The sequence below is a fragment of the Nyctereutes procyonoides genome, unplaced genomic scaffold (assembly GCF_905146905.1).
Source record: "Nyctereutes procyonoides isolate TBG_1078 unplaced genomic scaffold, NYPRO_anot_genome, whole genome shotgun sequence".
Classification (NCBI taxonomy): domain Eukaryota; kingdom Metazoa; phylum Chordata; class Mammalia; order Carnivora; family Canidae; genus Nyctereutes; species Nyctereutes procyonoides.
Genome location: NW_026575032.1, coordinates 816,616 through 888,704, shown reverse-complemented (window position 1 = coordinate 888,704; position 72,089 = coordinate 816,616). Strand labels below are relative to the sequence as shown.

The window sequence follows — 72,089 nt, the reverse complement described above, 5'->3', positions numbered from 1 at the left end:
ACTGCTCTCCCAAATTAGCTTGTAGGATGAAGGCTCCATATTCATAGGCCAGTCTATAGAAGTAATACATACACTAGTGAAGGCTTGGTCACTCACAGATGAATACTGGAAACCCCTTCACCAGTTCGAGCTTATTCCACGGTAGTTCTGATCATTGGGTTAAACCTGTCCGCTGAAGGGATGTGTTCAGCTGTCAAAGAAAGAAGGGCAGTGTGTAGCAGCTACTTCAGTTTCCAATTATTTCTGTGGTTTCCTTGGGGCCAAAGAAGCCACTTAATCTAGGAATGCTTAAGTAATGCATGGGTGAGCTGTGGCTTGCTGAATCTCAGTGGTGGCTCTTTTGATTTAAGATCCATACGGGTTCCCAGACCTGCTTGTGGACATCACCAGGAAGTCTATTCTGTGCTGGTCTCTTTGTGCTTGTTTCCAACGGACAGTGTTCTTCAAACAGAGTGGCATGTTCAAAGATGTATGTAGCACCAAGTTTGCTCGGATTGGTGACTGGAGCAAATATATGCCCTCAGATTTACTTGTAAGGAATCTTTTTATCATTTAATAGAAAATTCAAAACAACCCTTTTCACATCATCCATTTGCTTAGCATGACCCAATCAACCTTGCCTCAAATTATAATCACTGCTCTTCCACTGAGGTAAAATTTATCAAACGATTCCATATTCCACATGTCATCTTGTATGTGAAATCTTTGGTTAGCAGGCTGGGCAAAATTGGCGAGATCTCTTCACGGCGAGTGAGAGGTGTTCACATTTACTCAAGTGTTGTCGTAACTCAGCGCGTTGACCACAATTCTTCGTCCAAAAGCTGTGACTTTTGCCATTTAAACGCCGATTTCCTCATTGTAAGAAAAGACATTATTAATATTTACAAACAGTGGTTCTCAAAGTGTGGTCCCCAGAACAGCTGCATCAGCATCTGCTGGGAGCTTGTTGGTTAGAAGCACAAATTCTCAGGTCACATCCCAGAAGTTGAATCAGAAGTTCCAGGAGTGGGAGTCCACCAAATATCTGTTTGAACAATCCCTCCAGGGGCCTGATGCATGCTGAACTCTCATGTGCGAGATACTTAGCAGGTAGCAGATTTTACCTGCACATTAATTGGATAACACAAAGAGTCTTGCGCTGCTGGAGGTCTTAATAAAGCAATGTAGAGAAGATATTAAATAATCTTTTTTAAGCCCTTTGCTTTCAGTACAGAAGTGTTGAAATTTCAAGATTTGCTTGTTTTCACCCAAATGCATTTAGCACATGGATCATATTCTCTGACACTACAAGTCCTGTTGAATAATTCTGGGCCATGGGGACACCACAGATATGGACAGCAAGGTGGGTTCTTCCAAAGTGACCCACAGGCTGATATTTTAAAAATACAAATCTCCATGTGCAGGATTTTCTCCCTCTTCATTACTGAGGCTAAATCTCTTATTCAGAATGGTTTTTGCCCAAGGACTCTAGACTCCTAAGAGGTTTTCTTCTCGGGCAAAGTTTCTTTAATCCTAAATACAGCCACTCTAATCATCTTTTCTGTTTTTTATTTATTCATTTGACATGCCAGTTATTCCCTCTAATCTTTTCTTTTTTTAAGATTTTATTTATTTATGCATGAGAGACATAGAGAGAGAGAGAGAGGGAGGCAAAAACACAGGCAGAGGGAGAAGCAGGCTCCATGCAGGGAGCCTGATGTGGGACTTGATTCTGGGTCTCCAGGATCATGCCCTGGGCTGAAGGCAGGCGCTAAACTGCTGAGCCACCCAGGGATCTCGCCCTCTAATCTTTTCATGTGAATCCCCAAGTTCAGGCCTGGAGCCCACATGTCCTGTGGTCATCGTTAGGTGTTTTGGTCTTGCGCAGCCTCCTCTGGTCACTGACTATCTTCCCCTAAGCCATTATTTTATGAGTGTCCTTCGATTGGTCTTTTGGATCCCTTATCTTTGTGTCTATTTAATATCTGGCAGCATTGCCTGGCCTGTAAATAGGTAAGCTGAAGAGCTGTCCACAGTGACAGGGTGGATCCAAGATGAGATGAGGACAGTCCCCTTGTGGGTGAAGAATTTTAACACAGCATGTATGTGTGAAAGAGGATCAAGGTTGTTGAATATAAAGGTGGAAGTCAGCTTGGCCATGTGGAGCTGTGTGTTCTGAGCATTCTAACCCACTCCAACTCCATCTCTCATGTCCTGCTTTGCACATTGCTTCCACCCTTGGCACAGCTCATGCCTGTGTGCAAGTTACAGAAAAAAAATATGGTCGCTTTGAGTAGAGCAATGATAAAAAGACACACAGGACAGACATTTTGCAAAAGGGCCCTGCCAAATGGACAAAATAGACATATGGTTCTTCCCTCAGGTTGAGGCAGCCCTCAGGACTTAGCAAGTGTGGTAGAGGCTGGATTTCAAGGCCCCTTGTCACCACAGCCTGTCCTCAAGCCATGTTACATGCTAAAACTGTGCAACCCAACCCATGGTGCTGCTTGTCTTTTTCCCCATTACTTACTGCTCTGTCTAAAGTAGTGGTTCCGAAAGTATAATTCTTGGGCCAGTAGCACTATCACCTATAAATAGGTTGGAAACACAAATCCTCAAACCATCCTATAGACCTCCTGCCTCAGCAAGCAGCAATTGGTGTTTCTGTAAGTCCTCCAGATGATTCTGATGCACTCCTACCTTTGGAAACACTAGAAGATGCCTGGCACATGATAGATACTCAATAGTTGTCTATTGGCTGGAAAAATAAATGAGTTTTTCCATCAAAATGAAACTCAAGCATCCCCATCCCCATTGCCTGTGGGAACAGCCTCTCCCAGCCTCCAACTTATCTGGCTGTGTCTTCTCATGGGACTCTGTATCACTGTGTGATGGGATGTAATGCACGGCCCAAAATCACTGGCTTACTTGGCTCTTTCCATAACTCCAACTGGCACTCTTTGAAGGTAGGAACTGTGTTTCTGGACTTCATTTCTGTACCCTCAGTGCTGTGCTCAGTCCATAATAGGAACTCAATTCTCATGGAAGGAAGCAAAGGAGGAAGATGCAAACAAGCAACCAGGCAAAGAATAAAGTGGTCACCAGGCCAGGAATTGGTCCTTCCTCAAAGGTTCCTGGGCCAGCAGTTTTCTTTGTATAGAATTCTAATCAATTCAAAAACTCATTCTCTTGGGGATCCCTGGGTGGCTCAGCGGTTTAGCGCCTGCCTTTGGCCCAGGATGTGATCCTGGAGTCCTGGGATGGAGTCCCACATCAGGCTCCCTGAAGGGAGCCTGCTTCTCCCTCTGCCTGTGTCTCTGCCTCTCTCTCTCTCTCTCTCTCTGACTATCATAAATAAATAAAAAAATTTTAAAAAAATAATACAATTTGTTTATTCAAATATTCAAGCCACTTGTGATTTGTCAGCAGCAGCATTTGCTTCCATTTCATGGGAACAGGATAAAGGCATGAACATGGCTGGATCCTTAAGATGCCAATCTAGTCAGCAACAAGAGTCTAAGAATACTGGGAAGTTTGCCTTATATGAGTGAAACTCCAGAGCAGAGAATGTATGACACTTGTAGAAAATGGTCCCACCACTTTCCTCTCCAGACAGCTGCTCTCAAGTCACCCAAAAGCCATTTTTATTAGGGTTGTAGCCCTTCATTTCCCCTTCAATGTCCCTCTTCCGCACAGCATATGAAAGATTAGCTCCTACATCTATAAAACTACTCTACCATAGACCAAGAAGACCTCAAGAAACAAGTTTTGTACTTGTTTTAGTCTGCTAGGGCCATCAGAGCAAACATCACATCAGAAATTTATTTTCGCATAGTTCTGAAGGTGAATGTGTTGCTATGCTTAGTTTCTTCTCCTTGGCTTGCAGATGGCCACCTTCTCCCTGTGGCCTCACACGGTCCTTCCTCTGGTATGTGAGCCTCCTTGGTGTCTTTTTTGTGTGTCCAAATTTTCTCTGCTTATGGATACCAGATTGGATGAAGGCCCACCATGATGGCCCCATTTTATTTTATTTTTATTTATTTTTTTTATGACCTCATTTTAAATTAATCATCTCCTTACAAATCTTGTCTCCACAGACACTCATATTCTGAGGTCCTGGAGTTCAGGGCTTCAACATATGAATTGAGGGGGAAGAGGGTTACAATTCAGCCCATTTTGCTTTTGCGAAAGCAAAGCACCACGTCTCCTGTTCCTGGATTGAGTTGGGAGCAGTTTCAGTGATTAATTAGGATCTTTTTTTTTTTTAAAGATTTTATTTATTTATTCATGATAGTCACAGAGAGAGAGAGGCAGAGACACAGGCAGAGGGAGAAGCAGGCTCCATGCACCGGGAGCCCGACGTGGGATTTGATCCCGGGTCTCCAGGATCGCGCCCTGGGCCAAAGGCAGGCGCCAAACCGCTGCACCACCCAGGGATCCCTAATTAGGATCTTAACAGGAAAATCAATACACTTTCTTTAGGTAGGGCCCTGTTTTGTTTACCCTTTTCCCTTTGAGTATCTGTACTCAGACTTGCCTGAATTCTTGGATCCCAACTCATTCCCAGAAGTTTTCAAGCCCTACCCTCTTTTCTGGATGTGTTGCAAGTGCAGAGTTTACTCACCTCCACTGTTCCTAATTTTATTTGGAAATTTTGTTCCTCAAATCTTTTTCATTCTCAATAAAGACTTCTTTTTTGTTTTCATTTTTCTTTCTGCATGCAGGCGGTTGGGGGGCACAGTGGGGCAAAGGGAGAGGGAGAGAGAGAGAGAATCTTAAGTAGGCTCCATGTTTAGTGTGCTGCCTGACATGGGGCTGGATCTCACAACCCTGAGATCATGACCTGAGCCAAAATCAAGAGTCAGACACTTAATAGACTGAGTCACTCAGGCACCCTTCTTTTTCATTTTAATTGTGGTAAAATATGCATAACAAAAATTTTACCATTTTAACCATTTTTAAGTGTTCAGTGTCATTAACTATATTTACAATGTTGTATAACCACCTCCACCACTATCTATTTCCAGAATTTTTTTTTATCATCCCAAGCTGTCCTCATTAAACAATAACTTCCTATGTCTCCCCATCCCACAGTCTCTGGTAACCTCCATTCTACCTTCAGTATTTATGAATATGCCTATTCTAGGGGTACCTCATATGAGTAGAATCATAAAATATTTGTCCTTTTGTGTCTGCCTTAATTCACGTTATGTTTTCAAGATCCATACCTGTTGTAGCATGTGTCAGAACTTCGGTTCTTTAAAAAAAAAAAAAGAACTTCACTCACTTTAAAGGCTGAATAATATTCTGTTTCATGTACATACCATATTTGTTTATCCATTTACCTGTTGATGGACACTTAGGTTGTTTCTACCTTTTGGCAATTGGGAATAATCCTGCTGTGAATAGTAAAGCTTTTTCTGAATAGAGTACGACAGTGGTTTCGACCTCTTTCCATGAAGTTGCGTTAGTTTTATTTATCCGCATTTCATCTGAAGGTGAAAATAACAGTTTCACTATAAAAGCAGAACAAACTAAAGATTTAGAGTCAGACAATGCCATTTCTGCCTCCCATTTTCTGTGTGGATTTGGGGAAGTAATTTAATTCCTATAAACCTCAAGATTTTTAACTGTTAAATGGATCAATATATAATAATTTCTGTTGCCCAGAGAGTTGTGAGACGAATGAGGCAGCATATGGAGCACCTAGTATAACGTTTGGTGCCAAGACAAGGGTGACTGGTAGTCATTAGTTTTATTTCCAAATGGCCACATACTCCAGCCCCTACATTTCCAAACTGAGCTACTTCCTTCATCCCATTGCCATAGGTTGGGGCTTTTTTCTCACTTTTTCCTCTTAAGAGTTTGATTTCAATCACTTGCATAGATCACAAAAACACTCCTTAATTTTCTAACCCATTTAACATTTCAGTAAAAGGTCTATCCAGCAAGTTCATCTTCAAGTCTAGATTTTAACTTCTACTATGGAGAAAAAACGTTAGAGAATATATATTTAGAGATTCAAGACCATTCATGTCTGTCTGAATAACTCTAAAGATTATATATTAGAAAGTACTTATATAGTATCAAAGACAGTTGGAAAGACTCCTTCTACCCTTGAAATTACCCAAGGGTAATTAACTTCTGAGACCTAGAGAGAAGACTTCTAAGGACCGTATTACTGAACCACTCTTTTACAATTGCAAAGTGGCATTTTGTCACCACACAAATATATGGGAATCCTAGGAGAAATATTGGCTCATTTGGTTAAATGGAAGAATAACATTGGGAGGCCCTAGAATTGGTTCCCATGTGAAAAAAAAAAGAGGTACATAGATACCACTTAACCTAAGACCACCTTTGTAGTCAGTTTGTCTGCTCTGGGTTGAGCCAATCATAGTCAAGTAATATAAGGGGTAAGAGAGAGCCAGAAATGCCCTGCCTTAATCCAAAGACACTTGCACCTGGAAATACAATCTGCACATTTTAAAAGATTTGCCCAGACCTTAATCATTTTAATTTTAAACCAAACTAAAAGTAAATAATGATTCCATCAACCATTTTGATGATTTGAAACGAAATTAGTTATAGGTCTACTTAACACAGCCATCCACAGAAGAGTCAGGTTTTAAGTTCAGGAGGATAATAATGACAAGAACTGTGACTTCAGGCTTACTTTATTCCAAGTGGTTAGAAGTTTACTCTGTAGGCCTTCAATCTACTTTTAGAGATAATGTAATTAGAAGTCACAGGGCCGATCAATCTTAAAAATCTAACCATGTTAATATTTAGGAATACCTCCAAATGATTAATGTTTGAATGAAACATCTAAATAGATTGGCTATTTTGCTATTGTGTTGCAGATTAAGCCACTATCAGAGGTCCAGTTTTTATGTGGCCCATAGTTTGTACTGCCAGCGATATTGGTAGGTAGGCGCTCTCATGCCCTATGACTAAATCACCTGTCAGTATCCCAGGTGCTAGAAAGGGGCCAGTACCTAGCTGGGGTGGAAGCTCAATTAATGCGGTTGTGGAAATTAACAAATAAATTATCTCTATTACTTTTATGTTTGGAAATACTTGTACCAGACTCATTCTCAGTCACTCCAGTGCCATCTAGCTCAGTTCTCTACACTGATTAAATGAGCCAAATTTGGGGCACCTGGGTGGCTAAGTCAGTTAAGCATCTGCCTTCAGCTCAGGTCACGATCCTGGGGTCCTGGGATCAAGCCCCACCTTGGGCTCCCTGCCCAGCTAGAAGCCTGGTTCGCTCTCTGCCTGCAACTCCCTCTACTTATGTACTTGCTCTTTCTCACTCTTTGTGTCAAATAAATAAATAAATAAATAAATAAATAAATAAATAAAAAAATCTTAAATAAATAACCCTAATTTTTGCCAAATTTCTCCTGTGTTCTTAAACACAGGAAACTGGGGCACCTGGGTGGCTCAGTGGTTGAGCGTCTACCTTTGGCTCAGGTCATGATCCTGCGGTGCTGGGATCGAGTCCCACATCAGGCTCCTCACAGGAAGCCTGCATCTCCGTCTGCCTATGTCTCTGCTTCTCCTCTCTGTGTCTCTCATGAGTAAATAAATAAAACCGTAAAAAAAAAAAAAAAAAAAAAAAAAAAACAGGAAAGTTTTTTATTTACAAGTAGGCATTTTTGTTTGTTTTCCAACTTAATCTTTTGGCTTCCAGTTCATTGTTTGTGAATTTAATATTTAAAACAAATTATCTCTGCTATTATTCTAGTTATTTTCTTCCAATGCCGATTTTGTTAAAAGAAAAAAAAAAACAACACAAAAAACCTAACATTTGGAATGAAAGGTTTGTTTCTAAGTAATATGTCCACTAGATGGAACTATTGTTTCAAAAGAATGAGAGCGATGCCTTGGAAAGAGCCCATTTCTAAAACTTTCCCACTGGAAATTACATCATAAAAACTGATAGATAATGCCCGTTTTTTTCAAATTATTTTTTTAATAAAAATGACATTGGAACTTAAAATGAATGCCGTTCGACAGCTTACCTTCTGAAAATTTTTGTATCTCTTAAGACTCTTTTTGTTAAGATATCTCAATACTGACTTCTATTTTTTAAAACTTTTTTCCTATGTATTTCACGGGTTTAATGAAAATATCTTAGTTATAAAATCTGCCTTAAAATAAGAATCCTGGGAACTTGCTTAATGACTCAGAAATAATTCACAGAGCTTAAATAAAAACCCTAAAGCTAAAGGGCTTGGAAAAAAACCGAGCCCTTGATAAAAACCCTCAGTGTGGAAACACACACATGGAGATTAAATTTGAGTGTCTATTAGGTAATGCTGTCGAGTCATCAAAAACACAGTATTGTTGTGCATTCACATACTCTTGTCCAGAGTACACAACTGTATTTAAAGGGTCTATTTTACTATTTGCTAATGCGAGTGACACAGTAAAGTTGCAAATTACATTCCACTCTTGTTTGCAGTTGCTGACATGAATATAAAAATTCTCTTTATTAGCTGAAATTTGTCACGGTTTGCCCTCAGTTTAGTATACTTAAGGCAACTTCTCAAGGTTTTTTGTTGGTTTCTTACTATAATGTTTGTGACTAATATTCTTAAAGTATTTACTTAATGTCCTTATGGCATATTATGTTTTATAAGTAAACATAGCTTTAGGATTCATTATTAACTTATCTTTAAGAAGTGTAATTTTGAGGAAGCCAAGCTATGATGTGATATAAAAGCATTTTAGTTGGAGGGTTCAAACTTCCAATTTAATGACAAGCTTCTTCTACATGTCATCCTACAAGTGTAATACTTTCAACAATTGATAAAGAGAAATCAATCAGCCCCTCAGCAAACTCTTTATAACTCGAAATATCAAAAAGTGAGGATTTTCATAAAGCAAGTTTGAGTCAGCATGAAGTCACTGAAAATACTTTGGTTCTTTTTTTCTCTGTAAGAGGGAAAGGTTTTTTTTTGTTTGTTTTTGTTTTGTTTGGGATTTTTTGGTTTTGGGTTTTGTTTTTTAATTAAACTGAGGGATGCCTGGGTGGCTCAGTGGTTGAGCTTCTGCCTTCAGCTCAGAGCGTGATCCCAGGGTCCCAGGATGACCCCCACAGTGGGCTCCCCATAGGGGCCTGCTTCTCCCTCTGCCTATGTCTCTGCCTCTCTCTGTGTGTCTCCCATGAATAAAATAAATTAATCTTTTAAAAAAATAAACTAAAAAAAACTTAAACTGAAATAGTTATAATACTTTCTTAAAGGGTTTTTCAAAGCTCTCACCATCGAAAAAATATTTTTAAAGTTTTAAGAGTAAACATTCTTCCTTGCATAATTTACTTGGCAGTAAAATTTAGCAAATAAAATAAGGTTCTCAAAAACTACCATAGTAATTTTACATTCTTCATATAAATCATTTGTCAAAATGAAGTTTCAAATATTAGGTTTTGACTATTATATGAACAAATGCAAAGGCAATTCACACTTTGTCAAATTTACTTTTGAGACATCTAGAAGCTTATTTTCCAGTCCTGAAACTAGCCAACTAAATTTACCGAAGAGGGGATTGTGGGCCTGTTTGTTATAGAAATGACTGCACACTGTTGAGATTTGATATAAAAGGCAGACATTGAGCTGAAGGCATCCTCCTCACATGATTTTAGTAGTAAGTGCAAAACAACACAACCCTTGATTCCAGTGTTAGAATAACTGCACATTCCTTTCCTGGTTCATCCATCCAAGTACTCCTTCATTCATTAATCAATATTTCTCAAATTTCTAATAGACCTTTTGTACCCCTTTATTCATTAATATTTCTCAAATTTCTAATAGACCTTTTTTTAGTATTCAGTGTTTTCCATGTCTTTATTTTCAAGATAATGTCATACCTTTCTAGTATGATTCCCAAATATCCTATTTTTTAAACACTAATTATTCCATAACCTCCCACCACTCATTGAGAAGAAACCCAATTCCAAACTCTTGGGTCTGACATGATGGCTTTCTTCAACAGAGCTCCAAATGAGATTTATCATCTACTAGTCCATGTATCATATATTTCACTCAAATATTATCTACTCCCTAAATACCACCTTCATTTTATTGACATGTTCCCTTTGTTTAAGCTGTTCTCTTCCTGTATAATGTTCTATACCTCTGAGTTTCTTGCCTAATTCAAGACATATTTTAGATCTTGCCTCCTTTATGAAATTCTACTCCATCCCAAATCAGAAACAACCTTTTAAATCTCTGAGCTACCACTCATTGCCTTTCATTTTTAAGTCATTCGTGTCATGTATCACTTTCTACTTAATAACAGATTTATTTGTATGTTTTATCTCCCTCCTCTAAACCGAGAGAGAACAGGGATCCTGGCATATTCATCTCTGTGTCTTGAAAGCTCTTATCACACTATCTTCTGTTACCCAACCATCTGGACCATCATCATTCCTTCCTTCTGCTTCTGGGAGGGATTGCCTCTTCCTGGTAGAGACTAATGCTTCTACACCATCTCATATCCTCCTTCCCACCTATTTAGGGATCTCCTGCCACTGCTATTTTCTTCTTTATTGGTTTCTTTGGAATGGCATATAATTATGCCTTAATTATGCTTAAGTCTTTCCTAAAGCCTTCTTTTCAATCTGATACACACTTTCAATTAGCATTCTATCTCTCTTCTCTCCTTAACAGTCAAACTTCTTGAGAGGGTTTTCTACACATGCTGTCACCACTACTACAGCCCTCACTCGGTTCGGAACTCCGTGTGATCTGGCTTCCATCCCCATCACTCAAGTGAAGCTATCCCCACAGGAGACACCAATGACCTTCTGGTTGCTAAATTCAATGAGTACTTCTTAAAAACTTTTCCTTATTTGGCCTCTCTACATCGCCTAACGCTATTGGCCATTATTTCTTCTTTCAAGTGCCCTCTTACCTTGAACTTCTATGACATTTATGTTTCTCTTTTTCCTCTTGTGCCTTAATCCATATCTTATTTTTTAAAGATTTTTATTTCTTTATTCATGAAAAACACAGAAAGAGAGAGGCAAAGACACAAGCAGAGGAAGAAGCCGGCTCCATGCAGGGAACCCGATGCGGGACTCGATCCTGGCACTCCAGGATCATGTCCTGAGCTGAAGGTAGATGTGCCCAGTGGCTGAGCCACCCAGGTGTCCCTTAATCCATCTCTTAAAATGTGGACTTCAATCAATCAGTGTACTGTCTTTGGCTTTCTGTTCTAAGCCTTTCTCTGAGCCATCATCAATCTACAGTTTCAGGTGCTACTAGATTGGTGACTTGTGTATCTTTTGTTTGATCTCCATCCTAGACTTGTCTTCTGTGCTTTATACTCACATAAAACCTGCTGGACTTTTCTGTTTGAATGGTCCATATGCACCCAAAGTACAACATGTTCCAAGACAAACTCATCACATCTTCTCTCTTCCCCCAAATCTGTTGCTTATTTTTTGTTCTTCATCACGTTGAAAGGCAGTACCAGTTATTAAGCTTCCCAAGCCAGAAGCCAGAGTATCTTTCCTGAATTGTTTCTCTCTTTTATTCCAAAAAATCAGCCAAACACTACGTCCTGCTGGTTCTACCAACTAGAAAACTTTTGAATATGGCCTCTCTTCTCCAATCTCTCTCCCATTATCCCGGTTAAGACCACCATAATTTCGGGGGATCCCTAGGGGACTCAGTGGTTTAGCACCTGCCTTTGGCCCAGGGCGCGATCCTGGGTCCCGGGATCGAGTTCCGCATTGGGCTCCCTGCATGGAGCCTGCTTCTTCCTTCTCCTGTGTCTCTGCCTCTCTCTCTATGTCTATCATGAATAAATAAATAAATAAATCTTAAAAAAAAGAATTAAAAAAAAAGACCACCATAATTTCTCACTAGGATTTCTACCATGTCTTATAACCCACTCCGCCTCTAGCCTTGGTTTCTGGCAATGCATTTTCTACACTGAAGGTTGAGTAAACTTGACAAATACAAATCTGATTATCCCCCTTGGTTAAACACATCAATCACTCTAATGACTTATAGAACAAAATCCAACTTCCTTAAAATCGTTTACAATAGTGTACATAACCTGAGCACTGCTCACTTCTCTGGCCTCATCTGTTGTCACACCCCTGAAAACCCAGCATTCCAGCTCTTCTGAGATCTTTGAGTTCCCTCAACATACCACGCTCTCTCACCTCAGGCCCTTTCCTGTTCTGTTCCTAGGTCTAGATCAGCCTTATTCATACCTCTTAACCTCTTTGAAAGGCTAACTCCTTCCCATCTACCAGGCCTCTCAGCTTATACATCTCTTCCTCTAGAAAATCTCCATTTACCTACCTCACCTGGGTCAGATATTTGTCCTATGTACCTCTAATGGCATCTTACACTTTATAGATTGTAATTAATTGTTCTTGCCTATTTACAAACACTGGTAGGCTCAGGAAATGGTATATAGGGACTTGTATACAGGAATTGGTATAAGAGTATACAGGGACTCTATTTTTTGCACAGCTGTAACCATAGTGCTAATACACAGCCTGGCACATAACAGTGAATAATATATATTTAAATGATTGTAGGTGCTCAATAATGAAATAATATGTGATGAATTTTGAAAAGTAATCAAACCTATCACTCTGAGGAGAAAAAGGCCATTTGTGGTTGGTTAATAGTTTTTTGGTTTGGGTGTTGTTTTGTTTTTTGTTTCTTGTTTTTTTTTTTTTTTTTTTTTGGTGGTGGAGGTTTGTTTTTTTGCCATGTAACTAACTATAAACAATAGTGATTTCATCTAAGAAGTCGACCACATGATCATAACACATAAGCTCTATCATGGAATAGTAGGCAATTCTATCAAATTGTATTTTGACAATACACAGATGGGCAAGTCTACACAGGTTACCATGTCATAACATTCGGGTCATCTTATCGTAATCAACAACGACCTTTAAGAGGATCAAAATAAATGAATTGGCTAGGAGGCAGTCTGTATATTCCATAAATTTAAAGCCAGCCTGTGTATATACTTATACATTGTAACATTTGTATTGAAGAAGCAATTAATACAGGTTATATTGAATTACTGGAAAAATCACCTTACTTTTTTTGGACAAAACACAATTTAAGTGAATTCTTCAACTCAGTTTATAGATTCACATGAAATGAACATTTTTAACTGTCTAAAATAGCTAACTGCATAAAAGAAATAAATAACAGTGTTCTTTAATCCTAGAAAGTATTCAGTACCAAACTGGCAATAGCTGGACAAGAGACAGTCATCTTTCTCAATCCTTTCACTGTATAGATAAGGAAAAGGGAGTCCCAAGAGGTCAGATTTCATTGTTCAGGTCACTCCATCACATAAGAGCAAATCCCCCATCTTGTTAGTAGGATCATAGTGGAAACCACTGTCACAGCTTCCAATACAGGGCTTGTTCCATTACACTGTGTTGTTGCTGACCACCTTCATTTCCCTTCATTTGCACTTCGTGTGACTGCCCTCCCTCCACCTGGCCCAGAATTTCTAAGTCTTGCAACATTGAGAATGTATTTCAAGGACATATGTTGTCTAGCTGGGTCTTTAAAGAAATACTATTACTACTAACAATAAAATCTTATCTGGAACCACAGTAAAAAATAAATAAATAAATAAATAAAATAAAATAAAATAAAATAAAATAAAATAAAATAAAATAAAATAAAATAAAATCAGTGGATGAGTTTTTCAGGCAATTTAAAACTTCCTTGTGGAATCCCTGAAGTCTTTTCAAAGGTCCAAGCTATCTAAAGAGCAGAGTTGGAAACTACTCTAAATTGAGAGAAGTGGATATTTGGCAACAGGAGTTCTGGATTCTGCCATTGTCCCTGAGCTTGAAGAGAGCCGGCTGACGTAGCAAAACATGACTTGGGCATTCTTATGGGCCTTAATAGTGTTAGGGGTTATCTTGTTTTGTTTTGATCACAATCAAGCACTAAGGAATTACCTCAATAAGAGATTACTATAATTCCTAGCTCATCCAAGACAGATATGATAGACAGTTGGGGGAGAGGGGCTCTCAAACTTTCTTTGCCTTCTTTGTCACCTTATATGCATTTCAACATTTTAAAAATTATATATGTATGTATGTAAGTAAGTCTGTATTTTCCCCTGAAGGGGTTTGGTCTCCAGCATCTCAGCTATGACTCCTGCAGCTTAGGGACCTGACCTTGGGAAACCAGCAGACAAATTTTTCTTTTTATTAACATAGTTTATGTTTCAGGCACTGGCCAGCCATGAAACATTCACACACTTCATCTGCAATGCGTCACGTTCCTCCTATTCATGACTCCAAGTCCCCTCCATATTTCAATTTCTCAGTAGTTCTTCAGTGTTTATTTCACATCCTCAGTCTATCATGAAGCCCTGTCCAACTCACACAAAGGAGACTGAGATTGCTTCCTCCTTTAAAACCTTATGGCACTTTGCTCAGACTCCTTTTATCATACTTGGGTTCACCAACTTGTCTTTTCTCTGCTCTACCTTCTACTCTTCTCCACAACAACACGTCTATGTTTAAGATAGTTGTTCCATTACTTACCTGTGTATCCACAAAAGCAACTAGCCCGGCGCTATTAAAATGGAATGGACTTTGGGAAAGATGAACTGAAGACAAATCCTAGCCTTATAATTTTTTTTAACCTCATATGTTGGTGATGTGACTTTTTTGTATCTCAATTACCCCAACTACAAAATGGGGAGAAGAGCTATTTGTAATACCTTGGCTAAGACTGCAAATAATGCATGTAAGATCCTCAGCCCTGAACTGGTAAAGGAGGGATATCATTATGATTATCGGTTAATGTTTAACCAACAAATTAAATATCATCAGTTTAATGCACATAGCATGGAGCTTTTATCTGCTTTCTGGTCTGTACGTTACTGTGACTGCAGTAAGTCTTCCCAGCAGGCATCAAGGGATACATGGCCCCAAGTTTGGCCTGTAAACTGGTTTGTAAAAGGCAGATTTTTTTTTCTGCCCAATCTGTTTTGTAATCCTTTGCACACCAAAGGCAGTGCAATATGATGGAAAGAACAATTTGGAGCAAGAAACCCTTGTTTTTAACCTAAGCTTTAACTGATTGCGTGACCCTGAGAAAGTCAGACATTTGCATTCTCAGTTTTTGCATGCATAAGATGAGGAGAATCCTGCCACATGTACCTCACAGGCTTTCTGTGGGAGCAGAGAGACTCATAGAAGTTGGAGCCATCTGGAAACTGTACAGAACAATACAAATATGGATTAAACATCTTTTTAGATTTTGAATAGGTAATATATAAACTTTGCATCTAATTCAAAAAATACAAATGCACAGTAACAGGCAAGTCCTCTCCCAGTTTTCTTTCCAGCCACTCAGATCCCTCATTCAGGACAGGCGTCATCAGTTTTTAGTTTATATTCCTACAGATATTATGTTTATAAGAAATTTATTACGTACCTTTTAATAACTCTTCAACTGCCCCCCAGGCCTTCCTCCAGCCTACGGTTCCACTTAACACCCTGGAAGCCAGCAACACCAGAGCTGACACTTACAGTTGGCCTACTTGCTCTCTTAACCGTATTTACTACCAAGAGTCACTTGGTCACTGAGAAAAAATCTGCCACAAGTCTGAAAAGGCCATCATTCTCAGCACGCAATGCCACAGGGAACCCAGGACCCCATGAAGCCTGAAGTTGCTACATCTGCTCAGAACCATAACAACTTAAATGGTCCCTATGCTCACACATTCCAACCAAAGCTGCGATCCATGGGCAATCAATTGTTTTTGTTTTCTTCTACAAGGCTTGCTTAGTTCAGATGTATTTAAAATGACCTCTTTGGATTTTCCCCTATGTTAGCTTGAAACAAGTATACCTGAAGCAATCTGAATCTTTGGCTGACACGTCTATGATATTTACATCCTACTGGATTCACATGGTTATGGCTCAGATGGATTGCAGGGTCCGCGGGACAGAGCGCTTTCGAATTTTTAGGTGAGAAGTCTGCATTACATTCTGTAGCTTCCATATCAGAGAGTCTCGCTAATCTTCAACTACTCCGAATGTGGTAAGCCCTGAAACTTCTTCAAGATTGTATTCTTTAAAGCCTTCTGGGAGGTACATCCTGAACTTCAAAGATCGTGCCTCGAAGGATCAAGATTACCATTATATTGTCACTTCGTCATCTAGGTTAGCTGCCCTATGAACAAAATTCCTTTAGTAAGAATGGAGCCAACATGGGACGCCTGGGTGGCTCAGCGGTTGAGCATCGGCCTTGGGCTCAGGGCCTGACACCGGATTCCCAGGATTGAGTCCCACATCAGGCTCCTTGCGTGAGAGCCTGCTTCTCCTCCCTCTGACTATATCTCTGCCTCTCCTTCTGTGTCTCTCATAAATAAATAAATAAAATCTTTAAAAAAAAAAGAATGGAGCCAATGTAAAAATTCAAATTTTTCACACAAGAAACAATGTAACGGGGCACCTGGGTGGCTCAGCGCTTGAGCGTCTGCCTTTGGCTCAGGTCATGATCCCGGGGTCCTGGGATCAAGTCCCGCATGGGGCTCCCCGCAAGGAGCCTGCTTTTCCCTCTGCCTATGTCTCTGCCCCTCATAAGCAAATAAATAAAAATGTTTAAAAAAAAAAAAGGAAAGGAAAGGAAAAGAAACTCTGTATCAGTCGGGATCTATCAGAAAACAGAAATCAGATAAAGGGCTAGCATCCAAGATCTATAAAGAAATCAGATCTGTTTTTTAAAACAGGATTCAATATAACCAAGCATGAAATTGGAAAGGGCACAGGAGGGGCAAAAAGGGGGGGTGCACTGAGGTCTCACCGAGGTAGCAGGGGAGTAAGCAGTGGTTCCCACCACACCCCAGAGGAGAGGTGAGATTGTTAAAGGTGGGAGGCCAGAGCAGAAGCCTGGGGAGCTCAGGCAGATGAACTGGCGGAGGGGAGGCCCCATCGGGCTCATGCTGCCATCTCGGAGGGGGTCCCACTGGCCTGGGAACCCCGATCGAACCCTGACCCCCCCCAAAGGCCCACACCGTGGTGTCCCTGAGAGGGTGTCACGAGGCTGCCTGGGATCCTCTGCGGCTGCTGCAAAATCCTGCCATTGCCAAGGGCAGAAGCACTGCGGAGGGAGGTGCTCCTTCTCCCCCTGCAGCCTGGCACCCTGTCTGCCCTCACCCCCCTGGGGGAACCTGACCTCAGCACCCTGCAAAGCAGAAGTGGGTTGTGCAGGGTCCCAGCCTCAACCCTACAAAGCAGGGGAGGGGCTGGGAGGTGGGTACAAAATGGAGCAAGAAGAGCTTCACACCAGGCACAAGATGAATATATATTACATCTGCAACATGCACATTTGTATATTCAAAAGGGGGGCTCTGGGGATCCCTGGGTGGCTCAGCGATTTAGCCCTGCCTTCAGCCCACGGTGCAATCCTAGAATCCTGGGTTCGAGTCCCACACAGTCTCCCTGCATGGAGCCTGCTTCTTCCTCCTCCTGTGTCTCTGCCTCTCTCTTTCTCTATGTCTATCATAATAAATAAATAAATAAATAAATAAATAAATAAATAAATAAATAAATAAAGCAAGCGGGGGGGGGGGCTCTGACATGTTTAGACTTCAGGAAAAGAATCATTTCCAAGCATTGCTAGGCAATGAGGTAGTAAAAATGAACATTTTCTCATTGTTTTAGGAAGATTTGCGAACTTTCCACTGCTTCTTAAATATTGGTCAATAGGATGTATAGATTATTCTCTTCTATACTTTCAGGGTAACAACAATATTCTAGAAGTATTCAATAAAACACAATAGGCCTCTTAGTGAAGAATTAAGTGGAATATAAATTCTTTCTCCATCTCCATGTGAAGTAGAACTATTCTTCTACCTTAAATGATTTTCTTTTGACCTTTAAATGCTTGAGTTCAGTGTTGCGCCCACAGAAAGATGTCATATAAAAACAAGACATTTTGTGTTTACTTTTAGGTAAAATAAATTAAGTTGGTTCTTCCCATTCATATCATAAAAATGATTTTCTAGTGTAGCGGAACTAAGATAGTTCAAGAAAACTTACAATAGACCTGGGGGGGGGGGGGTGTTTACGTGAGCATGTGTATTTATGTCAAATTGGATCTACCAGAACTGGCATCCCGAAATAAAAGCAAGAGTTAGAATAAAACTGTCCTTCTACCTATTCCTCTCCTACTGACCTAATTCTGTAAAATGCAATGCCAAATATATATGTCTCAAAAAAAACATGAAAATGACTTTCTATATTAATATCACCCCTTTTGAATTCTGTTGATGACTCTCTGTTGAGTTTTTGAGCCTGTGATTATATGAGTCAAGGTGGATTGAAAATGGCCACAAATTCCTTACAGCTCCTCCCATCAAGGAATGGAGTCTACTTCCTCACTTCTTGACTCCACCCTGGCTTTGTGAGGTGCTTTGATCAATAGAATGAGACAGAAGTGACAGTGTGAGAGACACCACCATACCAGATGTCAAGGGGCCACTTCCTCATCTCAGCCTCCTTTCTTCCAGGCTGTGGGGTTCACCACGCATTGTTCTCCTGTATTTCTTGTCTCTTTAGGATCTTTCAGGAGCTTTCCAACACGGTGGATTAGACAAGATCCCTCCTGTCTTCTCACTGTAGGACCAGCTCATTTCATCTGTGTACAAAACAGCAATGGCATGAGATATTCCTTTAGATTGGTTCCATGGCAAATATTTTATTTATTTAATGAGAAAAGAAGAATGTAACTTGTATATGAAACAGGTATTACTGTTTGGGTTGTTAATTTCCCTTTTAAATAAGCTAGTTAGTAAAAAAAAAAAAAAAAGAAAAAGAAGAAGGAGGAGGTCTACAGTTTAAACAAACCAAGTAATAGTAGAAGCTATGTTTAAATACAGAAAACATTGGGGAAATTCTGCTTTAAGGCATATTGGCTCAAATCCCACTTGGTGCAAATATACAATTCAATTTACTTTCTCTCTTTTTCCTAAGAGGGCTCCTCTACCTTCAAGACCCTCCCTGTTTCTGCCTTCTATTCTTTTTCCTTTCACTCAGAGGACAATCCAACTCTTCTTTGAAGCTTTCCTAACTGGTAAGGAGATCCAAATTCTTGAAATGTGCTACCCTGCCCACATCCACCGCCAGTAATTGTCATTGTCCCTACTCCACTTTGTTTTCCGTTGTATAAATATTGGCTTTACAATGTTACCTCTAGATTTGGTGCTAAGTCACATATCACCCCTTTTTTTCTTGGATTTCTACACTCCACTGATGCATTCGGTCTTTCTTTTCCTGCCTTCTTCACTTGTTAAATCTTCTCTTCATGCCCTCTACCACCGTGTTTCACATTAACCATTTTTCTACCTGTCTTTACCCTCTCATGACTCTCTATCTTATACTCTTAGCGACTCTCTCTCCTTCTCTTCACTCCTATCTCTATTTCCCGTCACCTTTCTTCTTATTATTATTGTGTTTCTTCACCTACGTGTGTCTTGCTGGACTTGCCTCCAAATACCAAGGAAGAACAAATAGGAAGCTCCTAATGTGTTTGCTCATGCAAAGACAGAGTCAGACATTTTAGCACTTTTGAAGGTCTTTCTGCACTTGGATCCTGCCGAATGTGTATCCCTTATTCCCTCAAGAACTTTCTTGGTCAAACTTCAAACATTCTGGTCTAGAATTGATTGGATCTAAGATTATCTTTAGTTTTTGAATGAGACTCGGTGTTTAACACAAATTACATATTCCTCATAGGTCAGCGTGCAATTTCCCACATAGATAAGGTCATTGAAAAGTTCTTTCAAAATCAGAATGATTTTTCTATGTTTTGACAGATGCACAAATGAGTTCTTTGGAGTTTAGTATTTCAAATGACCTATGAATTTCCAAACTATTTGAATGTTCACATTATTTTCTTCTAATTGCAGAAAAAATGTCCAACCACTCAGCTTGTTGCCTCTTCACAACGGGAATTCCCTCAGATTTTGACTGAGCAGTTTAAGGCTTGGGGATTGGAAGGAATACACCCCCACTATGATTGTCATGTTAAGAGAAATGTAGGTACTTTAGAGCTAGTGACAAAATGCTACGAAGACAAAAGAGAAAAATTCAAGGTTCTATATTGATTATATTCTATAGGGAGAGAATGTCATATAAGGATTTATCCGAAGAATGAAGATGATTTAGGTTAAATCATCCAAGCTTACATTAGCACAAATCATAATTTTCCTTTGTAACACCAGGAGTTTTCAGAGTCATATAGGACTCTGTTGGAATGGAAGCTGTTTTCCCAAAATAATTCCAGTGATTCAATTACAATTTATTATCCAGGAAAAAAATGGCTTTACTCCTTTTACATGACCCGAAATAATGCAATCTTTTTCTTCAATAGAGCATAATGAGAGTTGAGAAGTTATGCTCAGAAAATGAGAACTGCCTCTGTTTCTCATTACCTTGAACATACAGATTTTGAATTTTACAGAGTAGTGATTCATATTTGATCTAGTTTTACGACAGGATCTGATTTGGCACACTGAAGTAAATATTAATACATTTCTTTCCTAGATGTGGTATGTAAAACTAGAAATGTGACAAAATCCAGCCTTAGCTGCTCTAATCCAATAAGGAATTTGGTATATTTGAGTCTGATAACACACATAAAGAAGCTTAATGGAATTTTTAAATAATGCTCTTCTATTCAAGGAAAGTTTTATTTTCTCAAAGGGAACATGTTTACAAGAAATAGCTGAGGGGCACCTGGGTGGCTCAATTGATTAAGGCCAAGCCTTTGACTCAGGCCATGATCCCAGGGTCCTTGGATCAAGTCCCCCTGTTGGGCTCCCTGCTCAGCGGAGAGCCTGCTTCTCCACCTCCCTCTGCTACTCCCCCTGCTTGTGCTCTCTTGCTCTCTGTCAAATAAATAAATAAAATCTAAAAAAGAAAGAAAGAAAGAAAGAAAGAAAGAAAGAAAGAAAGAAAGAAAGCTGAGAATGGATGTCGATATGACTGGAGTTAACATCCTTTCATTATTTAGTTCATTCCTCACATTTGTGAGGGGCCACCTTGAATCTATTCTAAAAGAAGAGAAGAGAGTGTCATAGAAAAAAATGATGCCTGGGTTCAGATTTCTTGTTGGCAAGAAATATGAGAAATTCTGATAGCCTCAGTAGCTTCATCTGGAAAATGGGGATCTTAATAAGACCTCTGGAAGACGTCTCTTGTGAGGACTAGTGAGAGCTAACAGTAGCAGGCATGTAGATACCACTCAATTAATATAAGGATTAGAGAGTCAAAGGTTAATGAGGAGTTGCCTTTTTTCTTTTTTTAAGTAATTGAGCTCTAGGGTTAACAAGGTACTAGTCATGAAAACTGGTTGAATCACAGGCACATATAATCATATGCCTACTTTTTGTGAGCTGCACATGTTAAGATTTTTAAAATTGTGTTAGGCCTCCTATCCATGCCATTTTTCATAGACAAAATGTGTTAAATACCTTTAGGGAAGCACCTATGCTAGGTTGATAAAACTGAGTTTCCATGGTTGTCTAGTAAAACTCAGGCAGCTAACTCAGTCTGGACTACTCCACCTCCCTCTGGTTTAACCTTCTAGACTTGGGACCTAAGAGGTTTGTGGCTAGAACTGATTAATCGGTATGCTTTTGTGGAAACAGTTTGTGTGGTTACAGTTGCTCTTATGGAGTGCCAACAAGGAGCCACCAAATCAGATTCTGTGGTAAGATCCTCTTTTAAAAATTGCCCATTAATACGACAGCACCAAAAAAGGAAAAATGAACCTGTGAAAACAGTTGCTAGAAGGGCTTCAGGTAACATATCAGGACAGCCCAGAGAGCTGGTTAAGGGCAGGGGCTTTGGATCAGACCCCAGCCTAGTCACTTGTGCCTCTAAATCTGTTTCCTCAGGGATCCCCGGGTGGCCTCTAAATCTGTTTCCTCAGGGATCCCCGGGTGGTTTAGCGCCCGCCTTTGGCCCAGGGCCCGATCCTGGAGTCCCGGGATCGAGTCCCGCATTGGGCTCCCGGTGCATGGAGCCTGCTTCTCCCTCCTCCTGTGTCTCTGCCTCTCTCTCTCTATGTCTATCATAAATAAATAAATAAATAAATCTTTAAAAAAAAATAAATCTGTTTCCTCATCTGAGAACTAGGGAAAATTATGTTCTTTTCATCCTAACAAGCAGGTTCTAAATGTTCCATTCATGTTATTTTTTCACTTAAAAATGGTTTTTCTGCTTACATAGGGACAAATGATTTATGCAAATTGAATTTAAATTTAAGACAAATTAAATCCAGGGAATAAGAACTGCCAATTATTTAGTGTGTTATCTTTGTATCAGGCAGTTTACATATTTAAAACAGTCTAATTCTGACAATAACCCTATCGGAGAAATTTTACTCTCCCCATTTTACAGATAAGAAAACAGAGCCTCAGAGGGATTAAATAATTCTCCGAGTTCACACACGACAGAGTTAGTAAGAGGCAATGTAGGAAATCATACCCAAGACCTCTGACTCAGAAGCCTGTGTTTTTTTCCTCTCTATCTCATGCCATTCAGCTTCACAACATTTAAAAAATAACCAGGCTTTGTGTCTGTGTGGCCTTAAGGCATATGATATCATTGCATGGAACTATCAGGCACTTGGGCTAAATTGCCCACATGAAAGAGTTTTCTTTTTAGCTGTGCCTAAACAAGCCATGAAATATAGAAAATAAAGCAATTTTTAAATAATCCCACATTATAGGAACATATTAATCACATACCCCTGGACTCCCTGTTATAGCTAAGAAAGCATCCTTATCCCTGTTTCTTTCAGCTCCTTTTGTACTCCAGACTTTTCTCCTCTCTCCCTTTTTGTATGTCTAGAACTTTAGTATCCTTTACAATATCACTGCTAGCTTAGGCTTGCACTGTTGGTCACTGCTATATAATTGATCTGGTGCGGGGTACTGAAAACAGCAATCCGTGCTGACTTGGTCAACCAGCCTGAACCAAAAAATAGTGATAGGATACCACAGGCTGAGACTCAATGTCTGATTCCTTCTTCTGGAACATAGGAGGTTCTCAGGAAATGTTTTCTGGATTGACATTAAGACATGTTTTAGTTTTCCCAGCACATAACTGAAAAATTGTAATATATCAAAAATGTTGCTTTTATTAATTTCATATATTAAAACACTGAAATGCAGTGAATGAACAGATATATACCTGAAGTAAGACAAATAGGGGATGTTTTGTAAGAGGCCCTCATTTGCCATAATCAAAAGAATGCCTCTTTGACAAACCAGGGATGTTCTTCTTAAGTGTGGCAAATGGTGCTTGCTTTAATGTTTTATTTATTTAAGTTCCCATTGCCAAGAAGATCAAGTCTAAACCTCTTAACATGGTCACTTCAATCTGCTCAATCTATGTATGCATCTAATCTCTTTTTCTATATTAATTCCATTAGCAAAATCTATCCTAGCCAAACTGTACTCTTCACTGCCTCTGGGTATTTCTTCCTCCGACTCTATACCAACGGTATTGCCGTGGCTTTGATGCTCTCGCCTTCTTCTCCATCAATCCAAACCTTTCCCAAAGTGAGTAAGTTCTGTTTCATAATGTTTACTACTCCTTTGGCAATTATCCATTGGTGTCTGATGTTGTGACCGAAATTGGAAAGCCAACTGATTTGGCTCTATTGTGCTGTAAGCTCTCTGAGGGCAGGGACAACATCTGTCTTTTTAAAAGCCCAGCCTCAGGATCTCACAGATAAATATTTCTTGAATGTCTAAAGAAAGGAAAGAAGTCTGAACTCTTCTTTCAGAATTGTCCTGGGCAAATACTATTCTATGTATATTTTGGTATCTCTTTCAGCAGTGAGCACACTGCCTTGAACAAAGTAAATAATCTTTTCCATGTACTAAATTAATCTTTGAAAGTCTATGCAAAATTATGTTTGAGGTTTTTAATAAAATGTTAAATATTTTTAATCCATTGATTCTTTCGTAAGATAATGGTGATTCTGATTTAAGTTAAATTTATTTCACTGTACTAGAGTAACTTTTAAATATACCATTCTAATTCTCAAAAAACTAAAACTCAAGGAAATTATGTGGATCTTATCTACACCTTTATAATTAAAGTGATTTAATTAAGGCAATTTTCTATTGTAATGGCTTCTTTGTAATATTCCCTAAATATGTCACTCCCTAATGTAACATGTATCTCTAGTAGGTAATAGTCCCTAGATGTTTTTTCTTCCTTCCAACTCTTATTGACTCAACAGCCCCATCCTGTAGTCCAAAATGACCAATCCATCTTTTGAGTCTCTACTTAGATGTTACTTTCTTCAAGAATCTTTTCCTGATGTCCACCCGCATCCTCCTCATGGACTGCACAGCACACACACAACCCTTATTATATCACAAAGCAATTACCTAATTCTCCACTAGACTACAGCTTCTGGAGAACAAGGGCCCTGTCTATTCTCTTATTCCAGCAGTCAGCATAATGCATGACATATAGTGGGTGCTTAACAAATATTTATTATGTGAATGAATGCCCTCAGGAAGAATGAAGGGTGACTCAGGCTTAATGTTTCACCTTTACACTGGTTCAGGGTGTTAGAGTCATCACATTAGAGGTAACCATTAATTTCAAAGGAACTTTAGAGAACCACTTCAAGAATTGTGTAACAACCCTCACCATGGAGAGGGTGGGGTGGGGTGGGGAAGGGATTGAAACTGTGCCAGCAAAAGAATGCCCAGTACTGATTCAGTGGTATGGCCAGGAGTACGATAGTGCTTAATCCAAGCTTCAGGAGTTATATAGACTTTCCAACAATTATCTTTCAGTCTATTGATAATGTTTTAATCTATTCTCATGATTGAGCCAATTCCATCTGACAGTGGTTCTCAGGCACACTTTACAGTCTTAAAATCATTGAGGATCCCAAGGAACTTTGGTTTATGTGGGTTATTGCTATCGGTATTCACTGTGCTAGAAATTAAAACATACATTTTAAAAATATTCATAAATATACTTTAAAATAACTGTGGTATATCTGCTACATGTTAACATAACATTTTTTTCTGAAAATAACTATATTTCCCAAAGAAAATAATTTAGTGAGAAAAGTGGCATTGTTTTACATTTTTGCAAGTCTCTTTAATGTCTGGCTTAGTAGAAGACAGCTGGATTCTCATATCACTTCTATATTCAATCTGTATTGCAATATGTTGTTTTGTTTGAAGTAGATGAAGAATATCCCATTTCACACAGACATGTAGTTGGAAAACGAAGCAGCATTTTAATAACACTTTTAATAATTCTGGATATTCTTCTTTGGTGCTATACCAAAATTCAACAAGCAGTAGTTTCTTAAACCTTGTAATGTGGAATATGAAACTGTGTCAGTTTAATTTTCATACTCCATTATATTATAATTCTTCAATCTATCTTGTACTTTGAATGGATCTTTAACTCATGAATGATTTTATAACATCATGTGTAATTGGTTATTTGGAAAATACCGGCTCACTGAGTCATGCAGATCTTCCAAATGCAATACATTTCATTGTATAATATCAAAAGCCACATTAATTAAAATGATCACAGTCTTATTACAAAAGACCTTAAATATAAGAAAGCGACCAAGCTCATGGTGACAGAGACAAGTTTTCCAAATTCTCTATTTTTTACTTGAAAGCTCATAGTTTTCATTGAAAATAAGTACTTCCAGTTGTTTACCTTGAAGTGACAGGCTCGCTTAATTTGTTTTGAAAAAAATATTTGCAAAATATCCAAGTGTAAATAACCATAGCTTGTCAGTTGTTCTTTCAAGTAAAACTATGTACCATGAAAAAAAAAACAGCTAGTTTAGCTCATGACCCAATTACTCAAGGGTTTTAATCCAAGACTAACACTGCTTTGGGATGCCACAGAAGAATTTTATATGTGCCTTCCTTTTGCCATGCAGAATATTAAAAGGACAGAGTCAAAGGTTTCAATTTAAAAAAAAAGAATAATTTTTACTGCTTCATCAAAGACATTCTTAAAAGAAAGAGACATATGTGGCAATGGAGACTACAACTCGAGTACAGTTTGGTTCCACTGCCCCGGTTCATGCTAAGGTGCTAGCAAGTTTTACCCACCATTGCTTTTGTACTATTAGTACAAATATCAACATAGTAGAAAAAAGTAGCATCTTATAATTAATACAATAATAGCTTTGGCCTTGCCAAACTCCCTGAAAAGATCCCATGAACCCCCCAAGGGGTCTATGGACCATACTTTGAAGATGGCTGCTTTAAGACACAGGCTTGAACAAGGAGTTCTCTCATATAGACTTTATGTTCTTAATTTTATCATCATTTCAGGCTCTTCCCCCAATTGAATAATAATAAATTTCATAGTTTAAAAGTAATTTCAGAAATAGATAATTAAATCTCTGCCAAACACTCGAATATGGGGGATCCCTGGGTGGTTCAGTGGTTTAGCACCTGCCTTTGGCCCAGGGCACAATCCTGGAGTCCCGGGATCAAGTCCCATGTCAGGCTCCTGGCATGGAGCCTGCTTCTCCCTCCTCCTGTGTCTCTGCCTCTCTCTCTCTGTCTATCATAAATAATAAATAAATAAATATTTTAAAAAAACGCTTGAATATGGCATACTACTTAATCCTCACGAAACATCTGTAAGTCAGCTACAATTTGTTCCATTTTTATACTTGATAAAAAAAAAACACAACACTGCAGTTCAGTGAGGCTAACCTATTTACCCCATAGCAAATAATTATCTGAGTCTACAACTAAATACAAGTCTGTCTGACTAAATAGTGCGTGTTCTATCTAATGTGGCATATCACCCAAGCTGAAGATATTTAATATGTATATATTTTTGAGAAGATAGGTATATTGATATATGCAAATCCTGATGTTCAAAACAGAAATATTTTTATACAACTCGTCACATAGATTCGGTCTGTCATGAATTGTCTGCGTTAATGATAAGTCACTTTAACACCTTTTGGACTCCGTTTCTTCCTACTGGCAATTTTAAAGCACTATCTCAGCCTCCAATTGATCCAAACTCCTCACCAACTCTGAGATTCACAGGCCAGCTAGGGTGCTCTGCCCATACTGAGGAGGGAACTGATCCTCAGAGGACTTCACAGACTTCTGAGCCTTTCCCTTTCCACCTGCTTTCCCCTCGGTATCATGCAATTAAGACCAAGTGTCTCACATAAGAAAGGCCGACAAAAGTACAGCCTCTACACAAGTGCTTTCCTTATAACTTTTTCTCCTTTTCCTCAAGGCCAAACTGCTAGGAAAATGAACTTGTGTTCTCTGCCCCCATGATCCCACCTTCTCTCCCACCTGCTATTATCTGGATCCTTCACACACATATACTATAAACTATAATTGCTTAGGTGGAGATCACTGAGACATTTGTAAAGAGTAGCAGTTGCTTCTCAGGCTGGCTGTCTTGATCATTCGACCACACTCTGCACTGGTCACTAGGCCCTTCCGCTCTTGGCTTCATCAGTCTTGCTCTCTCCTAGTTTCCTCCTCCCTCTCTGGTCTCTGTCTCTTTCATTTGCAGGCTCTTCTTCTTCCATCTGCCCCTACGTGAACATTGGTGCTCTGCCCTGTTCCATGCTAAGTCTCATCCTGCCTGCCTTCTTCTTCTCTCTGGCTTCAAGAAATACCTGAATGCTGATGATTCCTGATGGATCTTTCAGCTTAGATTTTCTCTCTTAGGAACATTCCTTCCAACAGCCTACAGAGTGCTGTGCTCAGATGTCCCACATTTGCCTCCAACTCAAGAAGTTTAAGACAGAATTCAGTACGTTCCTACCAGAACTGCTCCTCTCTCTATGTTGTTTCTCTTGGCAAATAGTACCATCTCCTACCTTCTTGCTCCTACCAGAAACCTCCATGTCCGTCTAGACTACTCCGGTTCTCCCTTACCCTCCATATCCAATCAACCACTAGGTCCTGTCTCTTCTATTTCCTAAATATCTCTAGAGCTGTCCCAACTTCCCAGTTGGCACTTCCATGGTATTATTTTTTGTTGTTGTTGTTGTTGCTGTTTTTTACTTCCATGGTCTTAATTGAGCCCTAACTTTTTCTCTGGAGATAACTTCCTCATTGCCATCTCCTTCCCATTTGTCTTCCATAAGAATAGCAGACATGGCCGGGGTCGGTGAAGGATCTCAAGATGGCTGGGCGAAAACTTGCTCTAAAAACCATCGACTGGGTAGCTTTTGGGGAGATCATACCCCGAAACCAGAAGGCCATTGCCAACTCCCTGAAATCCTGGAATGAGATGCTTACCTCCAGGTTGGCTACTCTTCCTGAGAAACCACCTGCTATCGACTGGGCTTACTACAAGGCCAATGTGGCAAAGGCTGGCTTGGTAGATGACTTGGAGAAGAAGTTTAATGCCCTGAAGGTTCCTGTGCCAGAGGATAAATACACTGTCCAGGTGGATGCTGAGGAAAAAGAAGATGTGAAAAGCTGTGCTGAGTTTTTGTCCCTCTCAAAGGCCAGGATTGAAGAATATGGAAAAGAGCTGGAGAAGATGAAGAACATAATTCCATTTGTTCAGATGACCATGGAGGACCTGAATGAAGTCTTCCCAGAAACCAAATTAGACAAGAAGAAGTATCCCTATTGGCCTCACAAGCCAATTGAAAATTTATAAACTTAAAAAAAAAAAAAAGAAAAAGAAAATTTATAAACTTGAGGAGAAAGCAAAAGCAGCCCCAGCCCTCATATAATAAACATTGGACATTAAAAATAATGATACGAAAAAAAAAAAGAATAGCAGACATAACTTTTTAAAAACTCTCATTGGGCAGCCCCCCTTGGCTCAGTGGTTTAGCACCACCTTCAGCCCAGGGCCTGATCCTGGAGACCCAGAATCAAGTCCCATGTCAGGCTTCCTGCATGGAGCCTGCTCCTCCCTCTGCCTGTGTCTTTCTCTCTCTCTCTGTGTGTCTCTAATAAATGGATAAAATCTTTAAAAATAATAATAAAAAGTAAAATAAAATAAAAACTTTCATTGGATGGCAGTTAGAAACCTTAACATTGGTTTTTGCATAAAACCCTTAACAGTTCCCCAGCCATGCACCGCCCTTGGGAGAGTTTCGGCTCTTTGGGCCCTTAGAGCCCCGTGGCCTGGCCGTGCTTACTTCCAGCTGCAACCCAGCCACACCGACCTCCTCTCAGTTCCCAGCACATAACAAGTGCTTTAACACTTCCCTAAACTCTTCACTTGCATTCCTGTTTGTGGAATGCCCTTTCCCCCCCCCATCCTTATTTGCCTGGCATTCTCTTCCTCATCCTTCAGAATTAAAATCTCTATCAAGAGTACCTCCTAAAGAAGAATTAGCCGTTTCCTTTCCAATACTCCTACTTATTACAGTGATAATCCCACTTTCGTTTGTGCCTCTGTCTCCCCACCAGGCTGGGAGCTCCGTAAAGTCAGGACGTGCACTATGTCTTACCTTGAAATCACAGCACAAAAATATACATAGTATTCGGCAGGCACTTAATAAATCTTCATTAATCAGTGCCCAATGATCAGCTCTGGGTCACATCCATTAAATGCTGGAGTCATTTCCCCTGATCTCCTGAGTAGAGACCAGAAGACCTCCTTTCCCACCTCATTGTGTCATATGCTAAAAAACCAAAAAAAAAAAAAAGAAAGAAAGAAAGAAAAAAGCTTGCACAGTGATATCAACATCCCTGGTAGTATTCAAATATTCTACAGCTTTTACAAAACTACTTTGCAGGGTATAAACAGTCCCATAAATCCATCTAATGGCAGTGTTCTCACCTAGGAGCCACAAAATTTCGGGAGCCTCGTTGCACCGCCCTCTGTGACCAGGTATTTTAACAAAAAGACCATAGTTGTTAGTACGACCTCGGTAAGGGTAAGACTTTTCATCTTATTTATCTCCATCTCTCCGTGGCAATAAGGAGGGGGCAAGTATTTTTCATGCGTTCAGTACTGACACTGTATCTTAATAAACCACATTCCGAGAACTTAAAATTCGAGGGCATAAAAAACCAGGTTTGCTGGAAACTAGGTTCGCATTTGGGAAAATGAGATCACTAAAGCACTCAGCAGCAGCAGCACCACCACCCCCCGCCCCCCGCCTTTTTTCAATGCCCTGGCCAGGTTGCTAATTAGGTAACTTCTTATCATAATTACCTAGTCAGCCTTAATGGCTTCACACACTCTGCTCCGTCTCTCACCGGTCCTGTAGGGCCGCTTTTCAATTGTTAAAACAGCTGCTGAGTTTTCCAACCGGAGGAGGCTCGCTGCGCGCCGAGGGGGCCGCGCTCCCCGATGAAGGCTGCGGCGGGTGAGAAGTGGGACACGAATGCACAGTCTGCACACCCTGCTTCCCGCCTCCAGCCTTCTGGATCCAGCTCGTCTCTCCGCTCCCGCCTCCCCCCCCCCCCCCGCCCTTATTGTGCGCCCGGGTCTCCCTGACCGTGCGAGGGCCCCGCGCACGCCTCTCCCCGGGTCTCGCCGGGCCCCCGTCGCCTACCCCGCGGCAGGCGGGGAGGTTAAGGACCGCGGCGTGCTCCTCGGATGCGGCCCGCGAGGGTCCCCGTGCGGGGAGCGCTGGGTCGTGGCGCGCGCGCGCGCGTGTGTGTGTGTTTGCGCGCGCGCGCGGTGGCGCGCAGCGGGAGGGAGGGAGAGAGGGAGGAACTGCGGGGGGAGGCAGCGGGCAGAGGAGGGAGGGGGCGGGCGGGGGAGCGGCTCTGGGCTTCGGCGGTGACACTCGGGAGCGAACACACACTCCCCGCTCGGAGCCGCGAGAGAGCGGAGCCACCCGAGCCGCGCACCCGCCTCCGCCGCGCGCCCGGCTCTCCTCGCGTCGCCCTGCAGCCCGGCGCCGGGGCCCCGAGCGGCCGCCCGCGGAGCCCGCGACAGCCCCGCTCGGCGCCGCAGCCTCGTCCCGCCGCCCGGGCCCCCGCGCGCTCCCCGCCGGCTACGAGGACGTCCCGCCACTTCCCCGCTCTGTCCCGGGACCCCCCAGCCCCGCGCTGCTCCGCGCCCCACTTCGCGGCAACTTCGGCGGCCGCGCGCCGCCAGCCTCGCCCGCCTTTGAAGTTTGCAGCGCCCACCGCAAAGTTGGGACACTTCGGCCGATTTCTTTTTCTTCTTCTTTTTCTTTTTTTCTCTTATCTGCCTCCCCCTCCGCCTCCCAGCCCCTCCGGGTCCTGAGTCCCGGCGCTCAGCATCTTGGCCGGGGACGTGGACTGTTTCGCACACCACACCTCGGGGAGGGATTTTTTTTTTCTTTTCCTCTCCCCCCCCCCCCAGGAAAATCACCCAGATTTTTGTAAGGTAAGTGGCGAGAGGAAAGCCGAAGCCCCGACGCCCCGGCTCCGCAGCCCGCCAGCCGCAGACCCGGCGCAGGGAGCGCTCACACCCCGGGGCTCGTCTGCGCGAGAGGGTGGAGGCGCGCGCGCCCCGACTCGGACGGGCCCGGCGAGGTTCCCGGTCGCCCTGGACGAGGGCGCCAGAGCCCCAGGAGCTGAGGGCTTGAGGGGCGTGGGGGGCAGGTCCCCCTCGGTTTTCCACGCGGGCTCCGTGGCTGGGCGGCCCGAACGCTGTGGGGAGGTGGAGGCACGGTGCACAGGCCGGGGACACGGGGCTCCCGGTGCCCGGGGCGTGGCGGAGCCGGCAGAGCCGCGGAGCCTCCATCCCGGGCTTGGCCGGGCCGCCCGCAGGGCTGCAGCCTCCCGCTTAGGTTCGTGCCCTCTGCCCTCCGCTCGCGAAGCCTGCGGGACCCGGGTCTTGCCGGCGCGTCGGCGCGGGACGGAAAGCGAGGGGTCTGCGCTGCGGTCGGGGCTCGCCCGCGGGCCGGGCAGGCGCGGGATCCCGGGGGGCGCGGGGGCACTGGGGATCTGGGTCCGCTCCGGCCGGTCGAACCCCTGCCGCGCTGGCTCCCCGTTAGCCCTCCGCCTGGTAGGCGAGCAGCGTCGGAGAAACTTCCTCGAGCTGAGCAGGGAGGCCTGGGACCGATGCTGCTTTGGCCTGGGGGGGTGGCGGGGGGGGACACCGGCGCAGGCAGCCAGCGAGGGGCCCTCCCCGCCCTCCCCGCCGCCCGCCCCGGCCCAGACCGCGGGACAGGCCGTCGTGCCCTCGCCCTGGGCGTGCACCGGTCGTGTCCGCTGGGGTCGGCGCTACCTTCAGTACGGAGCTGAGAGTTGGGGCGGCCCCGACACTCGGGGATCGTGCGCACGAGTGGCTGCGGGCCCCAGCGCTTCTCCCGGGACACTTGGCAAACTGCACAATGTCGGGTGCAGTTTGGTTTGGTTGTGCGCCCCTCCCGCCCCCTCCCGCGCGTGCCCCCTCCCGGGGCCGGGGAATCCGCCGCAGCCCCCAGCACCGGGTCCACGCGGGTCGCCGAGGCCCGCGCAGTTTGCGGCGGGCACCTCCGCGGGGGCGTTGCGCTGTCCTTCGGGCCGGGTCGTGGGTCCCCTCCCGGTCCCCTTCGGGGCGCTGTCCATCTCCTGCTCTGGGTGCAAGTAGCTCCCTGAAACCAAGACCTTGGGCGACAAATGAAGCTGAGAAAATATCTCTGGGTTTGATTTTTTTTTTTTTTTTTAAACATAGGTGCTCTTAGCAACTTAGTTGGGCTGGTTAATTTGTCTACTTTTCACCATTCGATCCTACTATGTGAGAAAAGAATTTATTTTTTCCCCTTGGTCGCTGGCCTCTCCGATGCACTGCCCTGCATCCCGCACCGCCCTCGCCCACCCCTTCTTTTGCCCGGGCTTCCTGAACTCTTTTTCTTTTCTGAAGGAGGGAATCTCCGCACCTCCTCCCATTTTCCTCCCATTTTCCTCCCATCTTCCTCCCACACGGTCCCTGAGCGCCTGTGAGAACCCGGGGAGTCGTCAATGGGAATAAATAGGACCCCCGCTCCATTCTCCGCCCCTTTCAAACCAGCAAAATCCTCCCGGGGCTCGCAGAAGTGGAGATAAAACATCCCTCCGGAGGGAGCGGTTTTGGGGATTTGATGGGATGGAATTGTTTTATTATCCTGAAAGATGTGATGGATGGATGCGAGAGCAGATATGCGTACGGGGCAGAGTGCGCCGAGGGCTCTCAGTATTTATCATTATTGATTATTGTTTATTAAGGATGATAATAAGGCCGTACCCTAGCTGAAGACCGTGTTTATATTTGGTTTTCATTTTGTGTCAGTCTCTGACTACAGTGGTTTCAGAAAGTGAATACACCAAAAGGGTATTAATTCCTCACACTCATTCTGCATATGGAATGAATTAAACGTCAAAAAGATACTGTCATTTTTACCAAAGTTCTAACCCATGAACTTTTCGGAGGTTGCAGTCTTATGAAATGCCCCCGTTTGCCTCAATCTGTCTCCTTAAAGTTCAAAAAACTCGGCAACATAATTAATTATGGTCCCAATTCCCATTTTCAATCTAAACCTATATGCAAGATTACATTAAAATATCCCATCATTTATCCTTTAAAAGTGACTCTGATGAGTTTAGGTTCTTCAGGAGGGGGAATCAGCTGGGAATGAGGGGTCCAGAAGTTGGAAAAATTAGTGACTATTTCAGATTTCACTAAAAAATCCTTTCATTCTTCCTTTAGAGAAAGAAATTACAAGTGTTTTCTCTGCATAATTCTTGACTTCAGCGAATGTCCTTAATCTTTACCACACACCAGAAACGCCACGGCTTGCAGCTTTGTCTGTATTGTTTTCATTTTTATGTCAGGACGTTTTATTCATTAAACCTGTATGTGGAAGTCACAGGCTCCACGTGGCAGCAACACTCTGTTTTGATTAGTAACTATCATAAAAAAGAAGCTAGAACTCTGTAATGGGCCTAAATTGCTAGGAATTATGTATGGTTTAAATTACGCATTTATTTCAACAGGAATGAAACCATGAATATAAAACATCTTTTAATCACTTGCAGACACAGCTTTTATCTCTTAAGATGTAACAAAATATATAATTGGAAAATATCCTTCTAAGAGTGAGGGAAGCCCTGACCCTCATTTTATTTGTCCTGCGTCTATTGAACATATGTCTGGTGACATATGAATGGTAAAAAGCAAAGGGTGATGTCATAACCTTGGCAATCCCATGCTGAAGGAATGCTGACGTAGCCATCGTAGCCCCCGTCGCGGGTCTGTCTTCAGATAACGTAGTGACTTCCTTGATTGGCTTCATGAACCTGGTGATCCAGATATTTGTTTTCTCACTTGGATCTATTGACCAGAGTCTCCTTCTGATAGGGGAAAAGTTGTGTGGTAGAGCCCTAATTACTTGGGGTGGAAGAGGGAAAGGTAGAAATAAAATGCACCTGCCCGTTGTTACCCTCCTATGTTCATTTCTATTGTACTTCTGCTCAGTCTATCAAGAGGCCAATTTTTTTTATTTTCAAACTGACTGTGTTCTTGTTGTCATTGTTAGGACAGAAATTATCTTTCATTTTGCAAGGATGAATGAGTAGACATTGGAAATATAACGACTATGCCTGAGTTTACAAATAGTGAAGAGTAGTGTGAATTCCTCCTAATGTGCACTAAAAAATTTTTAATCTTTCTTCCTTAGTTATTCCAGTGATAAAGTGGTTGAATGCAGTGACCGAGCGGTGCTCTCACACTTTTTTGCTCCCCGTCTCAGTGTCAGGACTTGCTTTGGGGAGCCCAGAGTAGCATCCAAGTAAGGACTGGACCTCGCCAGGGTCAGTTGCCATCAGCTTAGTCACCGGGAGGAAATCCTATCCCAAAGGCATCTATATTGGGCCAAAGGCAAGTGTGATCTACAAAACTCATTCAAATTATTCACTTGAGCTTGAAACAGTGTCTAGAACCCCCAAATGTCTATTTTGGAACTTCTATCCTGAACAGTGTGATTTATCCTTATCCAGTTCATTCACAATCATTCAGTAGAAGTGACAACTTTTAACAAGTTATAGCTGAGTAGTAAGTGGTAAATGATGCTAAATCTTTGCTTTCAAACTGATTTCAAAGTTAAAGTCCTCCGAAATTTAAATACTCCACTTAAAAATGCTTTGCAATTTGAACCCGGAACTTAACACTAAATTTTGCCTAATTTTAACATTGTATTATGGTGTAAATTGATACCTATGATATACACACTAATGCTGCCACATGTTGATTTTCACCTAGGAAGAAAAGTAAATAATCTTGCTACTATTGTTTTAAAAAAGGATCAGCATGACCTAGAAAAGCAAAACTGCTAATATTTTATTACATCATACAGTGGTATGCTGATCTTAAATTCAGTTATATTTCTGGGAAAAACTATGCCATTTTAGGATGAATCTGTGTTTGGACGTGTGTTTAGATCCCTTGCCACTTCTGAGATGACACCTGACATTTGCATTCTGTAGCCCACCAGTGCCCGAGCCAGTAACTAATGCAGGTGTATTCTTGGCTGCTTACTTCCTGAACACATTTCCGAAACCTGAAGATGCTATATTCACGCATTCCCCCTTTCTTTTGGTAGTTTACTGAAACCAGCAAACCAACTAATCTATGCATTTTAGTATTTTGCAATATTGGAAAATTATAAAATATATACTATTAACTGATCCAAGATTTTAAAAGATATTACTTGCTTCACACTTTACAAATTAAGAGTAAGGTATTTGATCAATATAGAATAAAATCAAACTGGCCATGTTTCTGCAGATTTTTCCCTTTGGGATAGACAGATTTGACCACAGAACAGCTGGGCATTGGGTCCTGTTACAATGTCAAAATTTTTAAGAACTCACTGAACTCAATGTGATTTAAACTTTAAAGTCCACAGACCTCAAGTTTTTAAATATAGAAACTTCCAAGATTACATGTCTTTATTCCATCAACAATTTCCAGATCCTTTGGAAACTGATTTATTATAGTAAGTTGGTGAGTAGTTTTTGGTTTTGATTTGTTAATTTTTCCTGTATCCAATTTGAAAATGACACATATTTAAAATTTTGTATATTTCTCTGGAGTATTTATTCTTAGTTTCACTTGTGAAAACTCTGAATGAATCTTTAAAAAAGAAAACTATGGAAGAATGTATACAGTTAACTTTTCCAATGTCCCTTAATTGTTCTTCTGAAAGAATTTGTTGCTATTCTTTTGAAAGAATTGCTTTTATATAGTTATGAGAAAAAGAAACATTTTTGGAAACAATGGGTTATATTAGGTTTGGAAGGAACTCAATAAAAACATAATTACACATAATTAGAAATGGACTCATTTGAGCAGACCTCTTAGACAACAGCCTCTACAGTGTGGGGGTTTTAAATATAATAGCCAAATAACAAAAATTGAGTTAGCAACATGCACTCATGTCTGTTTTCTAATTGGAATGATTACAGCCAATCTCACAAAGAGTGGTGACTGACTGTAGTACATGGTAACTGTACAAGTTTTTGTCTTCTCCCGGACATGAAAGTGAGACACACACTGTCTTCTTCCAGCTGTGTGCTCAGAGGACATATATTCCACAATCTAAAGACATAGCCAAAAAATATGAACGGTATTCAAGTGGGTGTTTTATCCGTAACTTAAAAATCACCATAACTACATCTTGTTCTCTGAGCATATAGAATGAGACTCAATTTTATCATTTTCTAAAAGAAACAGTAAAACCTGAACTCATAATTAGAAAGATTTGTGAAGGGTGATATCTTGTTTTTGAAATCACCATGACTTTTGTTTAAATTTTAGTCTAGAAACTATGAACAAATGTTTATTTGCAAAGATAGAGAATACTGTGTCTGGATAGATGACAAAATGAGGGGCAACATTGTGATACTTACTTGAAAATATTATATTTAAAAGGGAAAAGCTAGTGTAAAAGGGCTTGATTTATTTAGGGTTATTTTCTCTGACTAAAGGGCTACAAGTGGTAGGTGCCTTGTGGAGTATAGATGGTTATGATTTACAGCACATTATAGTGAAAAATAAATCTCGGCAATCCATAGGAACCTAGGAGATGCCTTTGATTACTCTCTTTCTGTTCAGGTCATGTGTACTCTAAGCTCATGGGCATTCCCAAATGTAACACTCTGCATTTTATTTCTGTAACAAAATATGTTTCTGATCAAATTACCAGTCATACCAAAAAAAAAAAAAACAAGCAACTCACATAAGCATAAATGTACTTGATCCCTTTTAGTTATCTTGTTTAAAATACATTTAAAGGCAGACAACAAATACATTTTACCTATAACAATACACAAGTACATATGTCTTGGTTGAAACCTAAATATTATTCATATGTTGATAGCACTCAATAAATGTCGTAATTCATATTAAATCACAGCATTCACTAAAATTCAGTGATATTATCAAAAGCTTCAAATTGGGATTGATTTAGAAGTAACTGGATCCTATAATTGAAGAGAGATTTGTTGCCAACAGTGGTGACAGAGATCAGAAACAGCAGTGGTAGCTAAAAACACCTGGCAAACTGAGAAAAGACAGCAATCATTTATCTCTTGGCCTCCCCAGGTCTCAGATATTTTAGTTCTAGGGGTGATCCTTTGAAGGTTGCTAAAATGCTATGAAAATATATTACTGTTTTTATGAAAAATGAAACTGCCTCTTAAATAGAAGATAACAATTTGACCTTCTGAAGATCACAGTAGCGGGCATAACCGTATTAGTAGATGGACAAGCAGGCAGGTCCCTTGAGAGATGGCCTGAGGTATTGGGGAAGCCACCCTGCCCCCAGTGTTACCAAGGTCTCTCATGGTACTAAAATGCTATCTGCAAAAAAGATGGTTTTTCATTTTTGAAGTAATTTTGTTTTTCAGTGTCCACTACAAATATGAAAATAGCCCTAGGTATTCTCTTCTTCTGATAATTGATTTTGTTTCTTGTATACTAGTTTAAGTTATACCAGGGGCCAGCTTCACGGACCACACTTGGAAGGGCTTCCTGTGCTTAGTTGAATGCTTGTCTGTCGCCATCTTAAAATTCTTAGTTTCTGAACAAGAGATCTTGCACTGGGCCCCACAATTTTTCATTTTATACTGGGTCCACAAAATATGTTATTCATCTTCTTCCTACATTGATGTGAATTTAAGATATGGAATCTCGATGTTGAGGAATCGGTAAGGACATTGAGGTTATCTTTGCAAGGTTAGGTCTAGTGAATATTTGTATTTAAAAACTTATCTTTTCAATAAAATGAAAGAAACAGAATACTCTTTTAAACCATTGAGGTCCTGAACAGGTATCTAGCTTTTGATAGCATTGGTCTTGTAAAGCAGAGGTCTGCTTTACAAGGAAAGTAAATACTTCCTTTATTATTTTTTTTAATTTTTTTTAATACTTCCTTTAAAAGAAGTATCCTCTTGGCCTCACAAGATGACCCCTTATGATGAAAGGAGAAAATATCAAAAGCCCTATTTACATTTACTCTTATGTGTAAATAAGGAAAAGAAGTTGGGTTAACACTGTGTTAATATATCTATTGACAAAGGCACCCTTACTCAGCATATTGGATGGTCATTAAAAAAATCAATAATGATAGAGGTGATAGCTTCTGTGAAGTAAATATAATAACAGGTGAAAATAATGACATTCTAATCAAGATTTAGAAGTCAGCCCTACCCACAAGTTAACCAGAGAAAAGATGTGCAGTGTAGGAGTTCATCCAATATAATCAACTATGATACTCACCGCAGTGTCGAATGCCTTAAGCAATATATATTGATTCCCAACTCAAAAAGATTTGGAGACAACACATTACAGAACCAGAGGTCTTAAACAGAAAGCTGAAAGAGCCCTCAAATAAATTAGTCACCATTATCTTCAAAAGTATTCTTAGTTTTATGTATAAGTATTTGATAATTCCTCTGTTACCCGTAAATAGATAATATATTCCATTATCTTCTGAAATTTTCAGTATTTTAAGAGTTTAAAAAAAGTTACCTAACCTGCCTAATGCTTTCACACAAATATATATTGTGTTACATTTTGAATTTTTTATTCGAGATTTTATTGTTTCTCCGTAAAGTTGCCAGTTATTAACTTATGTTAAAGTTGTTCCTGTACTTTGAACTTCACAAGGTGAATGAATATTATCCTACTTATTAACAATATTATTACTCTGCAAAACCCCCAGTTCTTTACAAGGTACTGCCTGCCACATCCATCATTTTCCTTAATCTTCATAGGAACCCAGTGAGGAAGATATTAATCCTCCTACTGCTGAGAAATCTGAGACTCCGTTTTAGTTAAGAGACTTACCTACACTCACTAACTTTTAAAATAAAGTGGAGACTCTGGTTTCAGAAGCAGAATTGATGGAAATATTTAAAACTCTTAAACTGATATTAGTTTCCAAATTATAAGGAAACAATTTGCTTGGATTTTCTTTCTTTCTTTCTTTCTTTCTTTCTTTCTTTCTTTCTTTCTTTCTTTCTTTCTTTCTTTCTTCTTTCTTTTACAGTTTAATGATTCAAAAATATCATTGAGTTTATCTAAATTCATAAGACCTTAATCATAGACAGTTTATGTGCTAAATGTTTGCTGGTTTTGGTAATGGTTAACTTACTAGGTAATTTTGTAGAGGAAGATGATTACATTTTCCACTTTTAAGTCAGTATGTATTAAGGTACAATACTGAAAATTTAAAAATCTTCAGAATCCTTTTTAAATTAGTGGTAATTCCTAACAATTTACCTCTATTGAGTCATTCTAGTAATCTAGTAATAATGTGGCATTTTTAAGAGATAAGATTTGAAGTTAGATCTGTTTTAAAATTTTTGAAATAAATGATCTCCCCCCAAATTGAATGAAGTTGTACATTTCAATGGAATAATGAGAATTATTATAGACGCATATTCCAAATAGTCTAAATGTTGAAAGTCCTTTAAAACATAATGAGTAATAAGTAAGCTCAAACAGTGAAAATATGTATATAACACACACATTAACACTTCAGGCAGAAAGTTCAGTCTATAATTCTTTTAAAATCTCTATATTTAAAGTTTTATTTACACTTACAAAGCAATGACAACAAAGAGGCAGTTTGGAAACATCTTTTTCTCTTGGCAGGCTCTATCCTGTGTAATGACCGCTAAACACCGTCGATCCCCAACACTCACCAGCTGCAGCCTTTCCCTCATGCGTCCCTTAAAATTTTTTTTTTTTTTTTTTTTTTTTAGGAAGAAAAACCACACCTAACTGTGTATCTTAATTTTTATGGGGAGGGAGGTAGAGAGGAAATAATTGTGGTCAGCATTTTTGTGGCTTGTCATCTCTCTGATTGTTGCAGACTTACGTGCTTGTGTTATATCATCATAATTTACTATAAACTCTTCATTAAAAGTGACCGTGGGGTCTGTCCACATTATCTGCCTTTTGAGTGCCCTGTTCTTTAATCATCTCTTAATCCAGAAATAATAATGCAGAACATCCCAGGAACTGAGCCTGATCCTCAGCTCTCTAATCTCGACACGTGCATCTGAAATCCTTTGCTAGATCCAGTGCCTAAACAGCCTGAGCACACTCACCTTTGAATCCGTTTAATCCATCTTTGTTTGTTAAACAATACTGATGCCCTCCAATATGGTCTATCAAGGCTAACAAAAAAGAATATTAAGAATTTCCTACTGTTTTATGTGATGATTTTTAAAAACCCAACGTGTTGGCTTTCCTCTGTGTTCCTAGTCAGTGTTTGATGAAATAGGAGCCTAACTTTTTTCTGATAGATTAGGTAAATTCAGATAGAATAACCTCTTGCTGAGACTCCTTCTGATACCTGTTTAAAGAGCAGATCAAAACATGTATCTTTTGTTGTTGAATAAAATTTTGTAACTAGTTAGAGAAGCTGTTTTATAAGCTGACTTATAGATAAATAGAACCCTTTTTCAATTGAAAAGAGAATTCGCATCCACTATTTTAAACTTCATAACAACCTTGGGAATAACTGGGTCCATCTTGTAGGTGAGGAAACAGAGACTAAAAGAGATGAAGAGGCTTGTTCAAAGTACAAAAGCCAATCATGGTTTAGTCAGAACCTCTTCAACTCAGATCTTCTTACTCGAAGTCCAGAGATCATTTTCTGTTTTACTTTGTCAGTCTTTTAACTGCTCCCAAACTTGGAGACATTAGACCAGAGAGTGAGCTACAGAAAGAAAAGAGAGGCGATACGTTAACTACCCTTTCTTTCAGGTTCTCTCAACTGCGAGATTGTCACGAACCAGTGTCCTTGGGGAGTATTATCTCATCTCTCCGAAGACAGGGCTCTACATTTATAGTTTGTTTCTGGCCTTAGATTTTGTAAGAGGCATCACAGAAGAAATACATATTTGAAAACTGTTACTTTAACTTATTTCTTTTTATAAGAACACGACAACTGCATACTTGGGTAGCCCCCCTTTTTTCTTTTTTCTGGAAATAAGAATAATTTAAGGTTTAACTGTTTTAACTACTTAAAGTTCCCGGGACATATGTCTCACTCGTCTATCTTTGAATTATATTACCCTGATTATCGTTATTTTTAAATTACTACTTTAATTTTGTCCTGTGCTTTAGCACTGGAGGCAACCTCAAAAACGTTTTGATAGTAGATAGGCTTTAATGCTGTCTTATCAAAATAACTGCCAATGGGGGGTAAAGAGGCAAAGTTTTGGGACCATCATGTATTTGAGAAAATATGAGAACGGGTCCATGGAATCATATGCCAATTCTTAGTCTATGGTATTTATAATTCTATAGTAATAATAATTTCTTTTTGATAGCATCTTATTTCTCAGTATTTGCCAGTTGCGTTAAGTATACGAAGAAATTAGGGATCCCTGGGTGGCGCAGCAGTTTGGCGCCTGCCTTTGGCCCAGGGCGCGATCCTGAGACCCGGGATTGAATCCCACATCGGGCTCCCGGTGCATGGAGCCTGCTTCTCCCTCTGCCTGTGTCTCTGCCTCTCTCTCTCTCTCTCTCTCTCTCTCTCTCTCTGTGACTATCATAAATAAATAAAAATTAAAAAAAATAAAAATAAAGTATACGAAGAAATTAGAATCTTGTCACAATCTCCTAAAAATTCCACTAGGCCATTATTGGGATTTAATATAAACATAGACATATTCCCCAGAGGGACTAAGCCTGCCTGTCATTGTCATCATCATCGTCGTCTCCTCCTCCTCCTCTTCCTCTTCCTTCTTCTTCTTTTTCTTCTTCTTCTTTTTCTTCTTCTTCTTCTTCTTCTTCTTCTTCTTCTTCTTCTTCTTCTTCACATAAAGAAGATAGGGAAAAGAAAGCTGTGAAATTGTGTTGATGTAATAATAGTATTCAAAGTAAAAGGGGGAAAGGATGTGTATAATTTCCATGTCATCTATGCTAAATAGATGTTTAGTACATTACATTTGGTAATGAGTAGAAATCAGAAAAATTAGAAAGGTAAAATTAGAAAGGTAAAAATTAGAAATCAGAAAGTTCAAATAACAAGGGATACCTGGCTGGCTTGGTCAGTAGAGCATGCAACTCTTGATCTTGGGTTTGTAAGTTCAAGCCCAATGCTGGGTGTAGAGATTACTTTAAAATAAAATATTTTAAAAAGAGTAAGAACAGTGAAAATACTGGAGAAGAAAACCATAGTGCCACCATTACCAGGTAATCCGTCACAGGATTGGAAGAGACAGAGCTACTCAAAGTACAGCCCATCAGCTATGAGAATCTGCTTCTGTGCCGAGATTGTTAGAGAGGCTGGAAGCCAAGCAGAGTGATCAGGATCCCCACACACACCTTTTGAATTAGAATCTGCATTTTAATGGGAAAGCTGAGTGGTGTGATTGTACACTCAGGTTTGAGAAGCACTGTTCTATAGCATTTCTATTCTCTGATCGGAATGTATCCCAACCAAACCATATTTTACATGTGTTCAGGGGAAAAGAGGTCCTGCTGAGCAGTGCACTGTGTTATTCTTACTAGGACATGTCTGTGCTTTTAAGGACAGAAAAAATGCATCCTCCTACCAGGCCCCTGAACCATCCAGCACATACCACCCATCTATGGCAGCCAACCAACAGGTTTCCATGAAGTCAACCTTCAAAAGATTAAAGAAAAACTCCCCAAATTTTTAAGTCTTACAAAGTAAACCTTTTTATGCCCGTAAAATTGTCAAAAACATCCACAACTTCTTTTCTATTTAGCTAATAATATCTCTTGTGAAACAAATTTCATAAATCAGCAATAATAATAGGTTTTATTATTTTCAATTTCATTTACTTGTTACATACCCACAAAATGTCATGAACATCTGCTTGGCATTTGGGTTCCATGATCAGCATAAGAACTGTCATAAAGATTGCATCTCCTTTCTACAGCACCAGGAATCTCAAGAATACGCACACACAGAAGTTAAAATGGTCTGTGGCAGAAGTATGTGCATAGAAAGGCGCACAACGAAATTTCCTCGTGGTAATAGATGCTTGAGTCATGGAGAATGAGGAGCTGCCGCAGAGGCACCCTACAGAGGTGGCCCCTGTGCCCAGGGTGTAGCACCTGTTGGGAACTGGGAGCCAAGTGTGGGGAGTTGGAGGAGAGGAGCTGGGCACAGGGACTAGCGAGGTCAAGGACCTCAGGTGCCTGGACTTGATCCTCCAGTTCACGGGAAACCATCTGACTTTTTTTTTTTTTTTTTTTACTTCTGTCAGCAGAAGAATGAAACATTTGTTTATAGTGTCACACTGTGCAAAATAAGGAGAAATGTGGGAAATGGGTGTGAGAAGCAGGAAGTGGATCATTTGAGGGACTGGCAGTTTGGACAGAGAAGGGAGAACCAATCTGAGAGAATAGGCAGCAGGTAGGTTGGCAGGATGTGTTGCTTAGTCAGGGATGGAGACTGAAGAAAAGCAGGTAACGTCAAGGCCTAGTCTGGCACCTGGCAGGACGGTGCCATTGAGGTAAAACTAGCGTGTACTGGTTTTCAGGCAGCATCTGGGTGACCCTTCAGCGGCCTTGCCAAGAACCACTCTTCCATTTCAGTCAACAAACATGAAAAGAAACCAAGGCAGCTCAGGAGTGGTCGCAGTTACTTAATCTGATGGTGGGCTCGATGGTGCAAAAGTGTCCTGGTAGAGGAAGGAATAGGGCCCCTATTCCCACTCCAGTCTGCGTCTAGCCTGGTGAGGCCAACGCTGAGCCCCTTCACACCTTTGAGTATTAGATCCCGGGCACCAGAAGGAAAAATGGGCCTGGAGCTAAGAATCAGCCTTGAGACCACTCCCAGCTGCCTTGCATAGTCCAGAATATGAAGGCAGAGATTTCAGATCACCTTACTCCTTACAGTAAACTTCTTGAAATCAGTAGAATTAAGCAAACATTTATTTAGTGCCCACTTTGTGAAAGAACTATAAAAGTCTATCTAAGAGATAGAAAAATGAGTAAAAAAATCTTTTCTAAAGGGCACTTACTTGAGTAAACTCATGTTATGAAAACCTCATGAAGATTTTTTTAAGACGAGAAAAAATATTAAAATAGCTATAATTCAAGTAAGAAAGTACCATAAGAGTCAAAGTCTCTGGTTTCACTGGAAGACCTCGATCCTACCTTATCAACCTCTCATGTCCCCAGGGAACTTGCAGTAGGCCCCTAATAAACACCAGTCCACTCACTGGCAGGGTACGGAGAGAGCTCAGATATCAGCCGTCTAGGTTAGTATCACACTGCTGCAATCCTATTAAAAATCTTCCTGTAGATTTTGTGGCCTTTTTTTTTTTTTTTGTATCTCACTCCAGGAAGTCAGGAAGCATCCCTTCTCTGTCAGAACACCTCCTACTTTTTAAACTGCTCTGTTCAGTTTAACGGCTTTGTCAGATAAATCTTTATTTTACTGAGTCCCAAACTCCTTCCTTGTAGACCCATGCCAGCCTCTGGGACTAGCTGGGCCAGCCAGAGTGCTTCTAACCCCTCTTTCATCTGATAACAGACCTTAAAACATCTGGTGTCACCACCCATCTCAGCATTCCTGGATTTAACACTGGCCAGTTCTTCCTCACCAGATGTGATTGTGGCTGCCTCAGAGAGTCAGTGCTGTCTTCTGGTCCCTGTGGGCTGCGCTTGTGTCCCTCTTAGTGGCTGAGGGTTACAGCTAAGGCACAGGTGGGGCAGATTTTTGGACATAAAGCCCCCTGTAGACTGAATAGACCCTTCCCCCTCGGTCTCCATGACTTAATCCTCTGTTCAAGTCCCTGTGGAAATGTCACTTCCTCAGAGAGGCCTGCCATGACCACTCAGCCTAGAAGGGCTCTTCCCACCCCCAACATTCCCTCCCATGGCTCCCCTCCGACCTCTTCACACGTAGATGCTTAGTCATACATCATCTCCCTCACTTACCGAAGGGCCAGCCTTGCAAGCATGAGGACATCACACATCTTGTTCACTGCCCTATTCCCAGTATCTCAGGCAGTGCTTGGCACAGAGTAAGTGCCCAATAAACATTTGTTGAATCAGCCAATGAACTCTGCAATTCCATCATGCTTGCTCTTTAAAAAAGATAAAAAGAAAAAAGTTCCTGTTGTCGCTGCCATGTTGATGAGTATCACTTTTTATTACATCACTGGAAGCTGGGTTATAAAGATCTCTTTGATCAAAACTTTATGGAATATTCGGCCCATGTGTGCAGCAGACATAGCTGGGAGAATTACCGAAGCAATTTTTGAAACCAGGTTTGTCATGAGAACAGGAGTGTCTTCAAGGCTGAATAATTAAAATACCTGGTTTTGTTAGTGTGGTAAATAGAACGAGAAAAGCTCTTAAAATTCTTGAAGTTCCTTTGAGAAGGTAGTATGAGGTAGATGGAAAATACGTGAAAACTTGAGGTTGTTGCTGATGGATGAGTGCAAGAGATTATTTTTAGAATCTTTGTTCCTGCTACAGTATTTTGTTTTATCCTTGCTGTGGCTCTCACACAAAACTAGTCATGCTCTTTGCTCACCACCATGCTCAGTGGTGATTGTTCAGTGTGGCCCACCAGTCAATGGGTATTTAGGGGACCCTTACTCTGCGTATTACAAAACATCTGAAAAGATTGCTGACTTTTTGCTCTAGAGTATTGCACTTCGAAGTTTGGTCTCTGTCCTAAGAGCCCAGCCAGTGACCTGTTTGCTGTCTCTAGCCTGCTCTTTCCTGCCTGTCACTGAGCTCACCACCTGCCTTTTCCCTGCCCGCACCTGTGCAGCTCCCCTCATTCTCATTCAGCCTATTGCCTGTAGGATTCCTCGGTGGGTGGCGGTGCCCTACAGAAAAATGCCCATAGTATCAGTTAGGTGGCACTTGGCAGATGTGGGCTCACGGGAAGATTCCTAAGTTTAAGTAGCCTGCCCATTTGGACACAGCTTATGAAGAGGTCTGAGTATATTCCTAATTTCAGTGTTTTCTTGTCAAATTCTCTTCATAACTTCATAACTGTTTCTCTTCACTTCCTGTTCCCTGACCATAAGCAACCTCTTACCAGATGTTTTGACAAATTAGTTAGCCTCAAATGTTATGCACTCTTCATTGGAAATATAAATTCAACGAAGCAAATACTGGTGTGTGTGTGTGTGTGTGTGTGTGTGTGTGTGTGTGTGCGTGTATGCTTGCTGCCTTTCCCCAGTATGTCTCATCCACCTTCCCAGCACCCAGCAGATCCCTTTTCCCACCCTGATAATTGAAATCAATATTTTTGCTCTTCTGACTTGCACATCTTGCTATTTCCCACTTTGGCCGGTGCTCCTTTTGGTTTCTCATAGCAAGAAGAGAATATCTTCCTTTTTTGTCTTTCTAACACCTTATCCAGTATGCGAATTAGCTTCTAAAAACTGCATCTAAGATGACGAGCAATTCATTAATTATTTGATGCCATTTGGAAATTCTGACCAACTAATTTCATTTCTCTGATTTCTTCCAATGTTTTGTTATTTTATTGTACCTATGTCCCTAAAGTCAAGGTGTTCTTTTTGATTCTTCTCTTTCCCTCACTTCCTGCCTCCGACTCATCTGCACATTTTGGTGACCGTGACTGTAAAATATAGCCCATGTCCCATTACTCTCCATCGCCCCCACCAAGTTTAGGCCATCACCATGTGTGCCGCGGACAACTGTGGTAGCCTTCATCTGGTCTGATCTCCTTCATCTGATCATTTGAGCTTGTTGTTTTACAAAGATGAGGTTGATTTTTGCTTTTATAGTTAACCCTTCCCTAATATCCATTTTCCACAAAATAGAATTGTTCCTTAAAAACAAACAAACAAACAAACATGGTTCAGACCGTGATCCTGGGCTTCTTAAAGGCATTCCATCATTCTCAGAATAGAATCCAAACACCTTAATATGGTTTGCAGAGCTGTATGTAATCTGCCCTTTGCCTTACACTCTCCCCTCTGCCCACTTTATTCCACATTAATATCCTCTCTTTCATCCGTACTCAGGTCTAGTGCCTCCTTTGGGCTTTTTACACCAGCTGTCTCTCTGCCCAGAATGCTCCTTCTTCTGACATTTATTTCACTGGCTTCCTCTGGTTCATATCTCAGAGGAAATGTCATTTCTTCCCAGAAACCTTCTCTAAATATTTCACCTTAAAGTGGTCACCACTTTGTCTCACGCAGGCCTATTTTAATTCTCTGTGGAGCAGTGGATGCCAGCCACTAGTGTTTTGTTATTTATGTTCTGTGTATGTGCTGTCACCTCCACTAGGATAAGGCTTCCTGAGATTATCAGGGTCCCTAGAAGTGTGTCTGGCACATAGCAAGGGCCCATGACAGATAAGTTGAGTAAAAAAAAAAATAGTGAATATACTGACGTTATTGAATTCTGCTGCTTGGGTATGTAAGTTTTGTTTTTATAAGTAAGTTGTAAACTCCTATGATTTGTCTTAGGAGTCCTCATCCCATCTAGTTCAGTTTGGGATATGGAATCAGTGCTTGGAAAATTCTGATTCTCTTCATTTTTATCTCTTTCGATCTTAGTTTTGGTGTCCTAAGAAGTCTATGGAGTATCTTGCTGAAAAGTTCCCGTCCTGGTTAAAATAACTATAAAATGCTAAGTTCAAAATTGACATACTGTAGTCTTAACCTCCAATGAGTCCACAACAACTCACCTCTTCTGTCATAATGATTATTTCCAAGGGAGTGGGAAGTGGGTTTGCTCATTAATAGAAATTCACATTAATACTCTTCTATGCTATTAGCACAGCAGTGGGAAGCCCGCTCCCAGGGCTAACTTACAGCACTAACCATTCAGTCCCTGAAATGGATGGACAGATTTCCATAAAAGTAGGTTGGTTTTTCATTTGTCTTTAGCCTATTCTTTTTTGTCTTAGAATTAAATACAGAGGAGCCCAAGTCATACTTTGCGTCTTTGTGAAACTTAGCTTCTGTCTTTCTTTGCCAGCTCTCCTAGAGCTATGATGCACTTCCCTAGACCCTCAGGCATTCAGGACTGTAGGGTACCCAGGAGAACATCTGGGCCAACAAGCCATCAATGTGGATAGTTCTCATGCCTGCAGTGGAACTGTCCTGACTTAGTGTGTTATTTTTTTCCCACTGAACCATGCTTCCCGACCGTGGGGGTGCAGGAGAAGGAAATTCTATGGGGAAAAGAGGAGTGTTGCAAATAGCGCTCTTTGAAGAAGTAATCTGCTTGAGGAAATACTTGTTCTTGACTCTGTAGTCTTTCCCTGTGGTCTTAGGACATGATGTAGAACTGTAGGGCCCCTCTTCAAAATTCTTCCCAGGAATTTCAGTGCTTGCTAAGAAACACAGATTGTAAACCATTAGATAATGATCTTTTAGCTTTCTAAGTTTTCCCATCCTTTATAAAGCGATATTTTGCTCTGATGAACCTTCACAATTAGTTCCCTAGTGATCTCTCTTGATCTCTTACAAAAGTATTTTCTTCCTCACTTCTTTCTAGACCATAAGTACCTCAGGAAGAGAGGACATCTCATATAACTGGCACATTGTACAGGGTCTTGCACAAATGAAGTGCTCAATTAAGACTTGTTCATTAACTCTTACTGATGTAGTCCTACTTCTGTGACTCAGCTCCTGGGCTCCCACCTCCATCTACCTCCCTTCCTGGCATCTACTTCCTCTCCTTTTCCTACTTTCTCTCTGAGTCTTGCTGTGTCTTCACTCCACCTCTGTTAAGCACTTACTGTATGAGCCACTTGTTTCCTTGAGTATTGTGTTATCTTACATTGCCGGGTACTTGTATCTGTAATTAATGTCCACTCAACTCCATTGTGAACTGCAAAACAGTCTGAATCCATGTTAAGCGTCTTTGTAATTTCAGTGTGTTACACACAGCAGGGGGCCAGTATCTGTTACCTGTGACAATTCATGTCTTATCTTCTAGGCTGATAGGTGCTATTGCTAGATGCTACTGGCACATTGCCATGTTACATCTTAGCTAAATTTCAGCAGAGGATGGGGCATGCAGTTTGTTAACTGCTTTGGGGAACATTGCACAGGAAGTCATTTTCATTTTGTTGCAGATCAACAGGAAATAAGGCTTAGTTGCCAAACTAAAGTAAGAAAAGCAACCAAGCATATTATTCCTCCCTTAGGGGCTTGCATTATTCCAGGAATCATTAGCTTCTCCTAAGATAGTGGAAATTATCCCAGCTATCTCAGTTGCACATGCAGGGGAAATTTTGATAGGAGGAAGATATTCAGTCCTTTGTCCCATTTTTACTTTGCATTATCTTCTATGTTTCTCTTGAATTTATCGTATATTCCAATCGCCTATCAGATGCATTTTAGGAGATCTACTCCTTCCTTTAGTAAAACAGGTCTGGCCTCCTAGATCTAAGACTACTCTTATCTATAGTACACTTATTTTGGCCATTTCTCTTGTTCATTATTCTTTTTTATTGGCATTAGTGTTGGTGGGAATACAGGATTACTTATTCTAAAATCTGATCCTCTTTCAAGTTTATTCTGTAGGCATGACCATCTTTTAAAATCAGAGTGCCCTAGCCTCGGCCCCGTTGTGAACTACACACCATGAGGATCAGAGGGGAGGAGATGAGAGAATGGAAACTTTATTCAGATCTTTGGCATGTTTTAATTTTACATTGCTTTTTCATACTAATTTAATTTCCTTCCAGAATGAAAGTTGGCAATCATTTAGAGAAGTGGTAGAGGAGGTTGGAATCATTGCAGTTGAAACGCATGTGAAGGTCCCTAATCCATAGATTATTGACATAATGAACACTAAAACTCTTAATAATCATTCCACTATGTAATGACAGCCTGCATTTGGAGAGCTTTAGCCAGTGGATTGTGTGCCTAACTCGGATTCTGCTCTGCTGGGGTTAGCGCACTGCAGCTGTGCTGTGCAGTCAGTGAGGAACTAGAGCTCACCTAGCACGTGCCAGAGACCGCTCCTCAGTGGGAACCAGTTCCTACCACCTGCTTCATTTCACCCTTTTCAGATATAGAAACACCCCCAAACCACAAGATGCTCTATTTCCCACCAGTTTTCAAGCACAGCAGAAGATATTTCCGTATGGATAAGAACGACCAGCTAATTTCAGTTAATGTTTTTTCCCTGTTTGCAAGACCACAGAACAGAACAACTTCTGAGAATTCAGCTTTTTTCATTGCTAAATGTCAGCCTTGAGGGAACCTGTATGTCCATGCTGGGCATTGTGCTCTTAAAGTACACAGCCAGACTCCCTCGCTCACAGAGCAGGCTGTGGCAAACACGGGGGCCAGTCCCCTAGTGAACGCTACATTTTTTTTCTTTACAGCTAGATTGAATGCTTCAGATTTATTATCAGATGTGGCATGGATGATTCAAACAAAAACAAATGCCCTTGAGTTTAAAAATAGAAATTGAGAGACTAAATATTTGCACTTAAAAAGGAAAGGAAAAGAACACAAATCTCTGTGGCCTACCACTCCTTGAAGTCATCCTCACTCAATTATAATCATGCACTTTCCATTCCCTGTAATTAAACATTAGATTTCATTTACTCCAGATGCATTTGCCTCAAGTAAATTCAGAATGCCTATTCTTTCTGGTGATTGTAAATTTCATGTTTGTGGCCTACATGTGATTGGGTTGCACTGAATAGTTTTTAAGTGAATCTTAATGACATTATGGGTTTTTTTTTCTTTTAATCGTTCACTTGGTGTGGCCTGTTTATACAGATGAATCTGATCTTACTGAGTTTTGCAAAATTTAATATCTATAAGAGCTTGACAAAATTTTTTTGCAAATATGTCACGTGCTCTTGCAAGGAACTTGCAGGCCCTTGGTGGTTGGCGGTGGAGGGATGGAGGGATTTGCTTTGATCCTATCGCTCACAGGTAGCCTGAGATGTTGGCTGCTGTTCTGAGGAATCCACAGTGCTGAGAATGGTCACAATGTCTTTAATATATGTGACATCTTCTATTCAGAGAGTCTTGGACAGTTCACAAAAACCTGAAACAACTTTTTAATTTACCAGACTCGCAAATTCTTTACATTAGTGAGATAGTACAGCCAAACAGTAGTCTATAAAGGTGAGCATTTTAGTGGCTTGAGATATTTCCCTCCTCTTAAGATTACCAATTAGGATTGCAATTAAATACATCTAATATATTTTTTTAAAGAAGTAAAAAATTAACCAGGTTTATTTACTTATAATCATTGTTTACACAATTTCAAATAATGAATTTTTATGTTCACTAAGTGACCCAGGGGATTAACCGAGATGGTAAATTGACTAGCCAATCTTATGTAATTAAAGATAAATCTTGCCAAATGACAGTAGTGAAGTTGCTGCAGACACCCCCTGGCAAGTTTTATTGCTTTTACGCATACGATGTTTTTGTGGTGATAGAGGTCATCCTCTTGTGTTTAGTTGACACACTGGTAAATTATTCGAGCTTCCTTTAATTTTTTTCCTGCTTACCATTAGACAATTTTACAGTTCTCAAACATTCACACAGGTTTGTGGTAAAAAGTTATGCCAGGTCAGCTTGACTGTTTTAACTACACTAAAGGCTCCATAGAATAAAATGTTTAAGTGAATGCTGAAAATAGTCTGAGAATGAATTACATGAAAAAAAAAAAAAAGAATGGATTGCATGTTTTCAGTTGTCTATCATATGCTCTGCTCCCTTCCCTTTAGGAAATAACACAAATGTTTCATATCTCTTCATTGCTATGTTCTTCAAAACTGGTCTTGAGTTCATTCCCTGTGCTCTCTACTGTTCCCCTTTCGCTCTGTGGGATGGGGGAGCAGAGAGCCCTGTAAAGAAAGTGGAGGAGAGGAGCAGGAGAAGCAACCGTGTTCATATAATGTTTCCAAATAGTTTGACCTTAAATATCTGTGTGGGAGAGTGTATGTATGTGTGTGCCATATAAATACAGTGCCCAGACCTCTCTCTAACTTTTTTAGTACAGAACACATGCTTAATCGTTGGATAATTATATTTCGAAAAAAATTTCTCCCTTTCATCTAGGGCACATGAGCGTTCCAAAGAATAAAGCTATACAATAATATAGATTATTCATATCTAGACTAAAGGTTGAGGTATATCAAATCATTAGATCATTTTTCTTTTCTCACTTCAGTCTTGGCAGGGTCTAAAAGAGTATGCCAAATATGGAAATACCTCTGACAACATGAACAATATCAGTTTTAGATTAGCATCTTTATTACTTGATTCATTAGAACTTTTTAATTGAAACAAAGTCAATCTTCTCAGTAATAGGGTAACCACCATCTAGTTTTTTTGGGCTGTGGATAATTGTGGAGCCAAGTTGATTGATCTACCTAGAAAAATAAAAATATTTGGAATCATCCTAGCAACTTCCTACTTCTGTTGAAACTAGACCCTTCATTATAAAAAGAGTGTGGTTTCTTGTTATACAGATAGGTTGTCGAGATTGCTACCAGCTGCCCTTGACAAAGAAATAATGCTGAAAGAGAAACGTTGAGAAGTGTTATTTAATTTAAACTTTTAATTTAGATAAGCTCTGCATACCTAGAAGCAACAAAAATAAATGAGAGGAAAAGTTATGCCATTAGAGGGCACTTTTGTAATCTTAGAAGAAAAGTCAGTTCTTATAGACTGGCTTACCCAAGTCTTATTCTTAAGAGGAATGTATTTTTAGTTGTTTATTTAAAATAACTAATTCTTAAGCTGAGTGTCTGTGAGACAACATTTTATTAGTAGGGGGGGAAATCTATAAAATCTTAAAACAACCCTTTAAACAATATCTAAGTAAAGCTTTAACCTTGGATCAGTGAAGTTGTAAAAATATATACACTCTGCATAATATTTTTATTAGCTATCTTCAATGCTTCTTTTAAATACATTTCATTTAAGATAATTCTGACTGTAACCTGATCAAATCGATCAAATGATTAACTTTCTCTAATGACTGAGTATGCTTTTCCCCAACAATAGAGACTGTTATTAGATAACATTTTCAAAAAGATAATTCTGTAGAATATAAAGATCTGTGCTTTGGGATCATACTAATTTTTTCCAGTTTTATTGAAAGATAGTTGTCATACATTCCTGTGTAAATTTTAGGTGCATACATGATAGTTTGATTTAGATATATGATGAAATGATTACCACAATAGGCTTAGCTAGCATCCATCTTATATAGATAGAATGAAAAAAAAAAGAAAGGAATTATATTAATTTTAAACACTTTTCCCAAAAGTGTCTTTTGCCCATAATACACAAGTAAAATGGTTAAAATTGTTTCAGAAAAAAAAATTTACCTGATAGAATTTTAACTGGAGGAATAATGATTTTTTTTTTAATAAAGAAAGCAAAAGATAAGAGTTGAGTCTACTCCCTGTTGGAGTAATCTAAATAAAAACTTCTATCTAAGCCGGTAAAGTAGATAAGCCAGTAAAATAATTTAGTAAGTAAAACATTATGTCAAGAACTGTGAAGAGTTTGAGATTTTACTCTGCTTGTAAGCTAACAAGTCAGCCTGTCATACATAGTTTCATTGATGCTAGATGGCATGAGACTCCTGGGTCAGAGACAAAAGCAATACTCAGTGCAATTCAGAGCAATAGTAGAATCCATGGTTTTCTCCCACTGGCTCCCTGACCCCCAGTTCCCACTGATGAAAAGAGGGCGAGACGACACCAGCGCCGAAATAGGTTTTTTTACGAATCCTGAGCTTGGGGATCCCAGATCTTCCGTGGTATAGTGAGCAAGCCTGCTCTTGGCTCCAGAAACTTTATCTTCTAAGGCTTTTCATTATACAAACATCCTTGAGAAGATAATCTGGAACAAAGGCAGTTAGTTCTGCTCGCAAGAAGTGTAAAAACAAGCACAGAGACCCCTGGAGAATTCTCTCTCAACACTTATGTTGTAAAATCCTATCATCTGAAGCTGTTCACTGTCATTTATTTATTTATAAATTTTAAAGTAGCTGATATGGAGAATATACAATAATTCTACTTTCCATATTAACTTACTCATGATAAATTGTATTCCTTATATCATATTGTATTCATTATGTGATCTTACATGTCCAAGCCTCAATTTGATCGTTTTTGAAATGAGAGAAATAATATTGCCTACATCATAGAATTGTTGCTATCATTACCTAAGATAATGTATATAAAACATTTAGAAGAGTGCATCACGTACAAAACAAAATTTAGTAATATTGTTGTTTTTAACTCAAAACTCATTTCTTATTTACTGATTTAATAAAGAGAAAGTTCGTCCCATGGAGGATGGCCTGGATGCTGGGAAAACCCTACCAATCATACCTAGCTACCTCTCCTACTCTGGAGCTGACCTAAATATCCCAAATCTCCTGGGGCATTGGGCAGCATGTCTTGCTCAGTTGTACTGTGCTACTCTACAGTGACAACTTTCTGGGCAAACATAGAGCCTAATGAGGTAAAGCTGCCCTGGAGTGGTTCTAGGGCAAATACATCTGAGTAGCTCATACTCAGTGCTGCCATAGCATGTTTGCTCTAAGTTCCTAATAATTATGGAAAGCCAAATTCTAACCATTTCTAAAGAGACGAATTTTACTATCCAGCTTCTTCGGCTCTCAGGAATCAAAGTTTCCGGGATGCTGCTATAAAGTAAGCTAGATATATTCCATTATGCTGAAATAATAATTATTTCTTAATAGTGGCAGTCAAGCAAATTCTAGTCTATCAAATTGTTCATTTCTGTTAGCTGCAGGAAGAAGGGCATCAGAGGAGAGGGATTAAGGGTTGTGAGTAGAGGTCTCATTCAGTTTAGTCAACCATGTCCGTGTTGGTTTTAAAAAGGTTCACTGAGTTTTGATTTTGATCTATCTGGCCATCTTTTGTAGTTATATGCTTCATCTGCTATTAGTAACTAATCTGAGCTCCCGCTTTCCATCCCCAACTTCTTGGATTCCATCCAGACAATCATCTGGATATCTGAGGTTCAGATTATTTGATGAAACTTAAGAAGGCCTGGTCTTACTTCTAAACTACTAGCTAGTTGGGAGGAAGAGTTGAGGGTTCAGTCTCAGAATCATCATTTGTTTTCAAAGTTTAGAGATCATTATCTAAACCCTTCAAAAAATTGAGGTCCATCCAGGGTGGTGAAGCATTGCCTTAGATTACACATCTAGTTAGCACTACAACTTAAAAGTCAGATTTCTTAGCTCTTAGTCAAGTATTCAATTACAATACAATTGAGAAATGAGGATGAGAAATAAGAACCCCTTCTTAGAAATTATGATGGCTTTCTTGAGAGATATTATAGAGGACAAATGTTTGGGCTCTGCAGTAAGATCCACCTGGATTTATATCCTTTCTCTGCTTATGTTAAAAAAAAGGTTTATTCTTATATGAGAATAGCACCTACTTCACAATATTATTGTGAAGACTAAATGCAATAATGCAGCTAGTGAATTTAACACCTTGCTTTGCACATGGTAACTCTCAATTACTACAGATATCTTATATGGAAAACTTCAGAACACATGGCAAAAAAAAAACGACAACCACCTGTTTGTTTGTTTGTTTCAACCACCTGTTTTTGAAAAAGGAAGTTAAATTTACTTTTTGAGTAAGCTCACTGTGAGAAAATTACTTCTCACATTCTCATAAAAAAGAAAAGCATATTCTTTTCAAAAATATTTTTAGTTGTATGAATCTATTTTTGATAGCACTCCAAGAAAGATAAAATTAAAGTCAAATGATGGTTTGAGTAGAGGTGATCTCATAGCTATAGTAATGATGCTTTAGAAATAAAACTGATGTTCACTTCATTTCAAATTATTGCAAATGTTTTCATTTGACTTTCCCACTATTTCAAGCACTTAAGTATAAACATACTATGTTTCCCAAATGCTTGAATTCCCTGATGTACATTGTCAAAGAGATAAGGGAAAACACCTTCTTACAGAGTTCTTTTTGTGAGGGAGAAGGGCACCAAACAAATCCTCAGAGAAAAAAGCCTTTCACCAGTACTTGACATCAAAAGAGCTTGCCTACCTGAGGCTTCCTGTTAGAGACACTGAGACATGTAGATGATGGTATCCTTGACAATATCCCTATAGCAGTGTGCAGTAGAGAGTGATCCATAATTACCCAATTATCTACAGGATCTTTGGTGAAAGTCAGTTTGAATGCCAAAATGGAACTCAATGAAAACACTCGGCAGGTGTAGTAAATATATAACTCTGCTGAAGGTTTAGACAAATGACCGAATTATATAATTTTCCAATGATCTCACCTGATTCAAGAGTGGGAATCCAGGCCCACTTTTAATATGATAAAAGTTTATATTTAAATGTTGTGCTGAAGAGTCTAGTAATGAATAATAATTAGACATCAGCAAATAATTTACCTTGTGATTTTGGACAAAATGCTTAACCTATAAAATAATTAAACCTCTCTAAAAACCTCTGTTTTATGAAAAAATGACCTTGGAAACAAGAATAATATTATACATGTATAATCCTTAGTCAAATTTCAAGAAAGAATAAAAATAATTGTGTGATGGTACTTTTCTGGCTCTCAGTGAATCTATGTGTCTCTTTATGCTATGGTGCAATTCTTTGAGACATTTGTGTGCACATTTCTGCAAGAACCATTTTGACTTCTGCCATAGTGAAGTGGGAATTTTCTCTCTGAATATCCAGAGAAGTTAATGTACCAAGAGTCCTTTCATTTCAAAATCTTTTAATATCTGAAATTCTAGTGAATTTGTTGTCAACTCCATGAAATACTTTGGGACAAAAAAACAAAACAGGAAAGTTGTCTTCAAGATCATGTATGTAGGGCAGCCAGGTGGCTCAGCGGTTTAGCGCCGTGATCCTGGAGACCCAGGATCGAGTCCCACGTCGGGCTCCCTGCATGGAGCTTGCTTCTCCCTCTGCCTGTGTCTCTGCCTCTCTCTCTCTGGTCTCTCATCTCTCATGAATAAATAAATAAAATCTTTTTTTAAAAAAAGATCATGTATGTATTCAAAGTACATAATGCAACTGTAACTTTATATCAAAACTAAAATATTCTTAACCCTTTAGAAAGTTTGCAACTTGCCTAAGTGTCTACCTGCAGAACTAATGTAAGCAATCATTTCTGTTACCTCAGGATGGTGCCTCTCCACTGGTGTCTGCTGTGGCTGCTATTACCACTCAGCTCAAGGACTCAGAAGCTACCCACTCGAGATGAAGAACTTTTTCAGATGCAGATCCGTGACAAGGCATTTTTTCATGATTCATCAGTAATTCCAGATGGAGCTGAAATTAGCAGTTATCTCTTTCGAGACACACCCAAAAGGTATTCTGTCTGCAGTACTTTCTTTATCAAAAGTTCATTTATTCATTTTTGACTCTAAAAAGCAAAGTAACAAAAAAATAAAAATAAAAAATAAAAAAATAAAAATAAAAAGCAAAGTAACCATTTAGACTCAGAATAAATAATTGGCAGTCAACCTCTGAATAGTATTGCCTATTTTCTCTAAGAAAAGAAAATGACAATGCAACATCTAATCATTAAGTAGAAGCTGTTTGATCTTTTCTCATTGTGATCTCTTTTGGGATGGAGAGGGCAATTTTTGCAGTTCTTACATTTTAGAATGATTATTTTCTTAACTTTGGGATAGTAGGAAATTTCTAAGAACGATTCTTTAGGATCAAGATGAAATTAATCAAGAACAGGTTTCAAAACAGGGGCATAGGAAGACCCTGAACTCACCTCCTCCCCTTGCACAACAAATCTACAGCTATATAGAGAACAATTCTCTCTGAAGAAGATCTGAAAACTAGCTGAATAGTTCCATCATACAAAGGATAAAAAGGCCACACAGGGATGGATAGGAGAGGCAGAGGCATGCTCTTGCCAAAAACTCTACCCCCCTTGTGTGGCAACTTACAAACAGGGAGATTCTGAAAAATACAGAACACATCCTTGAGGAGCAAGGGGTCTGAGCCCCACATCAGGGCCCCCAACCCTTGGGACCTACGCCAAAGGGACAAGCCCCAAAAACATCTGGCTTATGTCCAGGACACCCAAAAGGCTATGAGAAACTGATTCCACTTTTTCTTTCTTTCTTTCTTTCTTTCTTTCTTTCTTTCTTTCTTTCTTTCTTTCTTTTCTCTTTCTTTCTTTCTTTCTTTCTTTTTCTTTCAGATTTATTTATTTGAGAGAGAGAGAGAGCAAGGAAGCAGAGGTAGGGACAGAGGGAAAGAATCTCAAGCAGACTCCCCACTGAGTATGGAGCCCAATGCAGGGTTCAAACTCACAACCCTGAGATCATAACCTGAGCCAAAACAAGAGTTGGATGCTCAACTGACTCAGCTACCCAGGCACCCCCTAAAACTCCACTCTTAAAGGGCATATGCACAGACTTACTCACCCCCAGGCCCAGTACAAACACAGCAAGTTGAAAAACGCCTAGACTGCTTGCAAAGGGGATTCACTGGCTAATCTTAAAATGTCTGCTGGAAGGTAAGGTGTCTCCTGGAACTCTTTCAAAGCATGGAAGTGCTGGCAGGTATCATTTTTGCACTCTCCTTCTACCTTACTAGCACTGTTTACCCCATATCACTGCTACAGTCCCACATTACTAACCCTGGCAGGTGGGCTTGCCCCAGCCTGGCACTCCACCACAGCCCAAACAAAGCCATAGGTATGCACAGGCCACACAGGGGATGCCTTGTGAATTCCCAACTCTGGTGACCAGAGTGGTTACACATCTAAGCCCCATGGGACTGAAATAATCAGAGAAACAGTTCTTTGCAGATTACCACCATGAGGATACTACAGAGATGAAGACTGAGAGTTGTCTCAGTCTTCTTGTGACCAATCCTTTAAGACTGGGAGAGATAGTTCTTTCACCTAATACATAGAAATCAACACAGAGAGCAAAATGAAAGAACAAAAAACAAACAAAAGATCAGAGGAATATGTTCCAAGTGAAAGAACAAGATAAAACCCCAGGGAGGAAAAAAATAAATAAAATTTAAAAAACTTAATGAAACAGAGATAAGTAATTTACATGATAAAAATTCCATAGTAGTGGTCATAAAGATGCTCACCAGTCTTGGGAGAAGAATGAATGAACAAAAGGGAATTTTAACAAGGAAATAGAAAAATGTAAGAAAATACTAGACATAAGTCATAGATCTTAAAAATGTAGTAACCAAACTGAAACATACTATAGGGGTTCAGCGACAGACTAGATAAAGCATAAGAAAAGTTCAGTAACCCAGAATACAGGGCAGTGGAACTCACCTAAGCAGAACAGGAACAAGAAAAAATAATCAGAAAAAGTGAAGATCTTTTAAGAAACCTATAGGACAATGTCTGATGGAACAACAGTTGCATACTAGAGGTCCCATAAAGAAAAGAGAGAGAAAAAAGAACAGAAAACTTATTTGAAAATATAATAGTTGAAAACTGCCCTAACCTGGAAGACAAAATATGCACCCATGTCCAGGAAACCCATAGTTCAAAATAAGATGAACCTGAAGAGATCCACACTAAGATATATTACATTAAAATGTCAAAATTCAAAGATAAAGAGAGAATCTTAAAACCAAAAGAAAAACGTGTTACAAATAAGGGAGCCCCCACAAGATTATCAGCAGATTTTTCAGCAGAAACTTTGCATGCCAGTAGGGAATGATATGATATATTCAAAGTGCTGAAAGCAAAAAACTCCCAAGATAACTCACCCAGCACAATTTTCAAAATTGAAGAGAGCTAGAGTTTTCCAGACAACCAAAAACCAGGGAGTTCACCACCACTAACCCATCCTTACAAGAAACGTTAAAGAAATGTCTTTAAATAAAAAGAAAGAGCACTAACTAGTACCAAGAAAACATGAAAGTAAAAATTTCCCTGTAAGGTTAAATATATATTAAAGGTAGTAAACACTACCTTTTTAAAAAAAGATTTTATTTATTTATTCAAGAGAGACACAGAGATAGAGAGAGGCAGAGACACAGGCAGAGGGAGAAGCAGACTCCATGCAGGGAGCCTGACATGGGACTCGATCCTGTGTCTCCAGGATCACGCCCTGGGCTGAAGGCAACACTAAACCATTGAGCCACCTGGGCTGCCCGTAAACACTACCTTTAATCACTTTTAAAGCTAGCACGAAGATTAAAAGACAAAAGTAGTAAAAAATAACTAAGACTACAATAATTATTTAGAATATGTATACAAAATGATGTAAATGTGACATCAAAAGCATAAAATGTGGGACTGGGAAGTAAAAATATAGAATTTCAGAATGTGTTCATACTTGATACCAACTTAAAATAGACTGGTATATATACATAGACTTATATTTGTAAGTCTCATGGTGACCATAAAGCAAAAACCTATGGCATATACAAAAAAGATAATGAAAATGAAATCTAAACATAACACTAAAGAAAGCCTTCAAACCACAAGGATAGAAAGCAAGAGAAGGAGAAAGAACAGAAGGGACCTATAAAATAGCCAGAAAACAATAAACAAAATGGTAGTAAGTATACACCTACCTATAATTACTTTAAACATAAATGGACTAAATTCTCTGGTCAAAAGACATCGAGTGGCTGAATGGATTGTTGTTTTTTTTTTTTTTTCATTCTATATGCTCCCTAAAGAAACCTCACTTTAGATGTAATGACCCACACAGATTGAAAACAAAAGGATGGAAAAAGATGCCCCATGCAGATAGAAACCAAAAGAAAATTGTGGTAATTGTGCTTATACCATACTTTAAAATAGACTTTAAAACAAAAGACTATAATAAAAGACAAAGATAGGCATTACATAATGACACAAAGGTCCATCTAGCAAGAATATATAACATTTGTAAATATATTTAAAAAAATTTTAACATTTGTAAATATTTATATACCCAATATAGATAGGAGCACCCTAAATATATAAACAAATATTAACAGACCTACAGGGAGAAATTGACAGCAATACAATTATAGTAGGGGGACTTAGCACTCCATATTCATTAATGGCTAGATCATCCAGATGGAAAATCAATATGGAAACACTGGCCTTAAATGACACATTAGACAAAACATTCCATCCATAAGCAACAGAATATACATTCTTCTCATGGAACATTCTCAGGGATAAATCATATGTTAGGCCAAGAAAAAGTCTCAATAAATTTAAGAAGATTGAAATTATATTAAACATCTTTTTAGACCATAATTGTATGAAACGAGAAGTCAATCACAAAAGGAAAACTGGAAAAATCACATATATGTGGAGACTTAAAAATATGCTACTTACTGAACAACTAGTAGGTCAAGGAAAAAATAAAAAGATACCTTGAGGCAAATGAACGTGGAAATGCAACACACCAAAATTTATGCGCTACAGCAAAAGCAGTTTTAAGAGGGAAGTTAATAGTGATACAGAGCTACCTCAAGAAATCAGAAAAATCTCAAATAAATAATCTAATTTTACTCCTAAAAGGGCTAGAAAAATAGGGATAAATGAAGCCCAGAGGTAAAAGAAGGAAGAAAATAATAAATATCAGAGTGGAAATTAAAAAATAGAGACTAAAGAGACAATGGGAAAGATCAATGAAACTAAGAGGTTGTTCTTTGAAAAGATAAACAAAATTGATAAACTTTTAGCTCCACTCACTAAGAAAAAAAAAGAGAGGACTCAAAATCAGAAACAAAAGGGAGTAAGTTACAACTGATATCAAAGAAATACAAAGGACCTACTATGAGACTAGTAAGAAGAATTATATGCCAAAAAATTGGACAAACTAGAAAAAAGTGGATAAATCTGAAGAAACATACAATCTCTAAGACTGAACCATGAGGAAATAGAAAATCTGAATAGACTAATTACTAGCAAGAAGATTGCCGGTCCCAACCAACAGAAGTCCAGGACCAGAAGACTTCATTGGTGAATTCTGCTAAACATTCAAAGAATATCTAATACCTATCTTCCTCAAAATGTTTCAAAAAATTTAATAGGATGGAATATTTCCAAACTGACTTTATGAGGCCAACACTACCCTGATATTGAAACCAGATGAGGACACCAAAAAAAGAAAATTACAGGCCAATATCCCTAATGAACTTACATGCAGAACCTCTCAACAAATGTTAGCAAACCAAATTCAGCAATATATTAAAAATATCATACACCACCATCAGGTAGGATTTATTCCAGGGATCCAAGGATGCATCACAAATCAAGAAGTGTGATACCACATTAACCAAAAGAAGGATAAAAAATCATATAACCACCTCAAAATATGCAGAAAAAGCATTTGGTAAAATTCAACATCTATTTATGATAAAATTCTCTCTAGAGCATGTATAGAGGGAACATGCCTAAACATGATAAAGGCCATATATGACAAGCCCACAGCTAACATCACACTCAATGGTGAAAAAAAGAAAGCTTATTCTGTAAGATCAAGGATAAGACGAGGTTATTCTCTAAGATCAAGGATAAGACGAGGATGCCCGCTCTTGCCACAGACATTTAACATGGTACGAGGAATCCTAGCCCAACCAATTAGGAAGAAAATGATATAAAAAGTGTTCATATTGGAAAGGAAGAAGTAAAACTGTCACCTTTTGCAAACAACATGATTTTATATATAGAATACCCTGAAGATTCCACCAAAAAAATTGTTGTGACTAATAAATTAGGAAAGTTGAGGGATACAAAATCAGTATACGAAAATCTATTGTGTTTTTATACACTGATAATGAACTACCAGAAAGAGAAATTAATAAAAATAATTCCATTTACAATTGCATCAAAAAGAATGGAATATTCAATGTTGGAATTCTCTCAATAGAGTTTTCCAAACTTTAAAAAAAAAAAAAAAACACAGTGGAATACCTAGGAATAAAGTTAACCAAGGAAGAAAAAGACCTGTGCACTGAAAACTGACATTGGTGAAAGAAACTGAAGAAGACACACATAAATGGAAACATATTCTGTGTTCATGAATTGGAAGAATTAATACTGTCAAAATGTACATACTACTCAAAGCAAGCTATAGTTTCAGTGCAACCCCTATCAAAATTCTAATGGCATTTTTCACAGAAACAGAACAAAGAATCCTAAAATGTGTATGGAACCACAAAAGACCCTGAAAACCAAAGCAATCTCGAGAAAGAAGAACAAAGCCGGAGGTATTATGTTTCCTGATTTTGAACTGTACTACAAAGGTATAGTAATCAAAATAGTATGGTATTGGCATAAAAACAGATACATAGATCCATGGAACAGAATAGACAACCCATAAATAAACCATGAATATATGGTCAATTAATTTATGGCAAAAGAGCCAAGAATATACAATAGGAAAAGGAGTTTAACAAATATTGGGAAAACTGGACACCCACATGCCAAAGAATGAAACTGTATCACTAAACCAAACATAGGTGGTAAGCTCCTTAATATTGGTCCCATCAATGTTTTGGGGTTTTTTTCTCCTTTAAAAAAAAAATTGGCTCCAAAGGCAAGGGTAACAAAAGCAAAAATAAGTGGGACTACATCAAACTAAAAGGTTTCTGCATAATGATGGAAATCATTAACAAAATAAAAAGGCAACCTAATGAATGGGAGAAGATATTTGTAAATTATATACCTAATAAAGGGTTAAAATCCAAAACAGATAAAGAATGCATATGACCTATAAATAAAAACACGACACACCTGATTAAAAAATGACTAACCTTCTTTGAATGTTTAGTAGAATTCACCAATGAAGCCATCTGGTCCTGGACTTCTGTTGGTTGGGACTAGCAATCTTCTTGCTAGTAATTAGTCTATTCAGTCTATTATTTATTTTTTAATCAGGTTAGTCTATTCAGTCTATTAACCTTCTAATCTAAATAATTAGAAGAGGATATGAATAGACATTTTTGCAAAGAAGACATACGTATGGCCAACAGGTATTTGAAAAGATGCTCAATATCACTAATCATCAGGGAAATCCAAATCAAAAACATAATGAGATGCCACCTCACACCTGTCAGAATTACTATTATGTGAAAGGCAGTAAATGACAAATATTGGCAAGAATGTGGAGAAAAGGGAATCCTTGTGCACTATGAGTGGAAATATAAATTGGTACTGCCACTACAGAAAACAGTAATAGATTCCTCAAAAATCTGTAGAACTATTATATGACCCAGAAATTCCACTTCTGGGTATCTCTCCAAAGAAAATGAGATGTTATGTAGAGCATAATGACTACAGTCAATAATATTATATTGCATATTATGTAACTTTATATGGTTACAGAGGGAAAGTAGACTACTGCGATGATCATTTTACAGGATATACATATATCAAATCATTATTTTTGTACATTTGAAACTAATATATTTCAATTGTATCTCAACAAAAAGAAGCTAAAAGATATGTGAAATTAAATTAATACATGTGATTCCTCAAGGGTTTACATTGTCTTTTGGGGGTGCCTGGGTGACTCAGTCAGTTAAGCTTCCAACTCTTCATATTAGCTCAGGTCTTGATCTCAGGGTTGTGAGTTTGAGTCTTGCATTGGGCTTCATGCTGGCCATGGAGCCTACTTAAATTTAAAAAAAAGATAATATTTTTTAACAGTATGATTATATTCTGAGAATATTAAAACAAACTTTAGTAAAAAACTATTACTGTTGGAACACTTGGGTGGCTCAGTGGTTGAGCGTCTGCCTGTGGCTCAAGGCATAATCCCAGGACTCTGGGATCGAGTCCCACATCAGACTTCCTGCATGAAGCCTGCTTCTCCCTCTGCCTATGTCTCTGTCTCTCTCTCTCTCTCTCTCTCATGAATAAATAAATAAAATCTTTAAAACAAAACTATTACTGTTCATTTACCTTTACTCCATCAACAAATTGGGCTTACATAATATTTTGACCTTCAAAAATTATGTATAATTGTTTATTCTTTCCTGGCTTTTTTCCCCACAAATAACGATTGAGGGCTTTGATATCTACATTTAGATGAAATGTCACTTCACACTGAGTTGAGAGTTGCAGCAACAATAGAAACATCATTTCTAGGAGTGAAATATGCAGTGGGAGGCACTCGTAGACGTTGTTGATATTACAACTAACGAAATTCTTGATAAAATTTAGCAGCTGTGAATAGCTTTTTTTTTCATTAATTATGCTTATGTTTACACATAAATTTCAAAGGCTAAATGTTTCATGGGGTGTTTATCCCTCAGCTTTGGCCTTATGATTTGGGGCCATGTTTTCTTAGTTATTCATTACATTTCTGTCTCCCTCACCAGCCAGTAAATATCTGGAGCACATAGATCATGCCCTATTATCTCTGATTGCTCTTTTCTTCACCAAGTGCTTTGTGTATGTAGCCAACAAATGTTTGTTAAATTGTTAAAGTTTGTTCAGATTATCTTTTATACCTAATCATAAGTGCTTCCATATGAAAACGTTGAGTTAGAGGGACTCCTTGCTGTTTTATATGTATAATGAGTACCTTGTGGAACCCAAGAATTGTTTTGTCATTGGTTGCCTATAGCCTGTATTAAAGTTAGTAAGGCACAGTTACTTTGGGAAATAAGCTACTTTTTGTGTGAAATGAGAACAGAAGGTAGCAGATGAACCGACACATTGATTTCTACTTCAGTAGGTAGCTCGGCTAGCCACGTGAAACTTAAAACCTAGAAGTTTTGAGCACTTTTTTACTTACATGATGCCAAACATTATTTTGTTGTACCTATTTCTTTGTAATATAGACGGATTCAGTTGTGTGTCTGTTGTTAATATATCTCATGCAACCTGGCCAAATGAACAAAATTCTATTCTCCAAAAAGTAGACTCAATTGAAAATTAAGTCATCTGACACCTGTCTTGAAAAATGCTTATGATATGTATAACTTCCTACACAGTAAATACTTCAGTCATCTAGCTATTTTGTCTAGATGACTCTAAATTTATTATTTTATGAACATGTTTTTACTTTTATAGAGTCTTTGTCTCTTCTCACTGCCCTACCCCCACCCTCCTTCTTTTCAGTCATATTTGAATGGTGTGTGTGTGGGGGGAAGTACTTATAGTGCCATTCAGGTTCTGTATTTTTAGATAGAAACAGACTGTAGGTGTAAGTATCCTGGAGCTGGAAAAATAGGTTGGTGTTAAGATTCTTGAGTTTTCCTCATTAATTTAGTAATTGATCATTTCAAAATATTTATCAAGTACCTACCACATGCAGAAATCAGTTCTAAATGCTGGGAACACAATGACAAGGCAAATCAACCCTAAGTGGTGCTTTATAGAGAAAATGACAATAAAATAATACAGATATACAGGCACAAATTTCAGTGAGTGCTCCAGGTGAAAAGCACAGGACTCTGAGAGCATATGAGAACCTGACCCCGAATTAGGAGTCAGAAAAGGCAGTCCTAAAGAAGCAACACGTGAGCATAAGTAAGGGCAGGGGGTGGCATTTCAGGCATATAAAACAAAATCCCCAAGGTTCCAACATGGGGTGGATTCTGGGAAACTAGGGGAGCCCCAAGTGTTTCAGAGCACAGAAGATGAGAGGTCAGTGAAGTAGGCAAGGGCCCCAACACTGAGGAAGTTTTAGCCTCTGCGAACAATTAAAGACTTTTCCCCAAAAAGCTGAAGTCTAAATGTATTCATCAATTCATTCACCAAATACTTAAGAATTACCTTAGTCTCTAAGTCTTCATCAATGAACTGAGCTCTTATACCTTCCATTCTAGTTAGAGGAGATGGAAAAATAAAAAGGTAAACAAAGAAACATATAGTATGCCAGGTAGTGATAAGTGCTTTGAAGACAAATGACGTGTGAAAGAGAACTTCATGGGCAGGAAGGTGATATTTTCCATAAGGTGTCAGAGTAGTTCTGTTAAATGATTAAAAACTAAACCAGGGATTTTTTTTTCCCAGTGACTCTTGCTTGCAAGTCTTAAAATGAATGATCTCAGTCTGAATTGGCTCACTTCTCCCCAGGTATTTTTTTGTGGTTGAAGAAGACAATACTCCATTATCAGTCACAGTGACTCCCTGTGATGCACCTTTAGAGTGGAAGCTGAGTCTCCAGGAGCTGCCAGAGGAGGCAAGCGGGGAAGGCTCGGGTAAGCAGCATGATCAGTTTGGCCCCAGACCTCTGAATGAATAGCTAAAGGACCTATGAAATATACAGACCTCCGTCTGTACAAAAAAGCAGCGCAGATGCATAGGTGAAAAAGCTGGAGACTTGACAATGGAGATGAGAGAAATGACAGATGGCACCAAATGACAGTGATTTTGGTAACATAACCAGTTAAGGGAGACAGACAGGGAGCCCAAAAGAGTGAGAAATGGAGAGGTTTGGACTAGCCTCTCTAGCCGTGGTTTGCAATCTCACCCAAACATTGAAATCAGCACTGGGAGCTTTAAAAACGACTGGTGCCTGGGTCCCACCCTTAGAGGTTCTGATTTAATTGCCCTGGAGTGTGGCCTGGACATAGGGCTGTTAAAATCTCCCCCTTGGTGATTCCAATATGCAGCCAAGATCTCTAGGGAATAAAGGATGATGCCAAAAAGAGGAGTTAAAAGGCATTTCTCACCATTGAAATTCGAGGATGACTAGAAAGTCAGTAGGGGGTATGTTAGGCATTTAAAGAAGTTGCAGATTGTGGAAAGCAGATACCAAGATACAGGGAAATGAGAAAAGCCCCTGTGAGGTCCCAAGGTGACCTGCTCCCTTTAAGGGGCAAAGGCATCACAGCTTAAAGGTGAAGGCTGGTGAGTGGTGCCATGCAAAGGATGCTAGCAAGCTGCTCTACTCATAGTGATGAGATGACAGAGGGAGTTGGAACTAGGAAAATAAAGGAAGTACATCATCAAGGGAGACAGAGAACAAATAACTGCATGAGATTGTTCATTTCATGATTTGGGAATATGAAATTCCACATCCCTCACCGAGCTGGCAGTATTAAGCTGAACAAGGTACATTCCCACTCTCACTGCTCGGTCCTTCATCGGGTCCTCTACACTTATCTGGTATCTATGTGATATCTAATATTAACAATAAAAAAGGTAGAAAAAATAGTTTTTCAATACAACCCTCCTATTATTCCTAGGCATATGTTCTCCCTGCTGAAAATTAGGTACTCTTACTGGTGCTTTATATTTTAATGAGAAACTATCCAGTCCTAGTAACAAGGGTAAAATTAGTGAAATGGCCGGCCATCAACAAGCAATCAGATAAGCAGATTGACAGTAGGGATTAATCTCTAAAAGGTTTACAGTCTTTGTTCTAAAACTTCCAGTAATTGAAGTCTATCCTGAAGCCTAAATTTAAATACGGAAAAAAAAAATATATATATATAGGCATCATCTTAAATGGTCAAAAATTGACCAACAGTATTATTTATATATTTATGAAAATATTGTTTTTTAAAAATTATTATATAATAGAATTAAGCAAGAAAGACAGGATTCAAAAATGGAGGTTGTCTGGGAACATATATGTATGAGAATAAATGTTATTAAGTTATAGAGAAAGATGAAAAAGAATAATATCAATTGCATAAAATATGTAAAGGACGGAATGGAAATGAATCAAAATAGGGATGCCTGGGTGGTTTAGTGGTTGAGCGTCATCATCCCGGTCCGGGATAGGGTCTCACATTGGGCTCCCTGCAGGGAGCCTGCCTCTCCCTCTGCCTGTGTCTCTGCCTCTCTCTGTGTGTCTCTCCTGAATAAAGAAATAAAATCTTCAAAGAAAAAAGAAAAGGAATTAAAATACTAATAAAGTACTGTCTCAGGATCATGAATTAATGGATGGCTCTTTCTCTTGTTCTTTTTCTTTATTTCCCAATTATGTCCTGGGAATAATTTTTTTTTAAGATTTATTTATTTATTTATTTATTTATTTATTTATTTATTTATGAGAGAGAGAGAGAGGGAGAGAGCTCAAATGGGGAAAGGTGCCATGGGAGAGGGAGAGGGAAAGAGAATCCCAAGCAGACTCTCTGCTGAGCAGGGAGCCAGACTTGGGGCTCAGTCCCAGGACCCTAAGATCATGGCCTGAGGCAAAAATCAAGAATCCACCCCTGAACCAACTGAGCAACGCAGGCCCCACATTATCATTTTTGTAACAGAGAACATAAAAAGATAGCGTTAAAGACAGAATTTAAGGTCGGCAAGCCATGGTACATACCCTGATGTGTAGCTTGTGCTTCTCTCATGTCTTCTAGGTGACCCAGAGCCTCTGGAGCAGCAGAGGCAGCAGATCATTAATGAGGAAGGCACAGAATTATTCTCCTACAAAGGCAATGATGTGGAGTATTTTATATCTTCTAGTTCTCCGTCTGGTTTATATCAGTTGGAGCTTCTTTCAACAGAGAAAGACACACATTTCAAAGTGTATGCCACCACAACTCCGGAGTCTGATCAACCCTACCCCGAATTACCTTATGACCCACGAGTAGATGTTACCTCCCTGGGACGCACCACGGTCACTTTGGCCTGGAAACCGAGCCCCACGGCCTCTTTGCTGAAACAGCCCATTCAGTACTGTGTGGTCATCAACAGAGAGCACAATTTCAAAAGTCTCTGTGCAGTGGAAGCAAAAGTGAGTGCAGATGACGCTTTTATGATGGCTCCAAAACCCGGGCTGGACTTCAGCCCCTTTGATTTTGCCCATTTTGGGTTTCCTTCAGATAATTCGGGGAAAGAGCGCAGCTTCCTCGCAAAGCCTTCTCCCAAACTGGGGCGGCATGTCTACGCGAGGCCCAAGGTGGACATTCAGAAAATCTGCATAGGAAACAAGAACATCTTCACCGTCTCGGATCTGAAACCCGACACGCAGTACTACTTCGACGTCTTCGTGGCCAACAGCAACAGCAACACGAGCACCGCATACGTGGGCACTTTTGCCAGGACCAAGGAAGAAGCCAAACAGAAGACAGTGGAGCTGAAAGATGGGAAGGTTACAGATGTGTTCGTCAAAAGGAAGGGGGCCAAGTTTTTACGGTTTGCCCCAGTCTCTTCTCACCAAAAAGTCACTTTCTTCATTCACTCTTGCCTGGATGCTATCCAAATCCAAGTGAGAAGGGATGGGAAACTTCTCCTGTCTCAGAATGTGGAAGGCATTCGACAGTTCCAGCTTAGAGGAAAGCCGAAAGCCAAGTATCTCATTCGACTGAAAGGACACAAGAAAGGAGCGTCCATGTTGAAAATACTGGCCACCACAAGGCCTAGTAAGCAGCCGTTCCCGTCTCTTCCCGAAGACACAAGAATCAAAGCCTTCGACAAGCTCCGCACCTGTTCTTCGGCCACTGTGGCTTGGCTGGGCACTCAGGAGAGGAACAAGTTCTGCATCTACAAAAAGGAAGTGGATGATAACTACAATGAAGACCAGAAGAAGAGAGAGCAAAACCAATGCCTCGGACCAGACACGAGGAAGAAATCGGAAAAAGTCCTCTGTAAATATTTCCACAGTCAAAACCTACAGAAAGCAGTGACCACGGAAACAATTAAAGGACTTCTGCCTGGAAAGTCTTACCTGCTGGATGTTTATGTCATTGGACATGGGGGGCACTCAGTGAAGTACCAGAGTAAGGTGGTGAAAACCAGGAAGTTCTGTTAGTTACCTCGTGGGGAGAGAGATTATTCCATAGACCTGCAGGAGAGACATGGAATCACTTTAAGGGTAAACCGACCACCCCCAAGGCTGAGAGAAGTTGTGGAGCGGTACTCGTACTGGGGAAGGAAGGATATCACCTTGTGTATATTGCTGTCTATATGAGTAACTGTTGAGGAGACTTGTTCTAGTGTGCCCCATGGTACCTACTGTGCGTCTGCTGCCCGTTGATGTCAAAGATAGAGGGCACCTTGAAGGAACTGCCATCCCTTGCTTTGACCACTGCATGAACTGCTTCTAAATTATTTTATTACCTAAAAGTTTAAAATATGCCATTCATTGCACACATCAACAAATGCAAATCATTCCTCTCTATAGATGCTAGGATATATATAAATTATTTTATAAAGTCTTGTTTTAAATGTCAGTGTTTCTATGATTGTAAACTATTAAATTCTTTTCCTGTTAAAGTACAGATCTAATCTAAGTATATTACGTGGACGGCCCTCTAGTCAGTTATATTGCTATTGTAAATTCTTATCTGTTGAGTAAAATGTTTAAATACTGTATGTATCTCATGTACAAAGTTGACATACATTATATCCATGTACATAAAATTAAAGATATTAGATTATATACGGTTCATTTTCCCAAGCAGCTACCATGGTGTATTCAATTTCTCTTCTGTTCACAAAACTGTGCTCTCATATAATTTGGCACCAGCATCGACCCTCTTCTTAACAGTGAAAATAACATACTACATCTCTCTAAAGTTACTGCGGCATTAGAGACAGTTACTACAGTTTGTATTCAGACACTCACTGGAGCCAGGTGTCCTGAGAGTTGAGGGACCTCCAACAGACCCGTTTTGAAAGACCAGGTTCAGCCAAATACCGTAGCTCGATAAGGATTCAACAAATTGTTCTTAACGACCTAAAATATATTACATTTATCTTAAAAATAAGCATCTGTTTTAAGTACAAAATTGGGATTTCCCAAGTATTTTCCATCTGCTTGAATATTAG

At 39.6% G+C, this 72,089-nt stretch overlaps 1 protein-coding gene across 3 annotated transcripts; it reads left to right on the top strand.

Moving 5' to 3' along the window:
• Positions 1-30,821: 30,821 nt before the first annotated feature.
• NDNF (neuron derived neurotrophic factor) lies at positions 30,822-71,726 on the top strand. 3 transcript variants are annotated; one of them, XM_055317106.1, is made up of 5 exons: positions 30,823-31,354; positions 34,683-34,810; positions 57,582-57,770; positions 67,443-67,567; positions 69,677-71,726. In XM_055317106.1, the coding sequence occupies exons 3-5, from the start codon at positions 57,583-57,585 to the stop codon at positions 71,068-71,070; spliced, it is 1,707 nt and encodes a 568-aa protein (XP_055173081.1). In that variant the 5' UTR covers positions 30,823-31,354; positions 34,683-34,810; position 57,582; the 3' UTR covers positions 71,071-71,726. The 3 variants fall into 3 exon arrangements, with proteins under 3 accessions (XP_055173079.1, XP_055173081.1, XP_055173080.1); XM_055317104.1 differs by lacking the exon at positions 34,683-34,810 and having other exon boundaries at positions 30,822-31,354; XM_055317105.1 differs by lacking the exon at positions 30,823-31,354 and having other exon boundaries at positions 34,621-34,810.
• The last annotated feature ends 363 nt before the right edge of the window (positions 71,727-72,089 follow it).

Coding starts and splice junctions, on each gene's coding strand:
- NDNF (XM_055317104.1), top strand. CDS start 57,583: ATGGTGCCTCTCCACTGGTGTCTGCTGTGGCTGCTATTACCACTCAGC. Junction 57,771..67,442: donor TTTCGAGACACACCCAAAAG/GTATTCTGTCTG, acceptor ACTTCTCCCCAG/GTATTTTTTTGTGGTTGAAG. Junction 67,568..69,676: donor GGCAAGCGGGGAAGGCTCGG/GTAAGCAGCATG, acceptor CATGTCTTCTAG/GTGACCCAGAGCCTCTGGAG.